Here is a 72,089-nt window from a genome sequence, read left to right on the forward strand (position 1 = left end):
TTCTTCCTAAACCATAATTCATACGGTGTCGTCTCAAAGTATTTAGATGGTGCCCTATTTAGAGTGAATGTAGCTGTCTCTTGAGCGTATCCCCAAAATGATAGCGGTAAATCGGTAAGAGACATCATAGATCGCACCGTATCCAATAGAGTGCGATTACGACGTTCGGACACACCATTACGCTGAGGTGTTCCAGGCGGCGTGAGTTGTGAAACGATTCCACATTTCCTTAAGTGTGTGCCAAATTCGTGACTTAAATATTCTCCTCGACGATCTGATCGTAGGAATTTTATCTTTCGGTCACATTGATTCACTACCTCATTCTGAAATTCCTTGAACTTTTCAAAGGTCTTGGACTTGTGTTTCATCAAGTAGACATACCCATATCTACTCAAGTCATCAGTGAGAGTGAGAACATAACGATATCCTCCGCGAGACTCAATGCTCATTGGACCACACACATCAGTATGTATGATTTCCAATAAGTTGGTTGCTCGCTCCATTGTTCCGGAGAACGGAGTCTTGGTCATTTTTCCCATGAGGCATGGTTCGCATGTGTCAAATGATTCATAATCTAGAGACTCTAAAAGTCCATCAGCATGGAGTTTCTTCATGCGCTTGACACCAATGTGACCAAGGCGGCAGTGCCACAAGTACGTGGGACTATCGTTATCAACTTTACATCTTTTGGTATTCACACTATGAATATGTGTAACATTACGTTCGAGATTCATTAAGAATAAACCATTGAACATCGGGGCATGACCATAAAACATATCTCTCATATAAATAGAACAACCATTATTCTCGGATTTAAATGAGTAGCCATCTCGTACTAAACGAGATCCAGATACAATGTTCATGCTCAAACTTGGCACTAAATAACAATTATTGAGGTTTAAAACTAATCCCATAGGTAAATGTAGAGGTAGCGTGCCGATGGCGATCACGTCGACCTTGGAACCATTCCCGATGCGCATCGTCACCTCGTCCTTCGCCAGTCTCTGCTTATTCCGCAGCTCCTGCTATGAGTTACAAATATGAGCAACGGCACCGGTATCAAATACCCAGGAGTTACTACGGGTACTGGTAAGGTACACATCAATTACATGTATACAACATATACCTTTAGTGTTGCCGGCCTTCTTGTCCGCTAAGTATTTGGGGCAGTTCCGCTTCCAGTGACCCTTCCCTTTGCAATAAAAGCACTCAGTCTCAGGCTTGGGTCCATTCTTTGACTTCTTCCCGGCAACTGGCTTACCGGGCGCGGCAACATCTTTGCCGTCCTTCTTGAAGTTCTTCTTACCCTTGCCCTTCTTGAACTTAGTGGTCTTATTGACCATCAACACTTGATGTTCTTTCTTGATTTCAACCTCTGCTGACTTCAGCATTGAAAATACTTCAGGAATGGTCTTCACCATCCCCTGCATATTGTAGTTCATCACAAATCTCTTGTAGCTCAGTGGGAGCGACTGAAGGATTCTGTCAATGACCGCCTCATCCGGGAGGTTAATGTCCGGCTGGGACAGGCGGTTGTGCAACCCAAACATTTTGAGTATGTGCTCACTGACAAAACTATTTTCCTCCACCTTACAACTATAGAACTTGTCGGAGACTTCATATCTCTCGGCCTGGGCATGAGCTTGAAAAACCATTTTCAGTTCCTCAAACATCTCATATGCTCCGTGTTGCTCAAAACGCTTTTGGAGCCCCGGTTCTAAGCTGTAAAGCATGCTGCACTGAACGAGGGAGTAATCATCAGCACGTGACTGCCAAGCGTTCATAACGTCTTGGTTCTCTGGGATGGGTGCTTCACCTAGCGGTCCTTCTAGGACATATGCTTTCTTGGCAGCTATGGGGATGATCCTCAGGTTTCGGACCCAGTCCGAATAGTTGCTGCCATCATCTTTCAGCTTGATTTTCTCTAGGAACGCGTTGAAGTTCATGTTGACATGAGCGTTGGCCATTTGATCTACAAGACATATTTTGCAAAGATTTTAGACTAAGTTCATGATAAGTAAGTTCATCTAATCAAATTATTTAATGAACTCCCACTCAGATTTGACATCCCTCTAGTCATCTAAGTGTTACACGATCCGAGTCGACTAGGCCATGTCCGATCATCACGTGAGACGGACTAGTCATCATCGGTGAACATCTCCATGTTGATCGTATCTTCCATACGACTCATGTTCGACCTTTCGGTCTCTGTGTTCCGAGGCCATGTCTGTACATGCTAGGCTCGTCAAGTTAACCTAAGTGTTTTTGCATGTGTAAAACTGTCTTACACCCGTTGTATGTGAATGTAGGAATCTATCACACCCGATCATCACGTGGTGCTTCGAAATGACGAACTTTAGCAACGGCGCACAGTTAGGGGGAACACCTTCTTGAAATTATTATGAGGGATCATCTTATTTACTACCGCCGTTCTAAGTAAACAAGATGCATAAACATAATAAACATCACATGAAATTATATATAGTAGTGACATGATATGGCCAATATCATATAGCTCCTTTGATCTCCATCTTCGGGGCTCCATGATCATCTTCGTCACCGGCATGACACCATGATCTCCATCATCGTGCCTCCATGAAGTTGCTTGCCAACTATTACTTCTACTACTATAGCTAACGATTTAGAAATAAAGTAAAGTAATTACATGGCGTTAAATCATTGACATGCAGGTCATACAATAATTAAGACAACTCCTATGGCTCCTGCCGGTTGTCATACTCATCGACATGCAAGTCGTGATTCCTATTACAAGAACATGATCTCATACATCACAATATATCATTCATCATTCATCACAACTTTTGGCCATATCATATCACATAGCAATTGCTGCAAAAACAAGTTAGACGTCCTCTAATTGTTGTTGCATCTTTTACGTGGCTGCAATTGGGTTCTAGCAAGAACGTTTTCTTACCTACGAATAACCACAACGTGATTTTGTCAACTTCTATTTACCCTTCATAAGGACCCTTTTCATCGAATTCGCTCCAACTAAAGTAGGAGAGACAGACACCCGCTAGCCACCTTATGCAACTAGTGCATGTCAGTCGGTGGAACCTATCTCACGTAAGCGTACGTGTAAGGTCAGTCTGGGCCGCTTCATCCCACAATACCGCTGAAGCAAGATAAGACTAGTAGTGGCAAGCAAGTTGACAAGATCTACGCCCACAACAGATTTGTGTTCTACTCGTGCAATAGAGAACTACGCATAGACCTAGCTCATGATGCCACTGTTGGGGAACGTTGCATAAAATAAAAAAATTCCTACGTTCACCAAGATCAATCTATGAGTTCGTCTAGCAATGAGAGAGAGAGAGAGATGCATCTACATACCCTTGTAGATCGCGTGCGGAAGCGTTCAAGAGAACGGGGTTGAGGGAGTCGTTCTCGTCGTGATCCAAATCACCGGAGATCCTAGCGCCGAACGGATGGCACCTCCGTGTTCAACACACGTACGGTCAGTGTGACGTCTCCTCCGTCTTGATCCAGCAAGGGGGAAGGAGAGATTGATGAAGATCCAGCAGCACGACGGCGTGGTGGTGGATGCAGCAGGGCTCCGGCAGGGCTTCGCCAAGCAACTACGGGAGGAGGAGGAGGTGTAGCAGGGGAGAGGGAGGCGCCAAGACTTCAGGTGCGGCTTCCCTCCCTCCCCCTCCTTTATGTAGGCCCCCGGGGGGGCGCCAGCCCTGGAGATCAGATCTCCAAGGGGGGCGGCGGCCAGGAGGGGTGGAGTGCCCCCCAAGGCAAGTGGTGCGCCCCCCCCCCCCACCCTAGGGTTTCCAACCCTAGGCGCAGGGGGGGCCAAGGGGGGGGCGCACCAGCCCACTAGGGGCTGGTTCTCCTCCCACTTCAGCCCATGGGGCCCTCCGGGATAGGTGGCCCCACCCGATGGACCCCCGGGACCCTTCCGGTGGTCCCGGTAAAATACCGGGTGACCCCGAAACTTTCTCGATGACCGAACCTACACTTCCTATATACAATTCTTTACCTCCGGGACATTCCGGAACTTCTCGTGACGTCCGGGATCTCATCCGAGACTCCGAACAACTTTCGGTTTGCTGCATACTCATATTCATACAACCCTAGCGTCACCGAACCTTAAGTGTGTATACCCTACGGGTTCGGGAGACATGTAGTCATGACCGAGACGGCTCTCTGGTCAATAACCAACAGTCGGATCTGGATACCCATGTTGGCTCCTACATGCTCCTCGATGATCTCATCGGATGAACCATGATGTCGAGGATTCAAGCAACCCCGTATGCAATTCCCTTTGTCAATCGGTATGTTACTTGCCCGAGATTCGATCGTCGGTATCCCAATACCTCGTTCAATCTCGTTACCGGCAAGTCACTTTACTCGTACCGTAATGCATGATCCCATGACCAGACACTTGGTCACTTTGAGCTCATTATGATGATGCACTACCGAGTGGGCCCAGTGATACCTCTCCATAATACGGAGTGACAAATCCCAGTCTCGATCCGTGTCAACCCAACACACACTTTCAGGGATACCCGTAGCATACCTTTATAGTCACCCAGTTACGTTGTGATGTTTGGTACACCCAAAGCACTCCTACGGTATCTGGGAGTTACAGGATCTCATGGTCTAAGGAAGAGATACTTGACATTGGAAAAGCTCTAGCAAAATGAACTACACGATCTTGCGCTATGCTTAGGATTGGGTCTTGTCCATCGCATCATTCTCCTAATGATGTGATCCCATTATCAATGACATCCAATGTCCATAGTCAGGAAACCATGACTATCTGTTGATCAACGAGCTAGTCAACTAGAGGTTCACTAGGGACATGTTGTGGTCTATGTATTCACACGTGTATTACGATTTCCGGATAATACAATTATAGCATGAATAAAAGACAATTATCATGAACAAAGAAATATAATAATAATCGTTTTATTATTGCCTCTAGGGCATATTTCCAACAAAAGCCGTCTTAGGTATATCCTGCTCTCGAATCTTCAACTGATGGTATCCTGATCGCAAATCAATCTTGGAAAATACCTTAGCTCCTTGCAAGCGGTCAAACAGATCATTGATCATCGGCAGTGGGTACTTATTCTTGATGGTTACTGCATTCAATCCCCGATAATCAACAACCATCCTCAAAGATCCATCCTTATTCTCCACTAGAAGTACTGGTGATCCCCAAGGTGAAGAACTTGGGCGAATATAACATTTATCCAGTAACTCTTTAATCTGACTCTTAATCTCCTCCAAATCTTTCGCTGGCATCCTGTATGGTCTCTTGGATATTGGCTCTGTGCCTGGCAAAAGTTCAATCAAAAACTCGATGTCCCTATCTGGTGGCATGCCTGGCAATTATTCCAGAAATACATCAGGAAAATCCTTCACCACTAGTACTTCCTCCTGCACAACTCCTGTTAACGAGTTTACTTGTGTCTTCCTCGGCTCATGCCGGGATACATACTTGATCCTTCTTCCTTCTAGCATTGTAAGCAAAATTGTCTTACCGGCACATTCAATGTTCCCTCCATACTTCGATAACCAATCCATGCCTAATATCACATCCAATACTTGCGATTCCAATACTATTAGGTCCGAGGGAAACAAGTAGCTACCAATCCTTAATGGTAACTGATCACACCATAGGCTAGCCATATACTCTGCTCCAGGCGAGGTTACTAACATGGGTGACCTAAGGGCTTGGGTTGGCAGTTTGTACTTATCCACAAATCCCCTTGATATATATGAATGTGATGCACCAGTATAAAAAAACGAGTGTAGTAAATCACTTAACCAAAACCTTACCTATTACTGCATCTGGCTGAGCTTCAACCTCCTCCACGTTAACGTGGTTCACCTGTCCCCTGTTGAAAGGGTTCGGCTTATTCCCCGAGCTTCCATTGCCATTTCCGTTCTAGCCTTCGGGACATTCATTGGCGTAATGTTCGGTCTTCTGACTCTTAAAGCAAGTGACTTGGCTCAAATCTTTCTTGGCTGGGGTTGATGGGCTGGTACGGTTCTGGCCGTTGCTTCCTCCATTCCCATTACCATTTTTGGGGCCATTGTGATTGTGCGAACTACTTCCTCCATGGGTATGCTGAAATTGTCCTCCCGACTTAGGGGTAAAACATGGCTTCTGATGAGCTCCAGAATTGTACTTCCCTTGTCCATACTTCCTCTTGCGATTCTCAATCTGCTGCTGCTTCCCTTCAATCATGAGAGCTCTATCTACCAATTCCTGGTAGTTGTTGAAACTTGCTATCATCAACTGCATACTCAGCTCGTCATTTAGTCCTTCTAGAAACTTCTCTTGCTTAGCTGCATCCGTAGCAACGTCATCTGGGGCATAACGTGCTGGCTTACTAAAGTCATCCACATACTGGCCAACTGTATGTCCTCCCTGGCGTAAGTTGTGAAACTCATGCTTCTTCATGGCCATAGCTCCTGCTGAAACATGGGCAGTATGGAAAGCCTGCTGAAACTGATCCCGTGTGACAATGTCTACTGGATAGGTGGCTCTGAAATTCTCCCACCATGAGGATGCGGGTCCATCAAGCTGGTGTGCGGCAAATCGCACCTTCTCCGCATCCGTGCATCCTACAGTGGTCAACTCCCTGGCTGTCTTGCGAAGCAAATCGTCTGCAACAATCAGCTCGGTGCTACTGGAAAACATCGGCGGATTTAGCCTAAGGAAACGGGTTAAGTGATCAACAGGTGGTGGCGGTGGTGGATTGTTGTTGTTATTCCCCTGATTCTGATTCTGAACTAACAACTGCATCAGGGCATTCTGCTGCTGGATCAACTGGGTGAGCTCCGGTGGGAAAGCAAATCCATTGTCATGTCTCAGAGGCATCTGAGGGTTTAGAAAAGATGAGAATATAGAATAGAATGAGGTCTAGAGGGAAAACACTACTGTCGGTGTCAAAACCGGCGGATCTCGGGTAGGGGGTCCCGAACTGTGCGTCTAGGCGGAGGGTAACAGGAGACAAGGGTCACGATGTTTTACCCAGGTTCGGGCCCTCTTGATGGAGGTAAAACCCTACGTCCTGCTTGATTAATATTGATGATGTGTGTTACAAGAGTAGATCTACCACGAGATCAAGGAGGCTAAACCCTAAAAGCTAGCCTATGGTATGATTGTTGTTCGTCCTACGGACTAAAGCCATCCAGTTTATATAGACACCGGAGAGGGCTAGGGTTACACAGAGTTGGTTACAATGGTAGGAGATCTACATATCCGTATCGCCAAGCTTGCCTTCCACGCCAAGGAAAGTCCCCTCCGGACACGGGACGAAGTCTTCAATCTTGTATCTTCATAATCTTGGAGTCCGGCCGATGATGATAGTTCGGCTATCCGGACACCCCCTAGTCCGGGACTCCCTCAGTAGCCCCTGAACCAGGCTTCAATGACGACGAGTCCGGCGCATATGTTGTCTTCGGCATTGCAAGGCGGGTTCTCCTTCAAACTTCATGTTCTTGTCGAATAGTGTCCGGCTTCCTCATAAATGTTGTGCTCCTTGGCTTCTACGCCCAATAATGGCCTTCTTCCACGTGTCATATGAATGCGAAAAGTTAGGGTATTTTTACATTTCTCCCCCCAGCCGTGCGAACGAGCCACCTATAAGAGAGGTGAGGATCTAGATCCAACTCACACCATCCTCCTTCCGCAAGTACTCATTGAAGCACCTCTGACAAAAATCCATTCTATCATGGACAGTCGACGCGGCTCCTCCTCTCGCGCTCCCAGCCCTAAGCCAGGAGATTGGGGGAGATGCTCAGTTCCACACAGCGAGCTAGTGGCGCTCCAAACCGAGGGATATCTTCCCCCAGCCATCATGGTTCCGGTTCGGGCCGGACTGGCCACCTTCCGGGGTGGAAAGCAGGCGGAGAGCGTTCCCAACCCCTCCAAAGGGGAGCGGGTATGCTTTGTCCCTTATTTAGTAAGGGGACTTGGATTTCCCATACATCCGTTTCTCCGGGGGCTCCTGAGTTCTACGGACTCCAGCTTCACCACCTTACACCTGCCTCCATTTTGCACATCGCGGGCTTTGTAGCTCTTTGCGAGCTGTTCCTGGGCATCGAGCCCCATTTTGCACTGTGGAAGAGATTGTTTTGCCTTGTGCCCCGTTCTCACGAGGGGTCGATATATCAAGTGGGCGGAGCCGAAATATGGCGCATCGCAGGGACCGGATATCCATCCGGCACCCCGGAGAAGGCGTCCGAAGATTGGCCTTCGGAATGGTTCTATATGGAGGACGCTCCTCTGCCGGATCCAGTTCGGATCGGCCTCCCGGAGTTCAGCAATGCCCCCTTGAAGAAACGCTTGAGTTGGCGCCCACGGAGCCCTCAACGGGAGGATGATGGGAGCGTCCATTATCTGATGGGCCGGATTAGGCTACTGGACCACTCCGGAAATGCCATGATAGGTAGGTATGGTGGCCATTTTGAGGAAGGTATATGGTAGGTGTATGATACCGGCGAAAGGTGCGCGGTATTAGAGAGGCTAGCAATGGTGGAAGGGTGAGAGTGCGTATAATCCATGGACTCAACATTAATCAAAAGAACTCATGCACTTGTTGCAAAAATTTAGAAGTCATCAAAAACCAAAGCATTACACGCATACTCCTAGGGGGATAGATTGGTAGGAAAAGACCATCGCTCGTCCCCGACTGCCACTCATAAGGAAGACAATCAATAAATAAAATTGTGCTCCGACTTCATCACAAAGCGTTTCACCATACGTGCATGCTACGGGAATCACAAACTTCAACACAAGCATTCTTTAAATTCATAATCACCCCAACTAGCATTGCTTTGATATTATCACCTCCATATCTCAAAACAATTATCAAGCATCAAACTTATCTTAGTATTCAACGCACTCAAAAGAAAATATCACATATCTTGAATACCAAGTATACTATCTTTAAGCAAATTACCATGCTATTAACAACTCTCAAAATAATCTAAGTGAAGCATGAGAGATCAATAGTTTCTTTAAAACAAATCCACCACCGTGCTCTAAAAGATATAAGTGAAGCACTAGAGCAAAAATTATCAAGCTCAAAAGATATAAGTGAAGCACATAGAGTATTCTAGCAAATTCCAATTTGTCTATGGCTCTCTCTCATTAAAGAATTTCAGATCTTGATACTTATTCAAACAGCAAGCAAAGCTAAAGAAAACTACAATGCTAGGATAGCACAACTCATGTGAAGAAGCAAAAACTCAGGCTCAACCGATACTAACCGATAGTTGTAGAAGAAGAAAGGTGGGATGCCTACCGGGGCATCCCCAAGCTTAGATGCTTGAGACTTCTTGAAATATTATCTTGGGGTGCCTTGGGCATCCCCAAGCTTGAGCTTTTGTTGGGGAACGTAGCAGAAATTCAAAATTTTCCTACGTGTCACCAAGATCTATCTATGGAGAAACCAGCAACGAGGGGAAGGAGAGTGCATCTACATACCATTGTAGATTGCTAAGTGGAAGCGTTCAAGAGAACGGGGTTGAAGGAGTCGTACTCATCGTGATCCAAATCACCGGAGATCCTAGTGCCGAACGGACGGCACCTTCGCGTTCAACACACGTGCAGCCCGGTGACGTCTCCCATGCCTTGATCCAGCAAGGAGAGAGGGAGAGGTTGGGGAAGACTCCATCCAGCAGCAGCACAACGGCATGGTGGTGGTGGAGGAGCATGGCAATCCTGCAGGGCTTCGCCAAGCACCATGAGATATGAGGAGAAACAGAGGTAGGGCTGCGCCAACAGGAGAAGAAACTTCGTGTGTTGGGCTGCCCCTTTGCCTCCACTATATATAGGGGGAGAGGGGGGCTGCGCCCCCACCTAGGGTTCCACCCTAGGGGCGGCGGCCAGCCCAAGATCCCATCTGGGGGGCGGCCAAGGGGGGAAGAGGGGAAACTTGCCCCCCAAGTTAGGTGGGTGCGCCCCCCTCCCCAAACCCTAGGCGCCTTGGGCCCTTGTGGGGGGGGCGCCCCAGCCCACCTGGGGCTGGTCCCCTCCCACATTTGGCCCATGCAGCCCTCCGGGGATGGTGGCCCCACTTGGTGGACCCCCGGGACCCTTCCGGTGGTCCCGGTACGTTACCGATAAAACCCGAAACTTTTCCGGTGACCAAAACAGGACTTCCCAAATATAAATCTTTACCTCTGGACCATTCCGGAACTCCTCGTGACGTCCGAGATGTCATCCGGGACTCCGAAGAACATTCGGTAACCACATACAAACTTCCTTTATAACCCTAGCGTCGTCAAACCTTAAGTGTGTAGACCCTACGGGTTCGGGAACCATGCAGACATGACCGAGACATTCTCTGGTCAATAACCAACAGCAGGATCTGGATACCCATGTTGGCTCCCACATGTTCCACGATGATCTCATCGGATGAACCACGATGTCGAGGATTCATCAATCCCGTATACAATTCCCTTTGTCTAGCGGTATTGTACTTGCCCAATATTCGATCATCGGTATCCCGATACCTTGTTCAATCTCGTTACCGGCAAGTCTCTTTACTCGTTCCGTAACACATCATCCCGTGATCAACCCCTTGGTCACATTGTGCAGATTATGATGATGTCCTACCGAGTGGGCCCAGAGATACCTCTCCGTCAACCAGAGTGACAAATCCCAGTCTCGATTCGTGCCAACCCAACAGACACTTTCGGAGATACCCGCAGTGCACCTTTATAGCCACCCAGTTATGTTGTGACGTTTGGTACACCCAAAGCATTCCTACGGTATCCGGGAGTTGCACAATCTCATGGTCTAAGGAAATGATACTTGACATTAGACAAGCTTTAGCATACGAACTACACCATCTTTGTGCTAGGCTTAGGATTGGGTCTTGTCCATCACATCATTCTACCAATGATATGATCCCGTTATCAATGACATCCAATGTCCATGGCCAGGAAACCGTAACAATCTATTGATCAAGGACCTAGTCAACTAGAGGCTTACTAGGGACATGGTGTTGTCTATGTATCCACACATGTATCTGAGTTTCCTGTCAATACAATTATAGCATGGATAATAAACGATTATCATGAACAAGGAAATATAATAATAACTAATTTATTATTGCCTCTAGGGCATATTTCCAACAGTCTCCCACTTGCACTAGAGTCAATAATCTAGTTCACATCGCCATGTGATTAACACTCACATGTCATATTGCCATGTGACCAACATCCAAAGAGTTTACTAGTGTCACTAAACTAGTTCACATCATGATGTGATTAAGACTCATTGAGTTCTGGGGTTTGATCATGTTTTGCTTGTGAGAGAGGTTTTAGTCAACGGGTCTGCAACATTCAGATCCGTATGCACTTCGCAAATCTCTAGGTCATATTGTAGATGTTGTTTCCACACTCCACTTGAAGCTATTCCAAATGGTTGCTCCACTATACGTATCCGGTGTGCTACTCAGAGTCACTCAGATAGGTGTTAAAGCTTGCATCGACGTAACCCTTTACCCCGAACTCTTTATCACCTCCATAATCGAGAAACATGTCCTTATTTACTCCAAGGACAATTTTGACCACTGTCCAATGATCCATTCCTGGATCATTCTTGTACCCCTTGACTGACTCATGGCAAGGCACACTTCTGGTGTGGTACACAGCATAGCATACTATAGAGCCTACGTCTGAAGCATAGGGGACGACCTTCGTCCTTTCTCTCTCTTCTGCCGTGGTCGAGCTTTAACTCTTAACTTCATACCTTACAACTCAGGCAAGAACTCCTTCTTTGACTGATCCATCTTGAACACCTTCAAGATCATGTCAAGGTATGTGCTCATTTGAAAGTATCATTTAGCGTTTTTGATCTATCCTCATAGATCTTGATGCTCAATGTTCAAGTAGCTTAATCCAGGTTTTCCATTGAAAAACACTTTTCAAATAACCCTATATGCTTTCCAGAAATTCTACATCATTTCTGATCAACAATATGTCAACAACATATACTTATTAGAAATTCTATAGTGCTCCCACTCACTTCTTTGGAAATACAAGTTTCTCATAAACTTTGTATAAACCCAAAATCTTTGATCATCTCATCAAAGCGTACATTCGAACTCCGAGATGCTTACTCCAGTCCTTAGAAGGATCGCTGGAGCCAGCATACCTTTTAGCATCCTTAGGATCGACAAAACCTTTCTGATTGTATCACATACAACCTTTCCTTACGAAGACTGGTAAGGAAACTCGTTTTGACATCCATCTGCCAGATTTCATAAATGCAGCTAATGCTAACATGATTCCGACGGACTTAAGCATCGCTACGGATGAGAAAATCTCATCGTAGTCAACTCCTTGAACTTGTGAAAAAACTCTTCGCCACAAGTCGAGCTTCATAGACGGTGACATTACCGTCCACGTCCGTCTTCTACTTAAAGATCCATTTATCTCAATGGCTTGCCGATCATCGGGCAAGTCCACCAAAGTCCATGCTTTGTTTTGATACATGGATCCTATCTCGAATTTCATGGCTTCTAACCATTTGTTGGAATATGGGCCCACCATTGCTTCTCCATAGCTCGTAGGTTCATTGTTGTCTAGCAACATGACCTTCAAGACAGGATTACTATACCACTCTGAAGTAGTACGCATCCTTGTCACCCTACGAGGTACAGTAGTGACTTGATCCGAAGTTTCATGATCACTATCATAAGCTTCTTCTTCAATTGGTGTAGGTGTCACAGGAACAACTTCATGTGCCCTGCTACACACTAATTGTAGTGACGGTTCAATAACCATATCAAGTCTCCACCATCCTCCCACTCAAATTTCAAACTTTCCTCGAGAAAGGACCCGATTCAAGAAACAATCCCTATTGCTTTCGGATCTGAATTAGGAGGTATACCCAACTGTTTTGGGTGTCCTATGAAGATGCATTTTATCCGCTTTGGGTTCGAGCTTATCAACCTGAAACTTTTTCACATAAGCGTCGCAGCCCCACACTTTTAAGAAACGACAGCTTAGGTTTCTCTAAACCATAGTTCACACGGTGTCATCTCAACGGAATTACATGGTGCCCTATTGAAAGTGAATGCGGTTGTCTCTAATGCCTAACCCATGAACGATAGTGGTAATTCGATAAGAGACATCATGGCACGCACCATATCCAATAGGGTGCAACTATGATGTTCGGACACACCATCACACTATGGTGTTCCAGGCGGTATTAATTGTGAAACAATTTCCACAATGTCTTAATTGTGTGCCAAAGCTCGTAACTCAGATACTCATCTCTATGATCATATCATAGACATTTTATCCTCTTGTCATGATGATCTTCAACTTCACTCTGAAATTATTTGAACCATTCAATAATTCAGACTTGTGTTTCATCAAGTAAATATACTCAGCATCTACTTAAATCATCCGTGAAGTAAGAACATAACGATATTCACTACATGCCTCAGCACTCATTGGACTGCACACATCAAAATGTGTTACTTCCAACAAGTTGCTATCGTGTTCCATCTTACTGAAAACGAGGCTATTCAGTCATCTTGCCCATGTGGTATGATTTGCATATCTCAAGTGATTCAAAATCAAGTGAGTCCAAACGATCCATCTGCATGGAGTTTCTTCATGCGTATACACCAATAGACATGGTTAGCATGTCTCAAACTTTTCAAAACGAGTGAGTCCAAAGATCCATCAACATGGAGCTTCTTCATGCATTTTGCACCAATATGACTTACATGGCAGTGCCACAAGTAAGTGGTTTTATCATTATTACCTTATATCTTTTGGCATGAAAATGTGTATCACTACGATTGAGATTTTAATAAACCATTCATTTTAGGTGCAAGACCATTGAAGGTATTATTCAAATAAACAGAGTAACCATTATTCTCCTTAAATGAATAACCGTACTGCGATAGACATAATCCAATCATGTCTATGCTCAATGCAAACACCATATTTCGATGGTAGAGGGAGTGTGCAATGCTTGATCACATCAACCTTGGAAACACTTCCAACACATATCATCAGCTCACCTTTAGCTAGTCTCCGTTTATTCTGTAGCTTTTATTTCGAGTTACAAAAACTTAGCAACCGAACCGGTATCTAATACCCTGGTGCTACTAGGAGTACTAGTATAGTACACATTTAATTCAATGTATATCCAATATACTTCTATCAACCTTGCCTGCCTTCTTATCTACCAAGTATCTAGGGTGGTTCTGCTTCAGCGTCCGCTCCTCTCATTACAGAAGCACTTAGTCTCGGGTTTGGGTTCAACCCTGGGTTTCTTCACTAGAGCAGCAACTGATTTGCCGTTTCATGAAGTACCCCTTCTTGCCCTTGCCCTTCTTGAAACTAGTGGTTTCACTAACCATCAACAATTGATGCTCCTTCTTGATTTCTACATTCGCGGTGTCGAACATTGCGAATAGCTCAAGGATCATCATATCTATCCCTGTTATGTTATAGTTCGTCACGAAGCTCTAGTAGCTTGGTGGCAATGTCTTTGGGGAAACATCACTATCTCATCTGGAAGATCAACTCCCACTCGACTCAAGTGATTGTTGTACCCAGACAATCTGAGTACAAGCTCAACGATTGAGATCTTCTCCCTTAGTTTGTAGGCTAGAAAACTCGTCGGAGGTCTCATACCTCTTGACGTGGGCATGAGCCTGAAATCCCAATTTCATCTCTTGGAACATCTCATATGTTCTGCGACATTTCAAAAATGTCTTCGGTGCCTCAACTCTAAACCGTTTAACTGAACTATCACGTAGTTATCAAAACGTGTATGTCCGATGTTCGCAACATCCACAAACGACGTTCGAGGTTCAGCACACTGAGCGGTGCATTAAGGACATAAGCTTTCTATTGTCCGCATAATCGCTACTGTCAACTTTCAACTATATTTTCTCTAGGAACATATCTAAAACAGTGGAACTAAAGCGCGAGCTATGACATAATTTGCAAAGGGATTTTGACTATGTTTAGGATAATTAAGTTCATCTAATGAACTCCCACTCAGATAGACATCCCTCTAGTCATCTAAGTGATCACATGATCCGAGTCAACTAGGCCGTGTCCGATCATCACGTGAGATGGACTAGTTATCATCGGTGAACATCTTCATGTTGATCGTATCTACCATACAACTCATGCTCGACCTTTCGGTCTCTTGCGTTCCGAGGCCATGTCTGTACATGCTAGGCTCGTCAAGTCAACCTAAGTGTTTCGCGTGTGTAAATCTGGCTTACACCCGTTGTATGTGAACGTTAGAATCTATCACACCCAATCATCACGTGGTGCTTCGAAACGACGAACTTTCGCAACGGTGCACAGTTAGGGGGAACACTTTCTTGAAATTTTAATGAGGGATCATTTTATTTACTACCGTCGTTCTAAGCAAATAAGATGCATTAACATGATAAACATCACATGCAATCAAATAGTGACATGATATGGCCAATATCATTTTGCTCCTTTTGATCTCCATCTTCGGGGCTCCATGATCATCATCGTCACCGGCATGACACCATGATCTCCATCATCATGATCTCCATCATCGTGTCTTCATGAAGTTGTCTCGCCAACTATTACTTCTACTACTATGGCTACCGGTTAGCAATAAAGTAAAGTAATTACATGGCGTTGTTTGATTACACGCAGGTCATACAATAAATTAAGACAACTCCTATGGCTCCTGCCGGTTGTCATACTCATCGACATGCAAGTTGTGATTCCTATTACAAGAACATGATCAATCTCATACATCACATATCATTCATCACATTCTTTTTGGCCATATCACATCACATAGCATGCCCTGCAAAAACAAGTTAGACATCCTCTAATTGTTGTTTGCATATTTTACGTGGCTGCTATGGGTTTCTAGCAAGAACGTTTCTTACCTACGAAAAACCACAACGTGATATGTCAATTGCTATTTACCCTTCATAAGGACCCTTTTCATCGAATCCGATCCAACTAAAGTGGGAGAGACTAGCACCCGCTAGCCACCTTATGCAACAAGTGCATGTCAGTCGGTGAAACCTGTCTCACGTAAGAGTACGTGTAAGGTCGGTCCGGGCCGCTTCATCCCACAATACCGCCAAAACAAGATTGGACTAGTAACGGTAAGCATATTGAACAAAATCAACGCCCACAACTACTTTGTGTTCTACTCGTGCAAAGAATCTACGCAATAGACCTAGCTCATGATGCCACTGTTGGGGAACGTAGCAGAAATTCAAAATTTTCCTACGTGTCACCAAGATCTATCTATGGAGAAACCAGCAAAGAGGGGAAGGAGAGTGCATCTACATACCATTGTAGATCGCTAAGCGGAAGCGTTCAAGAGAACAAGGTTGAAGGAGTCGTACTCATCGTGATCCAAATCACCGGAGATCCTAGTGCCGAACGGACGGCACCTCCACGTTCAACACACGTGCAGCCCGGTGACGTCTCCCATGCCTTGATCCAGCAAGGAGAGAGGGAGAGTTTGGGGAAGACTCCATCCAGTAGCAGCACAACGGCGTGGTGGTGGTGGAGGAGCGTGGAAATCCTGCAGGGCTTCGCTAAGCACCGCGAGATATGAGGAGAAAGAGAGGTAGGGCTGCGCCAACAGGAGAAGAAACTTCGTGTGTTGGGATGCCCCTTGGCCTCCACTATATATAGGGGGAGAGGGGGGGCTGCGCCCCCACCTAGGGTTCCACCCTAGGGGCGGCGGCCAGCCCAAGATCCCATCTGGGGGGCGGCCAAGGGGGGAAGAGGGGAAACTTGCCCCCCAAGTTAGGTGGGTGCGCCCCCTCCCCAAACCCTAGGCGCCTTGGGCCCTTGTGGGGGGGCGCACCAGCCCACCTGGGGCTGGTCCCCACCCACACTTGGCCCATGCATCCCTCCGGGGACGGTGGCCCCACTTGGTGTCGATAAAACCCGAAACTTTTCCGATTACCAAAACAGGACTTCCCATATATAAATCTTTACCTCCGGACCATTCCGGAACTCCTCGTGACGTCCGGGATCTCATTTGGGACTCCGAATAACATTCAGTAACCACATACAAAGTTCCTTTATAACCCTAGCGTCATCGAACCTTAAGTGTGTAGACCCTACGGGTTCGGGAACCATGCAGACATGACCGAGATGTTCTCCAGTTAATAACCAACAGCGGGATCTGGATACCCATGTTGGCTCCCACATGTTCCACGATGATCTCATCGGATGAACCACGATGTCGAGGATTCGATCAATCCCGTATACAATTCCCTTTGTCTAGCGGTATTGTACTTGCCCAAGATTCGATCGTCGGTATCCCGATACCTTGTTCAATCTCGTTACCGGCAAGTCTCTTTACTCGTTCCGTAACACATCATCCCATGATCAACCCCTTGGTCACATTGTGCACATTATGATGATGTCCTACCGAGTGGGCCCAGAGATACCTCTCCGTCAACCGGAGTGACAAATCCCAGTCTCGATTCGTGCCAACCCAACAGACATTTTCGGAGATACCCGCAGTGCACCTTTATAGCCACCCAGTTATGTTGTGATGTTTGGTACACCCAAAGCATTCCTACGGTATCCGGGAGTTGCACAGTCTCATGGTCTAAGGAAATGATACGTGACATTAGACAAGCTTTAGCATACGAACTACACGATCTTTGTGTTGGGCTTAGGATTGGGTCTTGTCCATCACATCATTCTACCAATGATGTGATCCCGTTATCAACGAAATCCAATGTCCATGGTCAAGAAACCGTAACCATCTATTTGTCAACGAGCTAGTCAACTAGAGGCTTACTAGGGACATGGTGTTGTCTATGTATCCACACATGTATCTGAGTTTCCTGTCAATACAATTATAGCATGGATAATAAACGATTATCATGAACAAGGAAATATAATAATAACTAATTTATTATTGCCTCTAGGGCATATTTCCAACAGCTTTTACGTCTCCTTAATTCCTCTCATATCATGGTTTCTCTTCTTTTTATCAAAAGCTTCATTCACAACAAACTCAACAAGAACTCTGAGATAGGTTAGTATAAACCAATGCAAAACCATATCATCTTCCACTGTAACAAATCACTAAAGTTATTATTCAACATTGCATACTAAATGCCTCTGTATATTTAATACTCCTATCCTCAAATAGAATCATTAAACAAGCAAACATATGCAAACAATGCAAACATAACAGCAATCTGCCCAAAACAGTACAGTCTGTAAAGAATGCAAGAGTATCAATACTTCCTTGACTCCAAAAATTATGAACTAAAATTCCCACTGTAATAAATTTATCAGAGCTCAATATGCAAAAAGATTCAACATAATACCATTCTCTGAGTTTTCTAGGGAATTTTCTCAGCAGCGGTAAACTTTCTGTTTTCAAACAGCAAAATGCATACTAGCAAAATAAGCATGGCAAAGGCTATCCTTGACTTTTTTATTGAAACTAAAGATGCAAAACATTATTCTAACTAACAGCAAGCAAAAACTAACAAGATAAAATGACGCTCCAAGCAAAACACATATCATGTGGTGAATAAAAATATAGCTCCAAGTAAAGTTACCGATGAACGAAGACGAAAGAGGGGGATGCCTTCCGGGGCATCCCCAAGCTTAGGCTCTTGGTTGTCCTTGAATATTACCTTGGGGTGCCTTGGACATCCCCAAGCTTAGGCTCTTGCCACTCCTTATTCCATAGTCCATCGAAACTTTACCCAAAACTTGAAAACTTCAACCACACAAAACTCAAAACAAAACTCGTAAGCTCCGTTAGTATAAGAAAATAAAACCACCACTTAGGTACTATAATGAACTCATTCTAAATTCATATTGGTGTAATATCTACTGTATTCTAACTTCTCTATGGTTCATACCACTTAATACTAGCCATAGATGCATCAAAATAAGCAAACAACACAATGAAAACAGAATCTGTCAAAAACAGAACAGTCTGTAGTAATCTATATCAAACGTATACCTATGGAACCCCAAAAATTATGAAATAAATTTATGGACCTGAGGAATTTGTCTATTAAACATCTGCAAAAAGAATCAACCTAAAAGCACTTTTCAGTAAACAATGGCAGTCATTCTCGTGAGTGCTAAAGTTTCTGTTTTCTACAGCAAGATCATATAAACTTCACCCAAGTCTTCCCAAAGGTTCTACTTGGCACTTTATTGAAACAAAAGCTATAAAACATGATTACTACAGTAGAATAACCATGTGAACACACAAAAACAGTAAGGATAAATATTGGGTTGTCTCCCAACAAGCACTTTTCTTTAATGCCTTTCTAGCTAGGCATGATGATGACAATGATGCTCACATAAAAGATAAGAATTGAAACATAACGGGAGCATCATGAAGCATATGACTAGCACATTTAAGTCTAACCCACTTCCTATGCATAGGGATTTTGTGAGCAAACAACTTATGGGAACAATAATCAACTAGCATAGGGAGGTACAACAAGCATAGCTTCAAGAATTTAAGCACATAGAGAGGAAACTTGATATTATTGCAATTCCTACAAGTATATGTTCCTCTCTCATAATAATTTTCAGTAGCATCATGAATGAATTCAACAATATAACCAGCACCTAAAACATTCTTTTCATGATCTACAAGCATAGAAAATTTACTACTCTCTACATGAGCAAATTTCTTCTCATGAATAGTAGTGGGAGCAAACTCAACAAAATAACTATCATGTGATTGAAAATTAAGATCAAGATGACACGTTTCATGGTTATCATTATTCTTTAAAGCATACGTGTCATCACAATAATCATCATAGATAGGAGGTATGCTTTCATCATAGTTAATTTGCTCATCAAAGCTTGGGGGACAAAAAATATCATCTCCATCAAACATAGCTTCCCCAAGCTTGTGGCTTTGCATATCATTAGCATCATGGGTATTCAAGGAATTCATACTAACAACATTGCAATCATGCTCATCATTCACATATTTTATGCCAAGAATTCTATGCAATTCTTCTTCTAGCACTTGAGCACAATTTTCCTTTCCATCATTCTCACGAAAGATATTAAAAAGGTGAAGCGTATGTGACAAACTTAACTCCATTTTTTTGTAATTTTCTTTTATAAACTAGACTAGTGCTAAAACAAGAAACAAAAAGATTTGATTGCAAGATCTAAAGATATACCTTCAAGCACTCACCTCGCTAGAAAAGAGCTTAGTGACGGAGTGTGAGTACCCTTTACCTAGCCTCCCCAGCAACGGCGCCAGAAAAGAGCTTGATGTCTACTACACAACCTTCTTCTTATAGACGTTGTTGGGCCTGCAAGTGCACAGGTTTGTAGGACAGTAGCAAATTTCCCTCAAGTGGATGACCTAAGGTTTATCAATCCGTAGGAGGCGTAGGATGAAGATGGTCTCTCTAAAACAACCCTGCAAACAAATAACAAAGAGTCTCTTGTGTCCCCAACACACCCAATACAATGGTAAATTGTATAGGTGCACTAGTTCGGCGAAGAGATGAAGATACAAGTGCAAAATAGATAGTAGATAAAGGTATTTGTAATCTGAAATAATAAAAACAGCAAGGTAGCAAGCGATGAAAGTGAGCGTAAATGGTATTGCAATGATAGGAAACAAGGCCTAGGGTTCATACTTTCGCTAGTGCAAGTTCTCTCAACAATAATAACATAGATAGATCATATAACAAGCCCTCAACATGCAACAAAGAGGCACTCCAAAGCCACTAATAGCGGAGAACAAACATAGATATCATGGTAGGGTACGGAACCACCTCAAAGTTATCCTTTCTGTTCTATCTATTCAAGAGTTCGTAGTAAAATAACATAAAGCTATTCTTTCCGCTCAATCCATCATAGAGTTCATACCAGAATAACACCTTAAGACACAAATCAACCAAAACCCTAATGTAACCTAGATACTCCATTGTCACCTCAAGTATCCGTGGGCATGATTATACAATATGCGTCACACAATCTCAGATTCATCCAACCAACATAAAAGTACTTCAAAGAGTGCCCAAAGCTACTACCGGAGAGTCAAGAACGTGTGCCAATCCCTATGCATAGGTTCATGGAACCCGCAAGTTGATCACCAAAACATACATCAAGTGGCACATGATATCCCATTGTCACCACAGATAATCACGGCAAGACATACATCAAGTGTTCTCATAAAGACTCAATCCGATAAGATAACTTCAAAGGGGAAACTAAATTCATCACAAGAGAGTAGAGGGGGAGAAACATCATAAGATCCAACTACAATAGCAAAGCTCGGGATCCATCAAGATCGTGCCATAGAGGGAACACGAGAGAGAGATCAAACACATAGCTACTGGTACATACCCTCAGCCTCGAGGGTGAACTACTCCCTCCTCGTCATGGATAGCGCTGGGATGATGAAGATGGCCTCTGGTGATGGGATCCCCCTCCGGCAGGGTGCCGGAACAGGGTCCCGATTGGTTTCTGGTGGCTACAGAGGCTTGCAGCGGCGGAACTCCCGATCTAGGTTCTGTTCTAGAAGTTTTTGGGTATGTAGGTATATATGGGTGTAGGAAGTACGTCGGTGGAGCTACAGGGGTCCCACGAGGCAGGGGGCGCGCCCAGGGGGGCACCCTCATGAGCACCTCCCGTATCTCCTGACGTGCACTCCAAGTCCATCGGGTGGCTTTCCTTCCAAAAATAACTTCTCCAGTTGATTTCGTTCCGTTTTGACTCCGTCTGATATTTCTTTTCCTCGAAACACTGAAATAGACATAAAACAGCAAATCTGGGCTGGGCCTCCGGTTAATAGGTTAGTCCCAAAAATAATATAAAAGTGGATAATAAAGCCCAATATTGCCTAAAACAGTAGATAAAGTAGCATGGAGCAATCAAAAATTATAGATACGTTGGAGACGTATCAGATATCCAGCTGAAGATTTTTTAGTTGAAAACATTAACCAAGATCAACAGACCCTCATGGTCAGCAATATTACCGTTATAAAGTTTCAGTCATCCTTTTAGATAATTAGGCCTGAGCTCATTAACTTTCCATCTTCATAAACTGTTGTAAAGGTTGTAGTGGATGCTGCAATTGATAATTACTTGTGCTCTGAGCTGGTGACTCCTGAAAATGATTCAGGACATCCTTGTGATTTTGAAGACGAAAAAGAAAGAGAGTTCTCTTACTTGCCGAATATACTATTACTAATTGCTTTTGCATTGAGTATCAGCTGTATAAGGTGCGCCAGTCCCTTTGACTATTTTGCATGTAATGATATGTTTGACATGCTTGAAAAAATACAAGAAACTTACTAAGTGGTCAAGGGCACAAAGTAAAACTTACTGTAACTTAGCTACCAATGTGATATACTACTGGTCAGGTTTTACCACTCACCATTAATATGCTGATGGAGTTCTCCATTTCTGAAAACAAATTTACCATGTATTGAATGGATCATTCAATTGTGCAGTGCAAATGGTGTGTCCTCCGTTGGTTAGAGGATCTGAGAGTCAGGATAGATCAGGATGGGTTTCATATGTGAAATTTTGCTTAATGGATGCTCCAAGTTTCCTCTAATCAGCAGACCTATGGGATACGAGCCTTTGTTTTCCCCTGGTACTCGTGATGAAGGAGCAACACTTCCAGTTTGACTACCTGAGGGAAGGGTCTCACTTCAATTGCTTCGGGTTATTATATGTTTTTTTGTTGAAGGGTAGTACATGTGGTTAACCGTGTCCAGAACTGAACTTTAGTAGTAGGGACAACAAAATTATCTGAAGAATGTTGTATAAATGGTCGTAGAATGCCAAACAGTTAAGAAAAACTGTAAAGAAATGCGAACCAAAAGGAAGGGGCAAATTGTTTTCTAATGTTAGAAGTCCGATTGAATTCTGTAGTGGTTATCTTATTTATACTGACTCTATGATAACCTTCTTATATATGCAAGTTACTCTGAAGCAGCAAGATAAACAAGGTGATGTATCACGAAAATAGGGTCTGCGTAGCATAATCTAATTTGTGTATGTTTTCTCCTACATTCATTTCTTTACTTTGGTCAATAAGTTTCCAGAGATCTTCTATTCGAAACAACTAACCTGTCCTTTTTCCTAGAATGTATAAACCGTAAAACTATACTTATTTTCAATATATGTTGAAGCATTTGGTAGCAATAGATTTTTCCGCAACTAACATTGTGCACATTTGTCATGGTTGGATTTTTTTTAATATTGAAAACCTAAGATTAGAACTGTATACCGGGGGTCATGGTTAGAAGTTGAATGATAAGGGATGAAATAATTGATTTTGGGTCATAAATCAAATCAAATATGATGATTCTTTCTCCCGTTGCAACGCACAGGTCCTTTTGCTAGTTACTCTTACGAACAATAGTTGAAGCTTTAGCATGATCCTTTATTCTAACAGGAAAGGGTGGTTTTTCAATATAAGTTGTAGGAACAATAGGATCAACATTATAAGTAATCATTTTTTCTTCAACTTTAATAGGTTCTACTACCTTTACTTCAATGGGAGGATGGTATTAAACCACTTCTCCTTAGGGAGATCAACATCAGTAGCAAATGATTTACAGAAAGAAGCTACTATCTCAGAGTTAAGTCCATATTTAGTGCTAAATTCATGAAAAGCATCGGTATCCATAAAAGATTTAACACAACCAAACTTAGTGGTTATACCTGACTCCTTACCTTCATCGAGTTCCCAATCTTAAGAGTTGTGTTTAATTCTTTCCAATCAATCCTATCTGAATTCAATAGTCTTCATCATAAAAGAACCAGTACAAGAAGTATCGAGCATGGAGCGATTATTAAGAAAGCCAAGCATAAATTTTTTGAATAACGATTTCTCTTGAGATCTCATGATTGGGGCATGAATATAACATTTACTTAAGCCTCCCCCAAGCTTGAGTGATACTTTCTCCTTCACAAGGCCAAAAATTATATATATAATTACGATCACGATGAACCAGATGCATAGGATAAAACTACTGATGAAATTCCAATTTCAATCGGTTGTAGTTCCATGATCCAATATCATCACATAGCCTAAACCATGTCAATGCCTTTCCCTTCAAAGATAAAGGGAAGACCTTCTTCTTGACAACATCCTTGGGCATACCCGCATGATTAAATAATCCACAAACTTCATCCACATAGATTAGGTGCATCGGGATGTAATGTTCCATCTCCTTTATAGGGATTAGCTAGCAGTTTCTCTATCATACCCAAAGGAATTTCAAAACAAATATTTTTAGTAGGTTCAGTAGGTTGAGGAGCAACTCTTTGCACTTTTGGTCAGGGTGAACATACCCCGAACAAGCCTTCAAAGGATTATTTTCCATAATAACAAGTGACAGTAAATTTCAGCACACTATATAAATGTTTCCTTACCAAATTCCACCTACCAAAGGCGCTTCACTCCCCGGCAACAGTGCCAAAAAAGAGTCTTGATGACCCAAAAGTATAGGGGATCTATCGTAGTCCTTTTGATAACTAAGAGTGTCGAACCCAACGAGGAGCAGAAGGAAATGACAAGCGGTTTTCAGTAAGGTATTCTCTGCAAGCACTGAAATTATCGGTAACATGTAATTTTGTGATAAGGTAATTCGTAATGGGTAACAAGTAACAAAAGTAAACAAAGTGCAGCAAGGTGGCCCAATCCTTTTTGTAGCAAAGGACAAGCCTGGACAAACTCTTATATAAAGCAAAGCGCTCCCGATGACACATATGAATTTATGTCAAGCTAGTTTTCATAATGCTCATATGATTCGCGTTCGTTACTTTGATAATATGTGGGTGGACCGGAGCTTGGGTACCGCCCTTCCTTGGAAAAGAATCCCACTTATGATTAACCCCTCTTGCAAGCATCCGCAACTAGAAAAGAAGAATTAAGGTAAACCTAACCATAGCATGAAACATATGGATCCAAATCAGCCCCTTACGAAGCAACGCATAAACTAGGGTTTATGCTTCTGTCACTCTAGCAACCCATCATCTACTTATTACTTCCCAATGCATTCCCCTAGGCCCAAACAATGGTGAAGTGTCATGTAGTCTATGTTCACATAACACCACTAGAGGAAAGACAACATACATCTCATCAAAATATCGAACGAATACCAAATTCACATGATTACTTATAACAAGACTTCTCCCATGTCCTCAGGAACAAACGTAACTACTCACAAATCATATTCATGTTTGTAATCAAAGGGGTATTGAACAACATTAAGGATCTGAACATATGATCTTCCATCGAATAAACCAACTAGCATCAACAACAAGTAGTAATCAACACTACTAGCAACCCAGGTACCAATCTGAGGTTTTGAGACAAAGATCGGATACAAGAGATGAACTAGGGTTTGAGAGGAGATGGTGCTGGTGAAGATGTTGATGGAGATTGACCCCCTCTTGATGAGAGGACCGATGGTGATGACGATGGCGATGATTTCTCCCTCCCGGAGGGATGTTTCCCCGGCAGAACAGCTCCATCGAAGCCCTAGATTGGTCCTACCCAGGTTCCGCCTCGAGACGGCGGTGCTTCGTCCCAAAAGCTTCCTTATGATTTTTTACGGGGCATAAGACACCATATAGCAGAAGATGGGCATCGGGGGCCTGCCAGGTGGCCCACGAGGCAGGGGGCGCGCCCTCCACCCTCGTGGCTGGTGGGTGGCCCCCCTCTGGTGCTTTCTTCGCCCAATATTTTTAATATATTCCAAAACTGACTTTCGTGGAGTTTCAGGACTTTTGGAGTTGTGCAAAATAGGTCTCTAATATTTGCTCCTTTTCCAGCCCAGAATTCCAGCTGCCGGCATTCTCCTTCTTCGTGTAAACCTTATTAAATAAGAGAGAAAAGGCATAAGTATTGTGACTTCATGTGTAGTAACAGCCTATAATGCAATAAATATCGATATAAAAGCATGATGCAAAATGGACATATCAAGGCACCAGGGTCCCAAGCAGTGTTTGTTGGAGCGGACAAGTAACCTTGCTGAGAAAATCCTCCAGAGATAATGGCGCTGCTTTTGTTTGCGCCACCTTCGCAACAACATTGCACACCTCAACCACAGGCTCAACCAGAACGTTGGCCGCATTGAAACCAAGCGGCTCCTCCTCCTCTAGACTCGGCATCAGACGTATAAGGGAGTGCACTACGAAAGAGGAGGAGGAGCTTTCTAATAACCCACAAGTATAGGGAATAATTGTAGCCTCTTTCGATAAGTAAGAGTGTCGAACCCAATGAGGAGCTAAAGGTAGAACAAATATTCTCTCAAGTCCTATCTGCCACTGATACGACTCTATGCATGCTTAGTGTTCGCTTTACCTAGAACAAGTATGAAACTAGAAGTACTTTGTAGGTGTTGTTGGATAGGTTTGCAAGATAATAAAAAGCACGTAAATAAAAAGTAGGGGCTGTTTAGATAAAGAAGCAATAAAGTAAATATAGCGAGTATGGAAAAGTGGTGGTAGGAGTTGTGAAATTGTCCCTAAGCAATTGACTACTCTACTAGACCGATAGCAAGTTTTATGTGGGAGAGGCCACTGCTAGCATGTCATCCCTGACATGGAATTCTACACACTTATGATTGGAACTATTAGCAAGAATCCGCAACTACTAACGTTCATCAAGGTAAAACCCAACCATAGCATTAAGATATATTGGTCCCCCTTCAATTCTGTATGCATCAATTTCTATGCTAGGTTGAAGCTTCTGTCACTCTTGCCCTCCAATACATAGTCCTATCAACATACAACTAACCCTATGGTGTCTTCCACGCGTGTGCTTATATGATGGGCACCAAAGGACAACAACATAACCACAAGCAAATTAAACCAATCATAGCAATTCATCAATCACCGATAGGACAATGAAAATCTACTCAGACATCATAGGATGGCAACACATCATTGGATAATAGTATGAAGCATAAAGCACCGTGTTCAAGTAGAGGGTACATCGGGTTGCAGGAGAGTGGACCGCTGAATATAGATGGGGGAAGGTGATGGAGATGTTGGTGAAGATGATGGAGGTTTTGGTGTAGATTGCGGTGATGATGATGGCCCCCGGCGGCATTCCGGCGCCACCAGAAGCAAGGGGGAGAGAGCCCCCCTTCTTCTTCTTCCTTGACCTCGTCCCTAGATGGGAGAAGGGTTTCCCCTTTGGTCCTTGGCTCCCATGGCGTGGGAGGGGCGAGAGCCCCTCCGAGATTGGATCTGTCTCTTTGTCTCTCTCTGATTCTGCGCTCCTGGATTCTGCCTTGGCACCGTTTCTTTTATATCCGGAGATCCGTAACTCCGATTGGATTGAAACCTTCGCCCAGATTTTTTTTTGAAAATTAGCTTTCTTGCGGCCAAAGTAGAGCAGCAACCGCCTTATGAGGGGCCCATGAGGGTCAGGGGTGCCCCTAGGGAAGGCAGACACGCCCCCTGCCTCGTGGCCACCTCAGGCACCGTCTCGCGTTGATTTTACTTCCCAAAAATCATAAATATTCCAAACATAAGCTCCGTCCATTTTTATCCTGTTTGGACTCCGTTTGATATGGGGTTTCTGCGAAACATAAAACATGCAACAGACATGAACTGGCACTGGGCACTGGATCAATATGTTAGTCCCAAAAATAGTATTAAAAGTTGCCAAAAGTATATGAAAGCTGTAGAATATTGACATGAAACAATCAAAAATTATAGATACGACGGAGACGTATCAGCATCCCCAAGCTTAATTCTTGCTCGTCCTCGAGTAGGTAAATGATAAAAAAGATAATTTTTGATGTGGAATGCTACCTAGCATAATCTTGATCATGTATCTAATCATGGCATGAATATTAAGACACGAGTGATTCAAAGCAATAGTGTATCATTTGACATAAAAACAATAATACTTAGGGCATCCCAACAAACAATCATGTCTTTCAAAATATCAATGCTTCCGAACGTTATCCCTACAAAATCATATAGTCTTGTATGCCCCCTTTTCTTAACACAAGGTACCCCTCATGCATATCCCGGTGTCAGCCAAGCAATTGTTTCATACTTTGGTGTTCTCAAACTTTTTCAACTCTCACGCAATACATGAGCGTGAGCCATGGATATAGCACTATGGGTGGAATAGAATATGATGGTGGAGGTTATGTGGAGAAGACAAAAAGGGAGAAAGTCTCACATCGACGCGGCTAATCAACGGGCTATGGAGATGCCCATCAATTGATGTCAATGCGAGGAGTAGGGATTGCCATGCAACGGATGCACTAGAGCTATAAGTGTATGAAAGCTCAAACTGAAAACTAAGTGGGTGTGCATCCAACTTGCTTGCTCATGAAGACCTAGGGCATTTGAGGAAGCTCATCGTTGGAATATACAAGCTAAGTTCTATAATGAGAATTCCCACTAGTATATGAAAGTGATAACATAGGAGACTCTCTATATGAACAACATGGTGCTACTTTGAAGCACAAGTGTGGTAAAAGGATAGTAACGTTGGCCCTTTTTTTTGGTGGGCTTCTTTGGCCCCCTTTTTTATTTAGGCTTCTTTTGCCTCTCTTTTTATGGGGCAATGCTCTATAATGATGATCTTCACACTTTTATTTACTTACAACTCAATATTACAACTCGATACTAGAACAAAGATATGACTCTATATGAATGCTTCCGGCGGTGTACCGGGATGTGCAATGATCTAGCATAGCAATGACAAAAAAAACGGACAAGCCATGAAAACATCATGCTAGCTATCTTACGATCATGCAAAGCAATATGACAATGAATGCTCAAGTCATGTATATGATGATGGTGGAAGTTGCATGGCAATATATCTCGGGATGGCTATGGAAATGCCATAATAGGTAGGTATGGTGGCTGTTTTGAGGAAGATATAAGGAGGCTTATGTGTGATAGAGCGTATCATATCACGGGGTTTGGATGCACTGGCGAAGTTTGCACCAACTCTCGAGGTGAGAAAGGGCAATGTACGGTACCGAAGAGGCTAGCAATGATGGAAGGGTGAGAGTGTGTATAATCCATGGACTCAACATTAGTCATAAAGAACTCACATACTTATTGCAAAAATCTATTAGTCATCGAAACAAAGTACTATGCGCATGCTCCTAGGGGGAGGTTGGTAGGAGTTAACCATCGCGCACCCCCGACCTTCACACAAAGATAAACAATCAAAATACAGTGCGCGCCAATTTGGTTACATAGTTAGTAGACCATACGTGCATGCTTCGGGAATCACAAACCTTAGCACCAATATCCTTACTAAACACAACCATCTACTAGTACCTCCCACATATTATCATCTCTATATCGCAAAACTATTGCAAGGAATCAACCATATCATATTCAGCGATCTACAAGTTTATGTAGGATTTTATGACTAACCATGTGAATGACCAATTCATGTCATCTCTCTAAATAGATATACGTGAAGCAAGAGAGTTTAGTTCTTTCTACAAAAGATATGCCCACTCTCTAACAAATATAAGTGAATCAAAAGAGCATTCTACAAATGGCGGTTTTCTATGTGAGCAGAAATAGGCAAACCAAACTTCAAATGATATAAGTGAAGCACATGAAGCATTCTATAAAGCCATACTCAAAATATATGAGTGAAGTGCAAAGAGCATTCTATAAATCAACCAAGGACTATCTCATACCAGCATGGTGCATAAAAGAAAAGTGAAAACTAAATGCAAAAGACGCTCCAAGACTTGCACATATCGCATGAACGAAACGAATACGAAAACATACCGATACTTGTTGAAGAAAGAGGGGATGCCTTCGGGGCATACCCAAGCTTAGATGCTTGAGTCTCCTTGAATATTTACTTGGGGTGCCTTGGGCATCCCCAAGCTTGAGCTCTTGCCTCTCTTCCTTTTTCCTCATATCGAGACCTCCTCGATCAAACACTTCATCCACACAAAACTTCAACAGAAAACTCAGTAAGATCTGTTAGTATAATAAAGCAAATCACTACTCTAAGTACTGTTGTAAACCAATTAATATTTTGTTTTTGCATTGTGTCTACTGTAATATAACTTTTCCGTGGCTTAATCCACTAATATAAATTGATAGTTTCATCAAAACAAGTAAACTATGCATCAAAAACATAATCTGTCAAAAACAGAACAGTCTGTAGCAATATGAACATTCAACATACTTATGTTACCCCAAAAATTCGACCAAAATTAGGAAAAATAAACAATTTGCATAGCAAAACAGTTCAAAAGGAATCAGAACTGTTTGACGTTCCAGAAAAAACTGTAAAATCGATCACTACAGCCAAAGTTTCTGTCCTGCACCACACAAACCAACAAGCATTGTAAACATCCTAAAGGCAAACCTTGGCACATTATTTTTACAATAAAATGGAATTGTACAAGGGGATAATTATTTTTTATGAAAATTTTCTGTAATTAAGATTCACAAAGTTTCCGTGAGCATGAACAAAGTTCAAGGCTAGGTCCCACTTCAATAATGCTTGTCTCTCTCACTTTCACTTTCCTTTTTGAAAAGTTTTGGGTTCCCCTCTTTATCTTTTTTTGTTTTTAAACTATATGAAATCACACAACAGAAATAAATGACTCTCTAAAACTTCCGGGTTGTCTCCCTGGCAGCGCTTTCTTTAAAGCCATTAAGCTAGGCATATAGTGCTCAAGTAATGGATCCACCCGGATCCCAAGGTATATCAAAGCCAATTTTAATTAACAATGATTCGTAATTTAGTACTGAGCATAAAGTAACATATATCATGCAACAACAAAGTCTAACTCTCTTCCTATGCATCGGCATATCATAAAAGAACAATTCATGCACACCAAGTAAAGACCAATGCATAGTATAAATAGTTTATTGCAATTTTATCATATTGGAAACATAAAGAGGTGAAGATATAGTTCCTCTCTCATAATAATTGCAAGTAGGAGCAGCAAGAACATGCATATTATATCTATCAAAATCATCATGTGTAGTAGTAAAACGCGACCCATCAATATAATCCTTAATAAGGGCAAACTTCTCCGATATAGTGTAGTTTGGAGAATTCAAAAAGATAATAGGACTATCATGCGTGGGTGCAATAGCAACAATTTCATGTTTAACATAAGGAACTATATAAAGTTCATCTCCATAAGAATAATTCGTATTGGCATCTTGGCCACAAGCATAGAAAGCATCATCAAAAAGGGGTATTTCAAGAGAATCAACGGGATCATAATAATCATCATAGCAATCATCCTTCGGTAAGCACGAAGTGAAATTAAACAATGTATGAGTTGAAGAGTTACTCTCATTAGAAGGTGGGCACGGGTAGCTAATCCTCTCTTCCTTCTTTTGTTCTTCGCTCTCCTCATCATCTTTTTCATCCAATGAGCTCACAGTTTCATCAATTTCTTCTTCCATAGACTCCTGCAAAATATTAGTCTCTTCTTGGACAGCGGAGAAGTCCTCAATATATGGTTTAACATAGGCATTAGAAGCATAATTATCATAACAATATTGAAATATGTCAAAAAAATTAGATTTGTAAGGAGTAGCATCATACTTTTCAATCAAAGAAGCAATTTCATAAGCACCCTTAAAAGCAAAAAATTCTTCAATTTGTTGAACATCATAATAATTATAAACACCCTTAGCATACGAAGATATGATTCCATTGTCACTAAACAAGCATTGATAGGGAAGGTGTTTCTTAGGGTCTTCAGAACAACAAGTAAAATCATAAATTTCACATAAATTCCAAGCATAGCATTGCAAATAATCAATTTGATCCAGTAAAAGTTTCCCTTTTTCAGATACATGGTGTCGCACATAACAAGCATGCTCATCTAAACATTTGCCCTCAACTAAGCTAGTTGGGGTTTCAGCACGAGCACAATGGGATCAAAGATGATCCAAGTAAAAAGCTTCAGGAGTGTGATAGATTTTGAGTGGTTCTTCAACCATTGGTGTAGTAGGTACAACAATTTTTTTTGGTATTTTGCGTTTCCTACCCATAATTAAAGATAGAAAACAAATAAGAAGAGCAAATAAAATTTACTTAGTGATAAAGCAAATAAGCACACACGAGAATATTCACCCCACGCAATGACTCCCCGGCAACGGTGCCAGAAAAAGGTCTTGATAACCCACAAGTATAGGGGATAATTGTAGCCTCTTTCGATAAGTAAGAGTGTCGAACCCAATGAAGAGCTAAAGGTAGAACAAATATTCTCTCAAGTCCTATCTGCCACTGATACGACTGTACGCACGCTTAGTGTTCGCTTTACCTAGAACAAGTATGAAACTAGAAGTACTTTGTAGGTGTTGTTGGATAGGTTTGCAAGATAATAAAAAGCACGTAAATAAAAAGTAGGGGCTGTTTAGATAAAGAATCAATAAAGTAAATATAGCGAGTGTGGAAAAGTGGTGGTAGGAGTTGTGAAATTGTCTCTAAGCAATTGACTACTTTACTAGACCGATAGCAAGTTTTATGTGGGAGAGGCCACTGCTAGCATGTCATCCCTGACTTGGAATTCTATGCACTTATGATTGGAACTATTAGCAAGCATCTGCAACTACTAAAGTTCATTAAGGTAAAACCCAACCATAGCATTAAGATATATTGGTCCCCCTTCAATCCCGTATGCATCAATTTCTATGCTAGGTTGAAGCTTTTGTCACTCTTGCCCTCCAATACATAGTCCTATGAACATACAACTAACCCTATGGTGTGATCCACGTGCGCGCTCATATGATGGGCACCAAAGGTTAGAAACATAACCACAAGCAAATTAAACCAATCATAGCAATTCATCAATCACCGATAGAACAACGAAAATCTACTCAGACATCATAGGATGGCAACACATCATTGGATAATAGTATGAAGCATAAAGCACCATGTTCAAGTAGAGGGTACAGCGGGTTGCGGGAGAGTGGAGCGCTGAATATAGATGGGGGAAGGTGATGGAGATGTTGGTGAAGATGATGGAGGTGTTAGTGTAGATCGCGGTGATGATGATGGCCCCCGGCGGCGTTCCGGCGCCATCGGAAGCAAGGGGGAGAGAGCCCCCCTTCTTATTCTTCTTCTTCCTTGACCTCGTCCCTAGATGGGAGAAGGGTTTCCCCTCTGGTCCTTGACTCCCATGGCGTGGGAGGGGCGAGAGCCCCTCCGAGATTGGATCTGTCTCTCTGTCTCTCTTTGTTTCTGCGCTCCTGGATTCTGCCCTGGCACCGTTTCTTTTATATCCGGAGATTCGTAACTCCGATTGGATTGAAACCTTCGCCCAGATTTTTTTTTTGAAAATTAGCTTTCTTGCGGCCAAAGTAGAGCAGCAACCGCCTTATGAGGGGCCCACGAGGGTCAGGGGCGCGCCTAGGGAAGTCAGGCGCGCCCCCTGCCTCGTGGCCATCTTAGGCACCGTCTCGCATTGATTTTACTTCCCAAAAATCATAAATATTCCAAAAATAAGCTCCTTCCGTTTTTATCCCATTTGGACTCCGTTTGATATGGGATTTCTGCGAAACATAAAACATGCAACAGACAGGAACTGGCACTGGGCACTGGATCAATATGTTAGTCCCAAAAAATAGTATAAAAAGTTGCCAAAAAGTATATGAAAGTTATAGAATATTGGCGTGAAACAATCAAAAATTATAGATACGACGGAGACGTATCACTTCCAGGGCATGGTGACCAGACCGTAGCCTCCGATCACATAGGATCAACAGATTCCTCACTCCCTACCAACGAGGCACCATGGGTCAACCACGTATCATCACCCCAAGAAGAGCAGTCCATAGGGGCCGATGATAGCAGGAAAAACCTGAGGAGAAGGCGACATTGCTTCATCAAGCATAGGATCATTATGCCACGGATTGATGCCCACCGGCCTAGCTGAGAGCATTACGGTAAGGAGATCCCGCTCGATAGGATCGTGAGGGAAGATGCAACCATCCACACGACGAGCCAAGCAATCTTCAAGGGGCGGCGCCAAGAGAGCCTCAACGTACGAACGCTGCCTAGTAGCATGGCTGGCCGACACATCACGGCGAACCCCAACACTGAACCGAGGACCGGAGGAAGGCACTGACGAGGAAAGCTTTAACGGAGGGCCAAGGTATATTTATGGGAGAAATACTTCTTGAGTATGCATATTGGTTGAATCACTTCCCATCGCCACTCATTTGGCCGTCTTCATCTCATCTTGTAACTTCATGAGGTTAAGTTCTAACTACTTCATGACCTATGTTGTACTGGACTTTGTGTGCAGCTGTTTTGGAGACGGTTGCTAGGGCTTTGTCCGGGCGATTTGGCTGGCGACATGGTACAAAATTTTGTGATGCAAAGTGCGCCACATAATCGCTACTCAAACGATTATAACCACACTAGTTAAGCAATGAATATCTTTTTTCTTGCAAAAAAAAGTGTGCCGCATAATCGCTATTGGCAATGCCTTTTGTTGGACCTTCTTTTCTTTCTAGTTTGTCTATAAAGCTTAATAAATCATTTTTGCTATCCGTTTACTTCTAACATGAACACTGGCGTTATTATGTACAGGAAAACCCACCATTTGTCTTTCTCCATACTGGCTTTCACCTCGCTTTATAAGTAAATAAAGTTTAGAAAGCACAAGCAAGATGAATGGCTAAAGGATACAAGGTAATGAGGAAACCGTCGTACAAAGCAGATCCTAGGATAACCGGATAACAAACGCACGTGACTACATGAATGACAGATATCAAATGAAGGCCTAAACACAACGCCACTACACGCCCTAGGACACCTAAACTCTACAACAACGCCCTAAAGCAGGGGAAAGACGCAAAGTGTCACTGGTGCCGAACCCGAAACGGACAAGCGTCTTCACCTGGAACCTGGTACAAAGAGAAGAACCCCAACAACATCCTCAAAAAGAAAGTGACACCTGCGCGGAGCTTTCTTTCGGTAGCTCATCCGTGACATCACGAAGCATTCAGGACAACTGCCACGACCATAAGTTTTCATATCCGGATCTGAGCGTCGTCATTGTCAAACTAATAGAGACTGAGAGACAATGAGCTATGTTGTATTGGACTCTATGTGCAGCCGTGTTGGAGACGGTTGCTAGGGCTTTGTCCAGTCGGTTTGGCTGGCGACATGGTAATAAAATTTGTGATGCACAGGTGTGCCACTGCCACGTAATCGCTATTGTCAATGCCTTTTGTCGGTGAATCTTTTTGCTCTAGTTTGTCTATAAAGCTTAATAAATCATTTTTGTAGTCCATTTACATCTAACATGAACACTTGTATTATTATGTAAAGGAAAACCCACCATTTGTCTATCACGATGCTTTGGCCTTGATTTGTAAATAAAGTTTATAAAGCACAAGTAATATGAATGGCTAAATGGTACAAGATAGTGAGAAAACCCTCTTACAAAGCAGATACTAGGATTCCAAATAACAAACGCACGTGACTACGTTAACGGTAGATATCGAATGAAAGCATGAACACAACGCCACGACACGCTCTAGGACACCTAAGTTGTACAACAACGCCCTCAAGAGGGGGAACGGCGCAGAGTGTAGCTGCTGCCGAGCTCGAAACGGACAAGCACCTCTCACCCGGAACCTGGTACAAAGAGAAGAACTCCAACGACATCCTCAAAAAGAAAGTGACACACACGTGGCTCTTTCGTTCAGTAGCTCATCCGTGGCATCATGAAGCATCCGGGACAACCGCGGTTGCCACAAGTTTTCAGATCCGGATCTGAGCATAGTCACTGTCAAACAACAACAACAACAACAACAACAACAACAACAACAGAGATCGTGTCCACCATCACAATTGTCATGACTCAAAATAATGTGAATTCGTTACCACAAGATGGCCCGACCGATGTGTCACTATACCTACCCACCCAAAACAACATTATTGAGATGCACATGCCCACCATCGAACCATCGACCGACTCAGCACATACCTAAACGCAGCAGAGAAGGACCGGGGCGACTCAGCATTTATTCCTGGGAGAAGGAGGAGGAGGACGTACACGCACGGGAGGATCGATGGAGATCGACGCCGACCTCGTCGTCACCAGGGCCGAGATCACGGACGCCGCGGCGGCCACGTTCGCGGACTCAACAGTGATCCCCGACAGGTACGCCCGGCCGGACGAGGTCGGGGACGGGGTCGTGGTGGGCGACGAGGAGAGCCACGAGCTGCCGCTCGTAGACATGGCGAGGCTGCTCGACTCGGAGTCCTCTGAGGCGGAGGCGGCCAAGCTTGGCTCTGCATGTCGAGACTGGGGCTTCTTCCAGGTTAGACATCCTTCATCCTTTTTCGCATAGAGGGAGCATTCGCATTATCCTTTTTTTGGTATCAAATCTACACATTCTTCCGTTTGCAGCTAACAAACCATGGACTCGACGAATCAGCTGTACAAGACATGAAGAATAACGCTGTGCAGTTCTTCCGCTTGCCACTGGAGAAGAAGAACGCCGTGGCCATCGAGGCCGGCCGTTTGGAAGGGTTTGGGCACCACTTCGCCGGAGCATCCTGCGACAAACTGGACTGGGCAGAGAGCCTGATACTCGCGACGCAAGAGAACGAGCAGACGAACATGGAGCTCTGGCCCGCCGATCCGCCAACATTTAGGTCTTCCTGATACACTACGGTTACAAAATACTCCCTCGTAGGAAGGCATATAACTTTGGTCCAAAGTCAAATAGTGCATTATTTGACTTCAGCCAAAATTTATAGGCCTTCTTTCAAGCAGGGAGGGAGCACATGCTTATTACTCTGTTTGCTTCATCTCATTCACCTGCTTATAACACCAGGGATGCACTTGAGAAGTACTCGCTCGAGATGTCTAGTCTCGCGAGGCGCCTCCTGAGGTTCATGGCGAGCGACATCGGAGTGGAGCGGGAGGCGCTCGACGGGGCCTTCCGGGGCAAGAGGCAGACCGTGGCCATGCACCACTACCCTCCATGCCGGCACCCGGACAAGGTGATAGGCATCACGCCGCACCATGACGGCCTCGGCCTGGCCCTCCTGCTGCACGTGGACGACACCCCGGGCCTGCAGGTGAGGAGGGGCGGCAGGTGGTTCCCGCTGGATCCGCTGCCGGGCGCCCTCGTCGTCAACGTCGGCGACATCCTCCAGGTGCTCACCAACGGCAAGTACAGGAGCGCCGAGCATAGGGTGTTGGTGGACGCCGAGAGAGGCCGGACGACCGTGGTGATGTTCCAGGGCGCGTCCGTCGCCGGGACGGTGAGGCCGCTCCCGGGGCTCGGCGAGGCCAGGTACAGGGCGATCGAGTATGGTGAGTATGTCAAGGGGAATTTCAGGGCGCTCGTTGAAGGGACCAGGTTCGTGGATAGTCTCCAGACCGATGTAGCGCAGGATGAGAAGGAAATCTAAAATCGGTCTTGCTAATGGGTATTTCTGTTGGCTTTGTTTTAGGTGTGGGTTGTGATTGTGTGTTCTTGCTGTGTGTGTGTGTGCTCGCGTGTGTGTGGGTTGTGTTGTGTGTTCTTGCTCTGTGTGTGCGCTTATGTAGGAGTATATATATCTCCGTATGGAATAAATGAGGTAGTTATACATCAACGACATGAGATGCAATTCCATTTTAAGATGAGAGATGTTAATTTCCCAAGCTAGTGGTTTGATTTGTTCGAACTCTAGTCTAGGTATAATATGGATTTATACACGCGAGTTTTATGTTGTCCGTTTACAAAATTATATCGTTGTCTGAAATTTCAACTACTATATGTTTATTTTGACTATTCAACAAGCAACAAATTAAACCGCACGCAAAGGTCATGTCCCTGACGCGGCTCAGGCGGGCACCCCATCGTTCGCCACCTCAGCCCCCTCCCCACCCCCTGCCACCGTCGTCGTCAGCAAACGATGCCAGAAAAAGCCCGAGGTACGGCTGGTGGCAGCAAAACCTACTCCTTTCGTGTGCAGCAACCATCCCTCGCCACGACCCCCAGGTTTACCCGGTGCTAGACGCCCTACACCTGCGCTACCCTCCACCGAGGCCTCGTCCTCGTCCTTCACCGCCACCTCGTGCCTCCCTCGGTTGCGTGTGCCGGCCCTCAGCCTCCTGCGCTCGCGCTTCCCCTCGCCCCATGGTCGATCTCCGTCACGTCAGAGCGCCCACGCGGCGACTCGCGCTTCCCCTCGCCCCATGGTCGATCTCCGTCACGTCAGAGCGCCCACGTGCGCCGCGCATGGGCTGTCAGGTCTTGTCCTCATTTTTCTCATCATCATTTACACTTGTTCTTGTACGGTTTGGAAGGTACATGAAACTTTATTGAAATTGTTGGATCATCATTTTTCCTTAGATTTGTTTCTTCATTTCCTTTCCTCCAAAAAAAGAGCACCGCAGGACGGCGAAAACGTAAAAAAAAAGGAACGACAGGCGGGACAGGCGGGAATACTTACCACTATACTACAACGACTTGCTTGTGTTATAATCGAATGGGAAGTATAACATCTACCGTAGTAGCTAGTTGCTTCAAGCCTGACCAAGCAGCTAGGCACGCTCGCTCTGTTCTTGCCTTCTATATTCCGCCACATACAGAGTATCCCTATCTATTTTTTCACCACTGCAAAAAAAAAGGTCCCCTTTGTTCTTTTTCATGCGTCGCAGAAGCACTAGCAGCACCGCAGTCCACGTGATATGTGGCTTCTCCGTCATGAACTCCCCCACTGGAAGCTATCTTTCTCGCACGCCAGGGACCAGTGCGAGGCTTCTCCATAATCAACTCCCCGACTGCACTGCACACATCTTTCTCGTACGACAGGGACCAGTGCTCCACCTCCACCACCGTCATGACCCTACTCTCATGAAGGCGGGGGCGAGCACCACGAGTTGTCGGAGCTATGGACGTCCACGCAGCGCAGAGTTATGCCAGACTCGATTTTGGGATGTGGAGGAGAAGGCCGGAGTTGGCCTAGAGATGCCATGCGCACCGCCACAGTCCAGGCGCATAATGTAAGCTTCCAAGGTAGAGGGGCACTTTCTAAACATCTGATTAGCTGGTAGTAGTACCTTGGTCCTTGGGAGTATTTTGGTTCACTTACAACACACCCTCACCCAATCTGCCTTAGTTGAGAGTTGAGACAAAGCAATGTTAATCCAAGTGTGCTAGAAATTTGCTTATATTTGGCCTCCACATCTTCTTCCTTTCCTTCATCCTTTCCATGTTGGAATGGAACCCACAAATGATCCTCAAACTCAAAGCATTGCCAAGCCTAATAGCAGGCTGCTCCGAGTTTTCATCAATTGTAGTTTTATTGCGTAACATAGAAATGTCCTTACTATTAAGGTGAGCGTATTTTCGTTTTGATGGCAGACTCCCTAGACCACTACGGATCTCCAGAACTGATGGAAAATGGCAAAAGATGAGACTGAAACACCAAAGACAATTCGCTCATAGACAAGCTGAAAGATGCAGCCATATATACAAGACTAGGAAGATTTAACATACAAATAAGTAAACGCAACCGTAACCAGGCATATATACAAATCGAGCGTCTAGGAAAGGCTGGCTGGGTAGTCATACACCGAAACATGACAGCCGAGCTGAAATCATCGGTATGAGCTACGGTAGTGACTGACTACTCAGAAGCTATAAATGCAGATGTAACCAGATATACAGATGAACGGACGGTGGTTGTACGTTAAATCATGAACACACATTCCACTACTCAGCATGCCTCTTGGCCATCGTCTTCTTGAGGCCTTTTAGGATCTTGGAGAACCAAAGCACATTCATCACGAAGATTATGCAAGGCGCAATAAGTACCAGAAAATAGCCGAAGGTGTTCATCTTCTTAATCTGTCATCGATGAACAAGTATAAATCAGAATTATGTGTGCGGTAGCTGTGGTGTATAGTGAACTCGGATGAACCGTAGTGTACCTGATCATAATGTACAAACATGTGATAGAACAAGTACATGAACAGAATTATCCTTGCAACCTGCATGAAGGGATTTGTTTCGAGATTAGGAACCAATTGGTTGTAATAAAAATACATCATATTTGTTTTTTAGACCATATGCATCATAATACTGATTTAGCAAACAGATTTGAGTAAATCTGAGTATTTCCATCAGTGGTCACGTTATGGCTGTAAATTTGATAATTTTATTTCAAGTACCCCAGGAGTTACAAAGGCCACGTTTGTCCTTAAAACAATCCAATACCTAAATGACCTATCAAGACTTATGTGATGTATGCAAGCAATTTGAAAGGTGAAATTCAGAAGATCCAATGGATAAGTATCCCCTTTGTGGTGTGCAACAGCAAATTCCAGTTTCTAGTGTAGGACAAACAGACTTATCACTTATGTATCAGTAATATATCCTCGAAGCAAGCCACTTGTCAGATTCAAAGCAGTCAACAGTCAACACAACTACACCGATTTGAAGGCTAGGACACGTTGTGAATCAGAAAATTGTAGGACTACTGCAGTCAATAATCTTGGATGTGGTTATACAAGTTCAATGTTTTTCTAAACATGTATACGCTGTGTCATTTTATAAGTGAATAGTGTCTTGTGCTTACCAGCCAAGCAAGAACCATTGCAAATTAGTGTCGATTATAAGCAGATAGTGGCTTGTGCTTACCAGCCAAGTAACAACCATTGCAACTCCGTTAACAAGGTAAGCTTTGGAGTTCTTCATTCCAGCAACATCAAGGAACCTTGATGAGACCAAGGGACATAATATCAGTTTAGGCAGATTGAAGTATGGCAATATATAAACAACAATTGTGAACTTGTTCATATATACAAGTTACCATCTTAGATTGATTCCTGGCGTTGTAGTCTCAGTGATGAGACCCATGTATATGTATACATGCGCTTCCCCAGAAAGCATAGCGTACATAGTAGACATAAGTGACAGCATGTGGTGGATAACCTAAAAGTAACAATAAAGACAGAAAGGCAGTTCAGAAACTCGTCGAATGACAGTAGCCGGCAAAGGTTAGTCAGTTAGAACGCGGAACATGAGGAGAAGGGTAAGGCATGACAAAAGTACATTTACTTACATACTCCATTCCACCAAGGGCAGGGTAAAGCCAATATATCATGGCAATGTCTGTAATGAAATACCCAATAGAGACCTGGCAAACATGAGATTCAGCTCAGAACGAGGCAGGAAAGATAGAGATGTTAAACAAGAAGTTTTTGGTGCATTTTCTCGAGAAAATAAAATGAAGTAATAGCATAATACACATACCCCTAATGTAAAACTGGAGAGGCTTGAACTCCTAACTGTTACTGGTCCGTCCAGCTGGTCAGAAAACATGCCCGAGAAGAACACTAGGTATATTGACATAACTGTAATGAATATTGCATGGACAGTGGACATGCCCCTGGTAGAAGATAAAATGTCATAAATATTATGTATACCAAAGGAGGGAGTTGGATACTAAGTTGTAAAATTAATCTCACCTGTTGTTCCATTCGATCTTCTGCATATTGTTAAGAGAAGCATAACCTTTGAAGTTAAATGAACTGATAATGCGCGTGAAATCGTAGGCCTGAGTTAGCAAACACAAATAATGTTATGTGATAGTCAAGAAACTTTTACAATGATTGAAGTTCAGGTATGGCAGATGCATTTACGCAGTTCCATTCAGAATTAAAATTCACAGAGACAACAAGAAATAATGTTCATTGCTAGCATCACACTACCCTATTGCAGCGAGCTACTCAAGGAATACCTTTGTAATGACTTAGCTAAGCAAAAAATCATTTGTGTTAGCTCAACCAAAAATATGTTTGAGTTAGCTCAACCAAAATATGTTTGAGTTAGCTCAACCAAAATCCGTTTGCGTTAGCTCAACCAAAATCCGTTTGCGTTAGCTCAACCGTAACATGGTGGGGCTCAAAGCCGTATCACATTTGACCTTAGCTTATAAAGTCACGGTGAATACTGAACTGAGGTCAAACAAATAAAGTAAATCTACAAATAAATACAAAACCTTAATAAGCAAACATCTACTGCTAAGCAAAATTTCTTTGCTCAACTGGCGCCTGATCTACACTCATCAGTGTAATCACGGGTTTGGAAGGGTGAATAAAACCAATATGAATTGACATGTTAAAGAAAAAAAACTCAAAATATAATGAGAACATTTTCTAATTAATAGATTAAAGTTGAGCTCCCACATGAAACTCAGTAAGTCAAACTACATGAACATAAAAGGAAGTTTAACACATTTTTGCCCAATCAACATGCTACACAAAAAATATTTTGCACGGTTACTAGTAGAGTTGTCATAAGACTTAAAAAGAACAAGGATGAATGACATTACCAATTTGCACATCAGGATTCCCCCGAGCACAGCAGCGTATGGAGCATACGAGTCTGCCAGCAGGTAGTCCCTAACAAGAACCTCTTTGTACTTGTAGGCTTTAAATGCCATGGCTGGAGCCGCAGGCACATCCATAACCAGATTTCTGGCCACTCAACAGCCTAATGAAGAAAGCAGACAGAGATATTTAAGTACCCGCAGTTACTAATTGAGAATGTGCAAGCATGAAAACTCAGAGGACTAATGAGCATTTTGCGATATGTACACTTATAGTGCCCGGTCCAATTATCACCAGCCAGGTACAGCAAACAACTTTCCATCACATAGGCAGGGCGGATCAACGCATTCAGGAGACAAATCGCTATCAGAGAAGACATGTTTTGTTTCTGTTCTACAACATAAAAAGTACTAGTACTAGTACTCCAGAGAAGACGAAAAGTGGAACTAAACCCCAGCATTTAGCCCTGTCCCATGCAACCAATGGTGGTGAAAGTGAAGTTCCGCTGCAATCAGGGGAAAACTAGACTTGAACCAGTAGAAAGTAGGTACAGTATCCATCCATCCAAAACGGTAACAACCAGCAGACGCGCTGCCCGTGGACTGTGTGTGAGGTAGCCAAGCCAACGCGTGCTAGAACTACAACCAAGATCAGGCGCAGGCGCGCAGCAGCATCTCTACCATCGGCCCCCAACATACCAGAGGTTCAAAAAAAAAAAAAGAGGTTTAACCGAGCTCCCCAAATCCCCCGCGGGAAACCGCCGCCAGGACCGGGCCTGCCCTCTCCCAATCTCCGCGGATTGGACTACACCCAAGCTTCCAGTCCTCCGAGCACACGAACTAACAGAGCAAGCTGAAGCGCAGAAGGAGCGGGGCAGGGGGGGAGGGGAAGCTCACCTGAGGGGAGCGGAGGAGCTTGTGGTCGCCGCGAAGGCTGCCTGGCTGGGGTTGGGGCCGGGGTTGGGCCGGAGGGGAAGCGAGCGCGGCGGATTGGAGGCCGCGGATTCCTTGTCTCCTCTGCTGGTAGTCCTCTTGGCAAAGCCTTGCTTGTGTCCGGGTTCTTGCTTGGCTATTGGAGGGAGGGGAGAGGAGGGTGGGGGATGGGAGGAATCCGCAAATGAGGCGATGCCCGCGGGCCACGGCAAAAGAAAATTCCGGGAGAAGGATTTCGCTCCACGGCAGGATAGCATTATTGCGACGCGGCCGGAGCAATAAATAATGCAAAGTGCTGTCGCGGCCGGAGAAATAAAGTAATTAAATAAATACATATAAATAAATAAAGTTGATGCTGGTAGTACACGGCGATCGGAACGGGTCGCGAAGCCTCGCTCGTTCGTGGGCCTCCGGGGCCGCGACACGTGGCAATCACTTCGTTCCGCCGGTGCAAAAAACAAGTTCACGTATGGTTTTCATTAAATTATTAGTTTTCTCTAACACGGTATGCTTTTTTATCCGGTCTATTAATCTTCAGTCGTGACACACAACAAACACCAGAAATTGTAAAAATTGCATCCAGATCCATAGACCACGTAGTGACGATTAGAAGCACGAGTTACAAGCACCGGGGGTCCTAAAACTTGTCCGGGGTGTGATGGTTTAGTCCTACAACTTGCAAAATGAATCTATTCAGTCCTACAACTTGCACCCAATGTGCAACTTTGGTGCTGGTTCAATCACAGAGCGACAACTGGACTGCTCGGGTCCTAGCCGGTCAGCGCGCACATATTTGCAAAATCCCCCCTGCCTTTCCTTGTAATGAACGCTCAGTTGCAAGCCTCTTACATTCAGTATGTTGCTTTAATAAAATGATTCAGGGGAGGTTCTCTGCATACATTTACTCTTTTGAATGTGAAACCATAGGACATATGCAAATGGTGTGCCCAAGTATAACTACCGCATATCATCCAAATCATGTTTCATTCGAACCCCCCTCCAGTGAAGTAGTTTTGTGTTTCTCAAATGGTGAAGCAGTGAAGCATATAAATTTACGGACACAACAAATTATGAAGAGAATGTTGTTAGTTTGCTGGATTGTGATTTTGGGATCAGTTGAACACCATCATTTTCTTGGCTACACATGTGTGTTTTTGCTGGTGATTTACCAGTAGCATTTTTCAACTGACCATTTATTCGTGACATAAGCATACATACAGGTCTGTCATCAAATTTTTAGCTGCGCCCGTCTCTTTTCTGCTTATTTAAGCTTATTGGCATCAGATGGAACACTGTCAGCTTGAGGTTAGAAGAACTTGTATTATTCTGTGTCCTTCATTTTGTGGTACTCTATATATAGGAAATTGATTGCAGGTCAGCAGGTCATCACTGCTCATAATTTGGATGAAATGAATGTCAGAAACAGGTCACATTTGAAGTTACCTTAGACTCTTTAGTACAAGCGACGTAGCCATATCCAATGGGATAACGGGAATTACTGACATAGAATAGAAAGAACAATGACCTGGAACTACTCTCTTTTGTAGAATTGAAAGGCATTTTGCTCCCAGGTAACTGATGCTGAACGAACATCTGAAGATTGTTTCAAAGTGATATGTTCTATGCTAGAAATTGAGCAACCTTCCTACATCTCGGATTCATGCAGTGCTGAAATTTATTCCATGTAATATTGCCGAATGAATTAATATTTCATACTCCCTCCGTCCAAAAATACTTGTCATTGAAATGAATGTATCTAGATGTATTTTAATTCTAGATACATCCATTTTTATCCATTTATGCGACAAGTATTTTCGGACGGAGGGAGTACTTATTTGACCAAATAGGTTCTCCTTTTGTTTTTCTCTGATATCGATAATATTCAGGTTTGTTGCGGACCTATCAAAGTTATGTTTTTTGAAAACTCATGTTGTGTTTGCTGTAGGGAGGTTAGTTTATGCCATTTTGTGTTTGTTCATGAGACTGCTGACATGCATCGGTCAGCCTGATTGGATCCATTTGGTTGCTTTGGGGAATGGGCTGCTTATAGGATCAACTAGTTACTAGTTCCTCATTTTCTTGTTTAGCTCGAGGGATGAAATGAGCAGTCCGCCGCCTTGATATAGTGCTACAGAGTCAGTAATAGTGGAACGTACTCCGAGGCTATAGTGCCACTACCATCAGAAGTGAACAAGATAAGCCATCACAGCGTTTGAAGTTCCTGGGGAGTTTCTACAGGTAAAAGCAGCAATAATAGTAAGCTAAGAGGCTTGCAACTGAGCATTCATTCACTTAGAATTAACTCTGAAACTGATGGATGAATTCACTCTCGAGCCTTGTATTGCGGGTTCATTACAAGGAAAGGCAGGGGGGGATTTTCCAAATATGCGCGTGCTGACTGGCTCGGGCCCGAGCAGTCCAGTTGTCGCTCTGTGATTGGCCCAGGACCAAAGTTACACATTGGGGGCAAGTTGTAGGACTGAGTAGGGTCATTTTGCAAGTTGTAGGACTAAATCATCACATCCTGAGCAAGTTCTAGGACCCCCAATGCTTTTAACTCTAGAAGCACTGAAGCGAGCCAAAGGCGTGCCGCCGGTCATTGCCCATCCCACGCCAGAGCCGGGCAAAGCTTGTTGTAGTAGACAATCGAAAAATCATCATGCTAAGGCCACATAGGACCAGCGTAGCAGAACAGTAACCGCCACTAATGAAGAGTAGCGTAGATCAGAAGGATCCACCTGAAAACACATGAACATGGATGTACTACGACCAGATCCGAGCAAATCCTTTAAAGACAAATCCGCCGGAGACGCGCCTCCACACGCCCACTAATGATGCTAGACACACCATCGGATAGGGGCTAGGCGGGAAACTTTATTCCATCTTCAGGGAGCCGCCGCTGTCTCGTTTTCCTGAGCAGGACACAAACCCTATAAAAACGCGAAGATATAAATAAAAGGAAATCCCCTCCCGCCGGCAAGGGCCGAGATCCACCGCGCCGCCATGGTCCTAAGGCCACCGAAGAAGAGGCGGACCAACGGCGGTGCCGGCGGGAGGCAGGGGAACCCTAGACTTTTCTTCGGAGGAGGCAGCATGACTGTGTTAGAACCAGAGCAGGAAACAGAAGGGTCCCTAACATGGTATACTTACAAACACAGATGTCCACATACCCTATTACCATATTCAAAACACTGAGCCGGCACAATATCTTGAAATTGATGGAGTTGCCGCAGGTGCCTTGCAGTCGACGAGAACGTCAACTCTCACTGAATAAACATCACCTAAAAGACTAAAATAAACCCAAAAAATATAAGCATTAGTGTCAAGTCTAGAAATGTGTAGTATAGACGCACACGATTTTACAAGTCATATGTGCATCTAAAAGGGCCACCGAAGAAAAAGTAGACACAAAATCAATAATTCAATTCAGTGTCAGGTTCATCTACACCTGATAGGTAGTGAAAATACAAAAAATGAAGAAAAAGTAAAAAAAAACTTTGTGTGTATGTGTGTGGTATAAGATGCTCAAATGCATGATGTCTGTGCAAAATTTCAGGGTGTTTGGACACTCGAGAAGCTCATGGCAAAAAAGACAAAATCAGACGTGAGCAGTGTTGTATTAAAAAGTAAGACACCAGACTTTGTCTTTTTTCCCATGAGCTTTTTGAACGTCCAAACTTCACCAAATTTAGCACAGACATCACCCACATGAGCATCTTGCATAATAAAATAATAAAAAATTGCTATTTAAAACACTTTTACTGTTCACACCCGGGCTCATCTGAGCCCGAAAGCAGAATAGCCGCGTCCATACAACATGAATAGTACTTGCAAAATTTAACTACAATACAGTTTCTTTCCCCTCTCGCAAGGCGACTAGGAAAAGTGTTTCTCCCTTTGATCTCCGTCGGTGAGCCTGTGGATCTGCCTCCCCTCCGTCTGCCGCTTCGGCGGTCGGTGGCGGGGAGGGTATTCCTAATGCCTCGGCTTAGATAGGTAGGGTTTTAGTTCTCGCAAGGGCGGCCCTCGGACAGATGGCGACACTTCTTCTTCGAGTCAGTCTTCCGGGCTCCGATCCTCCTCAAGTTTGTTCGTCGGGACGGGTTAGACAGAGCTCCGGCGTAGATTCCTGCCAGCTCCTCGGAGCGGCGAGGTTAGGGATTTCTCGTCGTGCGTAAACAAAGAAGAGATTTGGTGTCAGATTCTACTGATCAATTCAAGGATTCAATGGCGACGACTGCGGCTCCCGAACGCTGGTTCTTAGGGGTATGCGCACGAAGACTTCCCGGCTGTCATCGACAAGGTCAGGCCGGCTCCGGTATGGGAGCAGCGACAACGGCGCGTCGGCGGCTCGTTCGGGCTCCGGCAATGGTTGTTCGGTTGTCCACGGACCTCGATCTAATTTTTATTATGTCTGGGGTGCTTTGTACTTCCCTTGAATCTTTATAATAGATTTGATATTTTCGGGAAAAAAAAGTACTTGCAAAAGTTAAGTTACCAAAATGTGATCTTGTTTCTCTGAATGACGCGGCCAGGACAGTGGACAGATATCTTTGGTCACCAGCATCTGCAAAAATGTGCATGATTTGATTGACTAGCTGCTTTGGGGGCATGAACCGGTGAACATCACACCGATTGGATGTAGTATGGTGTTGATTTTATTTCGTGATGCCCATTGTTCATCGGTTGCTTTCTCCCTGCTTGGAACGGACGGGTTGCACACCAGATGCTACATTGAGGAATATTTTTTGGGTCACAAACTTTTGAGGAATCTGGCAGATAAAGTCATATGTGTGTCGACAAGGTTGCAGAAGATCCTAGACACAAAATATGGTACACTACGACGTGTGTACTTGCGAAAGTTGCACTATGATGTGTCGACAAATTTTCGTCATCCCTTGCATTATAGTTCATCACGAAGTTCCAGTAACTTGGTGATGATGACTAGAGAACTCTGCCAATCACTATCTTATTTGGAAGATTAACTCCCACTTGATTCAAACGATTGTAGTACTCAGACAATCTAAGCACTTGCTCACTAGTTGAGCGATTCTCCTCCATCTTTTAGCAATAGAACTTGTTGGAGACTTCATATCTCTCAACTCGGGTATTTGCTTGAAATATTAACTTCAATTCCTGGAACATCTCATATGGTCCATGACGTTCAAAACATCTTTGAAGTCCCGATTCTAAGCCGTTAAGAATGGTGCACTAAACTATCAAGTAGTCATCATATTGAGCTAGCCAAACGTTCATAACGTCTGCATCTGCTCATGCAATAGGTCTGTCACCTAGCGGTGCATTAAGGACATAATTCTTCTGTGCAGCAATGAGGATAAACCTCAGATCATGGATCCAATCCGCATCATTGCTACTAACATCTTTCAACACAATTTTCTCTAGGAACATATCAAAATAAATATATGAAAGCAACAACGCAAGCTATTGATGTACAACATAATTTGCAAAATACTACCAGGACTAAGTTCATGACAAATTTAAGTTCAATTAATCATATTACTTAAGAACTCCCACTTAGATAGACATCCCTCTAATCTTCTAAGTGATTACGTGATCCATATCAACTACACCATGTCCGATCGTCACGTGAGATGGAGTAGTTTCAACGGTGAACATCAATATGTTGATCATATCTACTATATGATTCACGCTCGACCTTTCGGTCTCCGTGTTCCGAGGCCATATCTGTTATATGCTAGGCTCGTCAAGTTTAACCTGAGTATTCCGCGTGTGCAACTGTTTTGCACCCGTTGTATTCGAACGTAGAGCCTATCACACCCGATCATCATGTGGTGTCTCAGCACGAAGAACTTTCGTAACGGTGCATACTCAGGGAGAACACTTCTTGATAATTTAGTGAGAGATCATCTTAAAATGCTACCGTCAATCAATGCAAGATAAGATGCATAAAGGATAAACATCACATGCAATCATTATAAGTGATATGATATGGCCATCATCGTCTTGTGCTTGTGATCTCCATCTTCGAAGCACCGTCATGATCACCATCGTCACCGGCGCGACACCTTGATCTCCATCGTAGCATTGTTGTCGTTACGCCATCTATTGCTTCTACGACTATCGCTACCGCTTAGTGATAAAGTAAAGCAATTACAGGGCGTTTGCATTTCATACAATAAAGCGACAACCATATGGCTCCTGCCAGTTGCCGATAACTTCGGTTACAAAACATGATCATCTCATACAATAAAATATAGCATCATGTCTTGACCATATCACATCACAACATGCCCTGCAAAAACAAGTTAGACGTCCTCTACTTTGTTGTTGCAAATTTTACGTGGCTGCTACGGGCTTTAGCAAGAACCGTTCTTACCTACGCATCAAAACCACAACGATAGTTCGTCAAGTTAGTGCTGTTTTAACCTTCGCAAGGACCGGGCGTAGCCACACTCGGTTCAACTAAAGTTGGAGAAACAGACACCCGCTAGTCACCTGTGTGCAAAGCACGGCTGTAAAACCAGTCTCACGTAAGCGTACGCGTAATGTCGGTCCGGGCCGCTTCATCCAACAATACCGCTGAGCCAAAGTATAACATGCTGGTAAGCAGTATGGCTTGTATCGCCCACAACTCACTTGTGTTCTACTCGTGCATATAACATCAACGCATAAAACCTAGGCTCGGATGCCACTATTGGGGAACGTAGTAATTTCAAAAATTTCCTACGCACACGCAAGATCATGGTGATGGTATAGCAACGAGAGGGGAGAGTGTTGTCCACGTACCTTCATAGACCGTAAGCGGAAGCGTTATGAAAACGCGGTTGATGTAGTCATACGTCTTCACGATCCGACCGATCCAAGTACCGAACGTACGGCACCTCCGTGTTCAACACACGTTCAACTCGATGATGTTCCCTGGGCTCCAATCCAGCAAAGCGTCGGGGATGAGTTCCGTCAGCACGACAGCGTGGTGACGATGATGATGTTCTTCCGGCGCAGGGCTTCGCCTAAACTCCGCGACGATATGACCGAGGTGGAATATGATGGAGGGGGGCACCGCACAAGGCTAAGGGACGATCCGTAGATCAACTTGTGTGTCATGGGGTGCCCCCTGCCCCCGTATATAAAGGAGCCAAGGGGGAGGGGGCGGCCGGCCAAGGAGGGCGCGCCAAGGAGGAGTCCTACTCCCACCGGGAGTAGGATTCCCCCCCTTCCAAGTAGTAGGAGTAGGAGTCAAGGAAAGGGGGAAGAGAAGAGAAGGAAGGAGGGGGCGCAGCCCCTCCCCTTAGTCCAATTCGGACTAGGCCTTGGGGGAGCGCCCAACCTCTCCTCTCTCTTTCCCCTAAAGCCCAATAAGGCCCATATACTCCCCGGCGAATTCCCGTAACTCTCCGGTACTCCGAAAAATACCCAAATCACTCGGAACCTTTCCGAACTCTGAATATAGTCGTCCAATATATCGATCTTTACGCCTCGACCATTTCGAGACTCCTCGTCATGTCCCCGATCTCATCCGGGACTCCGAACTCCTTTGGTATATCAAAACTCATAAACTCATAATATAACTGTCATCGTAACGTTAAGCGTGCGGACCCTACGGGTTCGAGAACTATGTAGACATGACCTAGAACTATTCTCGGTCAATAACCAATAGCGGAACCTGGATGCTCATATTGGCTCCCACATATTCTACGAAGATCTTTATCGGTCAAACCGCATAACAACATACGTTGTTTCCTTTGTCATCGGCATGTTACTTGCCCGAGATTCGATCGTTGGTATCCAATACCTAGTTCAATCTCGTTACCGGCAAGTCTCTTTACTCGTTACGTAATACATCATCTCGCAACTAACTCGGTACCTAGTGTGGAGATCCCCCCGTAATGGCGTTCCTCCACCTCCACCTCCACCTAGGCTCCAATGGCATTCTCCGATCTACTAGGATCATGGAGGGTCTTCTACATTGGGATTTTAACCCGGGCCTTACGGTCGCGGCTCAGGTGCGTCGTCGCTTCGGCACCACGGTGCATTTCTCTTTGTCGGATCGAACCAAGGAGTTCTTCTTGGTCGTTTACTTTTCCTCTGCCTCCTTCATCTTGTCGGAGGAATCTGTGGGCATTGCGCTTCAATGCTGTATTGGTGGTCTAGCCTCTGGTTTCAAGGTCGTCCGTTTGAGTGATCGACGATTTCGATTTTCTCTTGCTTCTAACAAGGTTGGCCATTTCATCTATCATCTCAAGGACAGGATTTGGCCCGACTTTGTATGTCACTTTCATCTTTTCCGGCCAACTGTTCATGACTACTCCGTTGATGTGGATTGTTGGCATGCTGATGAACGAATTACTGAGGTTGTGCCACGTTCTTCTTTGGCCATCAATTCCAAGGGTTTATTCTTACAGGACATTCATGGTCAGGGCTCTTCACCTCTTCGATTGGGTTGCTCACCGGAGATTCTTACTCCGGCGACCGGTGCAGGCTGCCCACAGGGTATGGACAATTTTGGTTATTCCAATCACATTCAATGCAATGCAGATTCACCGGGTCTCCAAATTGGCAATTTTGTTTTTAATGAGGGACAAATTGGTCGTCAAGAATTTAATGATCGTCATCAATGCGACCAGATGATTATTCGAATTGGCAGTTTCTCTGTCAATTTGTCTACCAACGATCGGGATTTTAGGCGTTTTGTTGGACACAACTTTATGCTACATTACTGGAATTCAATTCCCACCTTCATTATACTTCATATCCTGGATTATCTTCGCTTCGGCTATACACCTCAGCATATTGCTACCATTTGGTCCTTGAAGCACATCCCACCTCTGGATTATATTTACAAAAGAATCAATAAGTGCTCTAACTGTAGTTTGTCGGGGCACTTAGCCAGTAACTGCCCTTTGGATGAGAGTATTAGTTCTAATGGGTCACATTCCGACTCTTTGCCGGCTACGGCCCTGGAACCCACTGGCCATGAGGAGCCCACTTTAACCGCTGTTGAACGGACCTGTGTCACGTGCGGTTCTTCTCAGCACAATTTTTTTGCTTGCCCGGCTTATTTCAAATGCTCTTCCTGTGGTAATTTGGGCCACACTTCCTGGGCCTGTGGTTCTACCCCCTGTTTCTTTTGGAAACCCAAGATTCATATGATTTGTCTCAATAATCCCACACTTGGAAATAATCCCCTCCCTAGGCAGGCAAATAACAAATCTTATTTTTCTCCGGCTAATGTTGATCCTTATCATCTTGGGGATGGCAAAATCTTTAATGCTGAGCCAGTATTGGCAAGTCCTTCTAGCAATCCAATCAATCAATCGCAGTTTACTTCTATGACCAAACTTGCTTTGAGCACGGGGAGACCAAGCGTGAGACCACCTAAGATCGTTAGATGCTCATCGTGTGGCCAGCCGGGGCACGTCGCCACCTCCTGCCCAGCCAACCAAAGGAAAAAGGTGGGGGTTTGGGTTCCCAAGACTGCTGCCGATACACATTCCACCACCCAGCCTGCCCCCTCCCCTGTTTCGCTCCAAGATCCTTCCTCTGCTCCCATGGCAAACTTCCTGGTCAATGTCGTTCCTTACCTCCCTCAGGGTATGACCATGGAGCTTGGTCCTGCTAATCGGAAGGTGCGCGATGACATGGTGATTGGCCCCATCCCGCCGCTGAGGCACGATTTCCTTGCAGTTGCTGAGGTTAACAGGTTCGTCCCGTTTCATCGCAAGGCGGATCTGCGCCACACCATAGAGGGCTTGCTTCACGAATCCAACTTCTTTCCAACTGAGGTAGATGACTATCCGCTTGGCATTGGCATTTTTGGGTTTGTGGATTCTGTGGCTAGGGATGCTGTTGTGGGCACAACCTTTGAGCTTGATGAGGATGAGGAAAATATGAACACTATTGTGTCTTTTGTCCCGCATGATGCTGCTATTAACATGCGCATGACTAGCTATGGGCCTCAGATTTGGATTTTATATGTTGGTTTTCCTCATGACTATCAGACCTCTCACTACATTCATAAATCTGTTGATAAGTTTGGGGAGTTGATTACCTAGCATAGCCCAAGGGCGGACAGAAAGATTCTGCTGATCAAATGTCGTGTGATTAGCTTGCGCTTAGTGCCAAAGAGCTTTGTTATGCGTCAGATGGGTGGAGAGAGACACAGCTGGACTGTTTGCGTCACAATGTTAAGAAGCAGCGACTGGAATGCTCACTTGCCCAAGGTCCCGCCGGTTGGAGAGGATCCACCACCGGAGGATGGTATCCCTCACCCCCTGTATGGACAGGGTCTCACTGCTGAGCAGCTTTACCAGGCCCAACTGCATAATTGGATGGCACAGAACGCTGCTGCTGAGGCTGCACAACAGCAAGGTGGGCAAGGTGGGCAGTAGGATGATCAGGCTAATGAGGTGCACTTTCAGGTTAACTGGGGGGAATGGCCTCCATCCCATCCTCAAGCTCCACCAGTTCTGTACAACTTTCGGGAGTGGCTTCATGTCGAAGGATTACAGGTGCAAGACGGGGTGCTGCCTGTCAACAATCTTCAAGACAGCCCTGGAATGGCTTGCAATGATTCTATCTCTGCATATTCTAGCTCTGACTCAAGTGCCACTCTATCGGACAATTTTGTTATTGTGCCAGCAAATGTTCTTCACTCCATGATATATGGATCTAGCTCTGCTATTGCCCCTTCTATGAGTACTGGAGTTAACTCGCTGAATGCTCCTGCTCTGACTGTTGAGGAAAGTTCCAACACTGTTGCTGCACCATCCAGTGTCACCTCTCTGGCAATTGATCTCTCCCTCTCTTCGATGGGCTTGCATATTGAGATGACGTCCCAAGGTGATACTGTCTCATCCATCCTGCTGAATCCTGGAATTCCTTTTGTCAGAATCAACACATTCCTCACAGCAGCTATAATGCCAATCATTGCTAGTTATGGCCCTTGGAGCGTTGGACTTGGTTTTAGAAACAACAACATTGACGTCAGTGTGGTTCTCTCTGAAGAGAATGGATCCTTTGTGGTGTCCCATGCTTCCATGACCACTCACCTTGATTCCTCGGTCTCCAGTACTAACCTTTTGACCGATCTGTCGACTTGGTTGCTCCAGGATCAGGATTCTGCCGCTACTGTTGTGCCCAGACTAGAAATGGTCTCAAGTATTGTCCCTGTGGCGCCAACTTCTGAATCTGTGGGTTTAGGACTTGTGCTCGAGAATTCACCCAACTATGTCCCTCCGGGTCTTTCTGTGCCGACGGACGAGGGTTCAGCAGTCCTTGCTCTGCCACAAACTGCAGACTTGCCTGTTTCTTCTGCCTTTGCCTCAGCTGGGCATCGCGGAAAGTCTGTGCCTCCAGAATGTGCAATTGTGATGCGTAGGAGTGCTCGATCAAACAAATATGATGGTTTCAAAGTGCCTTCTCTCGCGGACATGTCAACTAGAAAATCCAAGGTTAAGCCAAGGACTGTGCCTTCTGCATCATCTGCTTCGATCTCCGACACCACTGAAGCCCCAACTGCTACTGCACCACCACCGCCTACTCCAATCTAGGTGATTCAGCACATTGGCACCAATCTATGTGCCATCCCGGCTTCGGAGCTCTTGGAGGAAGCGCTCCTTTCTGACAAGGAGGCGGGGCCATCTTCGGCCTCGAATTAATCTTTCATTTCTGCAATCGCTGCATTTTATTATAGTTCTATCAGTTAATTGGAACGTTCTCTGCTGGAACGTCCGGGGTTTGAACTCTGATGCTAAGTAGCTAGCCCTTACCAACGCCATCAACTCTAGTGGATGTGCTGTGCTTTGCTTGCAGGAAACAAAAATGGCCTCTTTTGATAATACTTTCATTAGGTCCTGTTGTCCACGACGCTATGATAAATTTGCTTTTGTCCCCTCCCGGGGGGCCTCTGGTGGTCTCGTTACAATCTGGAATAGCTCCATCTTTCATGCAGATATTGTTTCTTCTTATGATTTTGCTCAAGTCATTAATTTCAAATCAATGCAATCCGCCCACCGTTGGACTCTCGCGAATGTCTATGGACCTTGTCAAGGGGACCAGAGACTTGCATTTATTCAATGGCTTGATCAACTAAACATCCCTGATAATGAAGATTGGCTGTTAGTTGGAGACTTTAATTTCATCAGAAGCCCAGACAACCGCAATAAACCAGGTGGTAATCTTAATGACATGATAACCTTTAATGATCTCATCAGCTCACAGGCCCTCATTGAATTACCTATTAAAGGAAGATCCTTCACCTGGAGCAACATGCAAACTGACCCCCTCTTAGAACAGCTTGATTGGTTCTTTACTAGTGCCAATTGGACCAATTCCTTTCCCAAGACCATGGTTAAACCTCTAGGGAGACCAGTTTCGGATCACATACCTTGCGTTATCAATATTGAGACGTCCATCCCATGATCAAAGGTGTTCCGTTTTGAATCTTACTGGGTTCAGCATCATGGGTTTCATGAGATTGTTCAGCAAGTTTGGGATAGGCCAATTCGGTCTGAGAATATGGCCGCAGTCCTTTGCAGAAAACTAAAGGCTCTAAGGCATGCTCTTAAGACTTGGAGTAAAGGGATTTCTAGACTTTTGATTGCCATAGAAAATTCCAATAAGGCTCTTTTTGAACTGGATGAGTTGGAAAACAAACGCACACTATCTTTACCAGAAGCAAACTTTCGGAGGATTCTCAAGTCACATATTCTTCGCCTCCTTTCCTACCAACAACAATACTGGAAAAAACGTTGCACTATACGTTGGGTTAAATTTGGAGATGAGAATTCAAAATTCTTTCAAGCAATGGCTTCGGAACGAATGAGAATTAACAACATTGCCTCCCTAACCAATGATATGGGATTCATAGTGGAGGATCATGCTGGAAAAGAGGCTCTCATATTTGATACGTTCAAGCAAAGATTGGGTTCGGCGTCACGTCATGATATGAAATTCGACCTGGATAGAATCATTAAAAAGGTGGATGGGCTAGATGAGCTTACTATTCCATTCACCACTGACGAGATTGACAATGTTATCAAGCTCATGCCAGCCGATCGTGCACCTGGCCCGGATGGCTTCAATGGTGCGTTTCTAAAATCTTGTTGGCACATTATCAAGCATGACTTCTATAAGCTCTGCAACCAATTTTTTGATGGAAATCTCAATCTTTAAAGCATTAATAATGGGTTTATCACTTTGATCCCCAAAAATAATGCCCCAACTTCAGTCAATGATTATAGACCGATCACTCTTTTAAATTGTTGCCTTAAAAGTCATAACCAAGATACTTGCCAACCGCCTACAAAGAGTGATTCTGCGTATTATCCATTGAAACCAATATGGATTCCTCAAAGGGCGCACCATCCAAGATTGTCTCGCTTGGGCATTCGAATACATCTACCAATGCCAGGCCTCTAAGAAATAAATTGTGCTACTCAAGCTTGATTTTGCCAAGGCATTCGACACTATTGATCATGCGGCCATGTTGACCATAATGAAGAATATGGGATTTAATGACAAATGGCTAGGCTGGGTTCAATGCATCTTCGGATCTGGTAAATCAGCGGTCCTCTTAAATGGTGTACCAGGGCGACAATTCCATTGTAAATGCGGAGTCCGGCAAGGTGATCCCTTTTCTACTCTGGTGTTTGTTTTGGCGGCTGATCTTTTACAAGCAGCAATTAATGACGCCTTCACTAGAGGAACACTTCAACTGCCATTCCCCTCGACCAGTCAAACGGATTACCCAGTCATTCAATACGCTGACGACACTATCCTAGCCATGCCAGCCTGCACATCGCAAGCAATGATCATTAAAGACATTCTCTCGGACTATGCAACATCTATCGGCCTCAAAATAAACTTTCACAAGTCGACTTTGATACCAATAAATTGTTGTGAGGACACATATAACTGCATTGCTTCCATCTTCGGGTGTGTGGTGGTCAAGATGCCCTTCACATATCTCGGTTTGCCTATGGGAACGACCAGGCCAACTGTGCTAGATCTTTTCCCCCTTGTCTGTCGGGTGGAACGCAGGCTTTCGGCTACCCTCAACATGATCTCCTATGAAGGAAAATTGTCGCTTCTAAACTCGGTCATCACCTCCCTAATCACCTTCGCTCTTTGCACCCTCAAGTTGCCTGCGAGCATTATTGAACTTCTGGACAAAATCAGACTGAAATGCTTATGGACCAAAAAAATGGAGAATGGTGATTCTTGTAACTCTCTGGCGGCTTGGGATATGGTCTGCCAACCCAAGGTTTCAGGCGGTCTCGAAGTCATTAACCTCAAGGTACAAAGTGATGCACTCCTGTTAAAATTCCTCCGCAAATTCTATAAAAGATGGGACTTGCCTTGGGTGGACCTCATATGGAACACGTACTATACCAACAAAATCCCCCATGCTGCTGATCCGTGCGGATCCTTTTGGTGGCGGGATGTCGCGATATTAATGCCCATCTACCGAGGGATTACCAAAGCCCAAGTGCACATGGGAAAGGACATACTATTTTGGAAAGATCATTGGACGGATGGTATACTTGCTGAGACACACCCGCGGGCTTTCTCCTTCGCCTCACAGGAGGATATTTCTGTTAGAGACTTCTTGGGCGCCACGACTCTACATGAAACATTTCACCTGCCGCTCTCAGTTCAGGCGCATGCAAAGACCCGAGATATTCAGAACCTCGTACGTGATATCCAACTAAACGATAGCCTCTCGGGGAATGACAGCTGGATCTGCACTTGGATGACACAAACGTTCTCGGCCAACAAATATTACAACTTTTTCTTCAGGGAGGTCCGAGCCCATCAAGCTTATACATGGCTTTGGAAATCTAAGGTCACAATGAAAATAAAGGTCTTTGGGTGGCTTCTCCTATCTGACAGACTCAACACCAGAAACATGCTGAAACGAAGACACTACAACATTGGAAATGACTATGCTTGCCCCCTCTGTGACTCTAACGTGGAAGAAACGCTTGAACATCTCTTCTTTGGTTGTGCATGTTGGGGAACGTAGCAGGAATTCAAAATTTTCCTATGTGTCACCAAGATCTATCTATGGAGAGACTAGCAACGAGGGGAAGGAGAGTGCATCTACATACCCTTGTAGTTCGCTAAGCGGAAGCGTTCAAGTGAACGGGGTTGATGGAGTCGTACTCGTCGTGATTCAGATCACCGATGATCCTAGTGCCGAACGGACGGCACCTCCGCGTTCAACACACGTACAGCTCGACGATGTCTCCCACGCCTTGATCCAGCAAGGAGAGAGGGAGAGGTTGAGGAAGACTCCATCCAGCAGCAGCACAACGGCGTGGTGGTGATGGAGGAGCGTGGCAATCCTGCAGGGCTTCGCCAAGCACCTACGGGAGAGGAGGAGGTGTCACGGGAGGGAGGGAGGCGCCAAGGGCTTAGGTATTGATGCCCTCCCTCCCCTCCACTATATATAGGGGCAGGGGAGAGGGGGGAGGCGCAGCCTTGCCCCCTACTCCAAGAAAGGGGTGCGGCCAAGAGGGGGGGAGGAGTCCATCCTCCCCAAGGCACCTCGGAGGTGCCTTCCCCCTTGAGGACTCTTCCCTCTAGGTTCCCTAGGCGCATGGGCCTCTTGGGGCTGGTGCCCTTGGCCCATGTAGGCCAAGGCGCACCCCCTACAGCCCATGTGCCCCCCCCGGGGCAGGTGGCCCCACCCGGTGGGCCCCCGGGACCCTTCCGGTGGTCCCGGTACAATACCGATGACCCTGAAACTTGTCCCGATGGCCGAAACAGGACTTCCTATATATAAATCTTTACCTCCGGACCATTCCGGAACTCCTCGTGACGTCCGGGATCTCATCCGGGACTCCGAACAACATTCGGTAACCACATACAAACTTCCTTTATAACCCTAGCGTCATCGAACCTTAAGTGTGTAGACCCTACGGGTTCGGGAGACATGTAGTCATGACCGAGATGTTCTCCGGTCAATAACCAACAGCGGGATCTGGATACCCATGTTGGCTCCCACATGTTCCACGATGATCTCATCGGATGAACCACGATGTCAAGGACTCAATCAATCCCGTATACAATTCCCTTTGTCTAGCGGTATGGTACTTGCCCGAGATTCGATCGTCGGTATACCGATACCTTGTTCAATCTCGTTACCGGCAAGTCTCTTTACTCGTTCCGTAACACATCATCCTGTGATCAACCCCTTGGTCACATTGTGCACATTATGATGATGTCCTACCGAGTGGGCCCAGAGATACCTCTCCGTTTACACGGAGTGACAAAATCCCAATCTCGATTCGTGCCAACCCAACAGACACTTTCAGAGATACCCGTAGTGTACCTTTATAGCCACCCAGTTACGTTGTGACGTTTGGCACACCCAAAGCACTCCTACGGTATCCGGGAGTTGCACAATCTCATGGTCTAAGGAAATGATACTTGACATTAGAAAAGCTTTAGCATACGAACTACATGATCTTGTGCTAGGCTTAGGATTGGGTCTTGTCCATCACATCATTCTCCTAATGATGTGATCCCGTTATCAACGACATCCAATGTCCATGGTCAGGAAACCGTAACCATCTATTGATTAACGAGCTAGTCAACTAGAGGCTTACTAGGGACATGGTGTTGTCTATGTATCCACACATGTATCTGAGTTTCCTATCAATACAATTCTAGCATGGATAATAAACGATTATCATGAACAAGGAAATATAATAATAATCAATTTATTATTGCCTCTAGGGCATATTTCCAACAGTCTCCCACTTGCACTAGAGTCAATAATCTAGTTCACATCGATATGTGATTAACACTCAAGGTCACATCCCCATGTGACTAACACCCAAAGAGTTTACTAGAGTCAATAATCTAGTTCACATTTACCATGTGATTAACACTCGATGAGTTCTGGGTTTGATCATGTTATGCTTGTGAGAGAGGTTATAGTCAACGGGTCTGAACCTTTCAGATCCGTGTGTGCTTTACAAATCTCTATGTCATCTCCTAGATGCAGCTACCACGTTCTATTTGGAGCTATTCCAAATAACTGTTCTACTTGGAGCTATTCTAAATTGTTGCTCCATTATACGTATCCGGTATCTCTACTCAGAGCTATCCGGATAGGTGTTAAGCTTGCATCGACGTAACCCTTTACGACGAACTCTTTTACCACCTCCATAATTGAGAAAATTCCTTAGTCCACTAGTTACTAAGGATAACTTTGACCGCTGTCCTGTGATCCATTCTTGGATCACTCTTGTACCCCTTGACTGACTCATGGTAAAGCACACTTCAGGTGCGGTACACAGCATAGCATACTGTAGAGCCTATGTCTTAAGCATAGGGGACGACCTTCGTTCCTTTCTCTCTATTCTGCCATGGTCGAGCTTTAAGTCTTAACTTCATACCTTACAACTCAGGCAAGAACTCCTTCTTTGACTGATCCATCTTGAACACCTTCAAGATCACGTCAAGGCATGTGCTCATTTGAAAGTACTATTAAGCGTTTTGATCTATCCTTATAGATCTTGATGCTCAATGTTCAAGTAGCTTAATCCAGGTTTTCCATTGAAAACACTTTCCAAATAACCCTATATGCTTTCCAGAAATTCTACGTCATTTCTGATCATTAATATGTCAACAACATATACTCATCAGAAATTCTATAGTGCTCCCACTCACTTCTTTGGAAATACAAGTTTCTCATAAACTTTGTATACACCCAAAATCTTTGATCATCATCAAAGCATACATTCCAACTCCGAGATGCTCACTCCAGTCCTCAGAAGGATTGCTGGAGCTTTGCATACTTATTAGCATATTTCAGGATAGACAAAACCTTCCGGTTGTATCACATACAACCTTTCCTCAAGAATCGTCGAGGAAACAATGTTTTGACATCCTATCTGCAAGATTTCATAAATAATGCAGTAATTGCTAATATAATTCCAACAGACTCTTAGCATCGCTACGAGTGAGAAAGTCTCATCGTAGTCAACTCCTTGAACTTGTCGAAAAACATCTTAACGACAAGTCGAGCTTTCTCAATGGTGACACTTACCATCATTGTCTGTCTTCCTTTCAAAATCCATATGTACCTAACAGCCTTACGACCATCAAGTAGTTCTTCCAAAGTCTACACTTTGTTTTCATACATGGATCCTCTCTCGGTTTTATGGCCTTGAGCCATTTATCGGAATCCGGGCCCACCATCGCTTCTCCATAGCTCGTAGGTTCATTGTTGTCTAGCAACATGACTTCCAAGACAGGATTACGTACCACTCTGAAGTAGTACGCATCCTTGTCATCCCACGAGGTTTGGTAGTGACTCGATCCGAAGTTTCATGATCACTATCATAAGCTTCCACTTCAGTTGGTGTACGTGCCACAGGAACAACTTCCTGTGCCCTGCTACACACTTGTTGAAGTGACGGTTCAATAACCTCATCAAGTCTCCACCATCCTCCCACTCAACTTTTCAAGAGAAACCTTTCCTCGAGAAAGGACCCGATTCTAGAAACAATCCCTTATTGCTTTCAGATCTGAGACAGGAGGTATACTCAACTGTTTTTGGGTGTCCTATGAAGATGCATTTTATCTGCTTTGGGTTCGAGCTTATCAACCTGAAACCTTTTCACATAAGCGTCGCAGCCCCAAACTTTCGAGAAACGGCAACTTAGGTTTCTCCAAACCATAGTTCATACGGTGTCGTCTCAACGAAATTATGTGGTGCCCTATTTAAAGTGAATGTGGTTGTCTCTAATGCCTAACCCATGAACGATAGTGGTAACTCGATAAGAGACATCATGGTATGCACCATATCCAATAGGGTGCAACTATGACGTTTGGACACACCATCACACTATGGTGTTCCAGGCTGTATCAGTTGTGAAACAATTTCCACAATGTCTTAATTCTGTGCCAAACTCGTGATTCAGATATTCATCTCTATGATCATATCATAGATCTTTTATCCTCTTGTCACGACGATCTTTCAACTTCACACTGAAATTACTTGAACCTTTCAATAACTCAGACTCGTGATTCATCAAGTAAATATACTCAACATCTACTCGAATCATCTGTGAAGTAAGAACATAACGATATTCACTGCATGCCTCAGCACTCATTGGACTGCATACATCAAAATGTGTTACTTCCAACAAGTTGCTATCTTGTTCCATCTTACTGAAAACGAGGCTTTTCAGTCATCTTGCCCATGTGGTATGATTTGCATGTCCCAAGTGCTTCAAAATCAAGTGAGTCAAAACGGTCCATTTGCATGGAGTTTCTTCATGCATATACACCAATAGACATGGTTCGCATGTCTCAAACTTTTCAAAACGAGTGAGCCCAAAGATCCATCAATATGGAGCTTCTTCATGCGTTTTATACCGATATGACTTACGTGGCAGTGCCACAAGTAGGTGGTACTATCATTACTATCTTTTGGCATGAAAATGTGTATCACTATGATCGAGATTCAATCAACCATTCAGGTTTAATGCTAATCTTGATGGTAGAGGGAGCGTGCGATGTTTGATTACATCAAACTTGGAAACACTTCCAACACATATCGTCAGCTCACCTTTAGCTAGTCTCCGTTTATTCCGTAGCCTTTTGTTTCGAGTTACTAACACTTAGCAACCGAACCGGTATCTAATACCCTGGTGCTACTAGGAGTACTAGCAAAGTACACATTAACACAATGTATATCCAGCATACTTCTATCGACCTTGCCAGCCTTCTTATCTACCAAGTATCTAGGGTAATTCTGCTCTAGTGGTTGTTCCCCTTATTACAGAAGCACTTAGTCTCGGGTTTGGGTTTTACCTTGGGTTTCTTCACTAGAGCAGCAGCTGATTTGCCGTTTCATGAAGTATCCCTTCTTGCCCTTGCCCTTCTTGAAACTAGTGGTTTCACCAACCATCAACAATTGATGCTCCTTCTTGATTTCTACTTTCGCGGTGTCAAACATCGCGAATACCTCAAGGATCATCATATCTATCCCTGATATATCATAGTTCATCACGAAGCTCTAGCAGCTTGGTGGCAATGACTTCGGAGAACCATCACTGTTTCATCTGGAAGATCAACTCCCACTCGATTCAAATGATTGTTGTACTCAGACAATCTGAGCACAAGCTCAACAATTGAGCTTTTCTCCTTAGTTTGCAGGTTAAGAAAGTCATCGGAGGTCTTATACCTCTTGACATGGGCACGAGCCTGAAATCCCAATTTCAGCCCTCAAAACATCTCATATGTTTCGCGATGTTTCAAAAACGTCTTTGGTGCCTCAACTCTAAACCGTTTAACTGAACTATCACGTAGTTATCAAAACGTGTATGTCAGATGTTCGCAACAACCACAGACAACGTTCGAGGTTCAGCACACTGAGCGGTGCATTAAGGACATAAGCCTTCTATGAAGCAATGAGGACAATCCTCAGTTTACGGACCTAGTCCGCATAATTGCTACTATCAACTTTCAACTAATTTTTCTCTAGGAACATATCTAAACAGTAGAACTATAGCGTGAGCTACGACATAATTTGCAAAATCCTTTTGACTATGTTCAGGATAATTAAGTTCATCTTATGAACTCCCACTCAGATAGACATCCCTCTAGTCATCTAAGTGATTACATGATCCGAGTCAAACTAGGCCGTGTCCGATCATCACGTGAGACGGACTAGTCATCATCGGTGAACATCTTCATGTTGATCGTATCTTCTATACGACTCATGTTCGACCTTTCGGTCTCCGTGTTCCGAGGCCATGTCTGTACATGCTAGGCTCGTCAAGTTAACCCTAAGTGTTTTGCATGTGTTCCGAGGCCATGTCTGTACATGCTAGGCTCGTCAACACCCGTTGTATTTGAACGTCTGAATAAAACACCCGATCATCACGTGATGTTTTGAAACAGCGAACTGTCGCAACGGTGCACAGTTAGGGGAGAACACTTCTTGAAATTGTTGTAAGGGATCATCTTATTTACTACCGTCGTTCTAAGCAAATAAGATGTATAAACATGATAAACATCACATGCAATCAAATAGTGACATGATATGGCCATCATCACTTTGCTCCTTTTGATCTCCATCTTCGGGGCTCCATGATCATCATCGTCACCGGCATGACACCATGATCTCCATCATCATGATCTCCATCATCGTGTCTTCATGAAGTTGCCTCGCCAACTATTACTTCTACTACTATGGCTAACGGTTAGCAATAAAGTAAAGTAATTACATGACGTTTAAGTTGACACGCAGGTCACAAATAAATAAAGACAACTCCTATGGCTCCTGCCGGTTGTCATACTCATCGACATGCAAGTCGTGATTCCTATTACAAGAACATGATCAATCTCATACATCACATATATCATTCATCACATCCTTTTTGGCCATATCACATCACATAGCATACCCTGCAAAAACAAGTTAGACGTCCTCTAATTGTTGTTTGCATGTTTTACGTGGCTGCTATGGGTTTCTAGCAAGAACGTTTCTTACCTACGCATGAACCACAACGTGATATGCCAATTGCTATTTACCCTTCATAAGGACCCTTTTCATCGAATCCGATCCGACTAAAGTGGGAGAGACAGACACCCGCCAGCCACCTTATGCAACTAGTGCATGTTTGTCGGTGGAACCGGTCTCACGTAAGCGTACGTGTAAGGTTGGTCCGGGCCGCTTCATCCCACGATGCCGCCGAATCAAGATAAGACTAGTAACGGCAAGCATATTGAACAATATCGACGCCCACAACTACTTTGTGTTCTACTCGTGCAAAGAATCTACGCAATAGACCTAGCTCATGATGCCACTATTGGGGAACGTAGCAGGAATTCAAAATTTTCCTACGTGTCACCAAGATCTATCTATGGAGAGACTAGCAACAAGGGGAAGGAGAGTGCATCTACATACCCTTGTAGATCGCTAAGCGGAAGCGTTCAAGTGAACGGGGTTGATGGAGTCGTACTCGTCGTGATTCAGATCACCGATGATCCTAGTGCCGAACGGACGGCACCTCCGCGTTCAACACACGTACAGCTCGACGATGTCTCCCACGCCTTGATCCAGCAAGGAGAGAGGGAGAGGTTGAGGAAGACTCCATCCAGCAGCAGCACAACGGCGTGGTGGTGATGGAGGAGCGTGGCAATCCTGCAGGGCTTCGCCAAGCACCTACGGGAGAGGAGGAGGTGTCACGGGAGGGAGGGAGGCGCCAAGGGCTCAGGTATTGATGCCCTCCCTCCCCTCCACTATATATAGGGGCAGGGGAGAGGGGGGAGGCGCAGCCTTGCCCCCTACTCCAAGAAAGGGGTGCGGCCAAGAGGGGGGGAGGAGTCCATCCTCCCCAAGGCATCTCGGAGGTGCCTTCCCCCTTGAGGACTCTTCCCTCTAGGGTTCCCTAGGCGCATGGGCCTCTTGGGGCTGGTGCCCTTGGCCCATGTAGGCCAAGGCGCACCCCCTACAGCCCATGTGGCCCCCCGGGGCAGGTGGCCCCACCCGGTGGGCCCCCGGGACCCTTCCGGTGGTCCCGGTACAATACCGATGACCCCAAAACTTGTCCCGATGGCCGAAACAGGACTTCCTATATATAAATCTTTACCTCCGTACCATTCCGGAACTCCTCGTGACGTCCGGGATCTCATCCGGGACTCCGAACAACATTCGGTAACCACATACAAACTTCCTTTATAACCCTAGCGTCATCGAACCTTAAGTGTGTAGACCCTACGGGTTCGGGAGACATGTAGTCATGACCGAGATGTTCTCCGGTCAATAACCAACAGCGGGATCTGGATACCCATGTTGGCTCCCACATGTTCCACGATGATCTCATCGGATGAACCACGATGTTAAGGACTCAATCAATCCCGTATACAATTCCCTTTGTCTAGCGGTATGGTACTTGCCCGAGATTCGATCGTCGGTATACCGATACCTTGTTCAATCTCGTTACCGGAAAGTCTCTTTACTCGTTCCGTAACACATCATCCCGTGATCAACCCCTTGGTCACATTGTGCACATTATGATGATGTCCTACCGAGTGGGCCCAGAGATACCTCTCCGTTTACACGGAGTGACAAAATCCCAATCTCGATTCGTGCCAACCCAACAGACACTTTCAGAGATACCCGTAGTGTACCTTTATAGCCACCCAGTTACGTTGTGACGTTTGGGACACCCAAAGCACTCCTACGGTATCCGGGAGTTGCACAATCTCATGGTCTAAGGAAATGAGACTTGACATTAGAAAAGCTTTAGCATACGAACTACATGATCTTGTGCTAGGCTTAGGATTGGGTCTTGTCCATCACATCATTCTCCTAATGATGTGATCCCGTTATCAACGACATCCAATGTCCATGGTCAGGAAACCGTAACCATCTATTGATTAACGAGCTAGTCAACTAGAGGCTTACTAGGGACATGGTGTTGTCTATGTATCCACACATGTATCTGAGTTTCCTATCAATACAATTCTAGCATGGATAATAAACGATTATCATGAACAAGGAAATATAATAATAATCAATTTATTATTACCTCTAGGGCATATTTCCAACAGTGCATTCAGCAAAGATTGCTGGTCCGATATTGACATAAGTTGGAGCGCTCAAGGTTCACGATTAGATTGGATAAGCACAGCCAAAGATGCATGGAATAAGCCAATGTTTATGGCAATATTCCTACAAGCTGCATGGAGCATCTGGAAGGAGCGAAATAATAAGGTTTTCAGGAGAATACCACCCACGAAAATATCTTGGACATCTAGGCTAAAAGAGGACCTCTCTCTCCTAACTCATAGGGTTGGAGAGAAACACATTTCATTTCTCAACACCTTTGTAGCTCTTCTTTGATCTCCTCCTCCCCCCCATCCCAAAGGGGATGCCATGTACAAAACATATGTAAATTAATTCATTCTTTAATTTAATTACACAGTAGGGGACTCTCCTACTGTTTTCAGGTGTAAAAAAACTAACTCATTAGTCACATTGCTTGCAAGGCTTATAGTGATGTGCATTACCGAGAGGGCCCAGAGATACCTCTCCGACAATCGAAGTGACAAATCCTAATCTTGAAATACGCCAACCCAACATGTACCTTTGGAGACACCTGTAGAGCTCCTTCATAATCACCTAGTTACGTTGTGACGTTTGGTAGCACACAAAGTGTTCCTCCGGTAAATGGGAGTTGCATAATCTCATAGTCATAGGAACATGTATAAGTCATGAAGAAAGCAATAGCAACATACTAAATTATCAAGTGCTAAGCTAACGGAATGGGTCAAGTCAATCACATCATTCTCCTAATGATGTGATCCCGTTAATAAAATGACAACTCTTTTGTCCATGGCTAGGAAACATAACCATCTTTGATAAATGAGCTAGTCAAGTAGAGGCATACTAGTGACTATATGTTTGTCTATGTATTCACACATGTATCATGTTTCCGGTTAATACAGTTCTAGCATGAATAATAAACATTTATCATGATATAAGGAAATAAATAATAACTTTATTATTGCCTCTAGGGCATATTTCCTTCAGGTCATAATATGCAGATCGATAATCCCGGTTCAATTTGAGCTTTCCATGTGATTTTTTGCCTGAATATTAGGATCACAACTTAACTTAACTTAAATTAGCAGTATAGTGTCAATGGGCGTCATCTGAAGCTAATAAGATGTTGTTTATTGAAGAAAAGCCCCTTGCTACTTGCACGGTACGTGAAAAGCACACTAAATAGATTAAAGAAATCATACTTGACTGTGATTGCATTTGGTTGACGCTTACGTGCATTTCTCGTGAGTAGACCAAGGGGGTAATCTTCTATATTTCAGGTCCAAGCTTTCAATGCATTTTTTATCTGTTTTTCATGTCCCAATGATCATCTGCAAAGCCGAATTATGCCATTGTTGATGGTACACAGGTCTGTTGCATGGTAAACCCAGTATTGGCCCTCCTTTCAAGCTCTTGTGTTCATCCTAGAGAAAATTCTGGAAAATACATCGGAACTATCTTTTAATCTTCCAACAGTGTATTGCTATGATTATATACATGGATACATCATATCGATGTGTCTAGAGACCTAAAGCCTTAAGAGTTAAGTGTCAAACTTGTTGGGGAACGCGGTAATTTCAAAAAAAAATCCTACGATCACGAAGACCTATCTAAGTGATGCATAGCAACGAGAGGGGAGAGTGTGTCCACGTACCCTCGTAGACCCAAAACGAAAGTGTTTCAATAACGCAGTTGATGTAGTCGAACTTCTTCGGGATCCAACTGATCAAGTACCGAACGCACGACACATCTGCGTTCATCACACATTCACCTCGATGATGTCCCTCGTGCTCTTAATCCAGTTGAGGACGAGGGTGAGTCCCGTCAGCACGACGGCGTGGCGATGGTGATGATGATGCTACCGGCGCAGGGCTTCGCCTAAGCACTGCGATGGTATGATCGAGGTGTGTAACTGTGGAGGGTGGCACCGTACACTGTTAAGAGAAACTTGTGTGTCTTTGGGGTGCCCCCTGCCCCCGTATATAAAGGAGGGAGGAAGAGAGGTCGGCCCCCTAGGGGTGCGCCAAGTGTATGGAGTCCTACTAGGACTTCCAAGTCCTAGTAGGAATCCTTTCCCTTTTAGGAGTAGGAGAAAGGAAGGAGAGAGGGAGTAGGAAAGGGCAAGGGGGCGCCACCCCCTTCCCCTAGTCCAATTCGGACCCATGAGGGGGGGCGCCACCTCCCCTTGGTCACCAACATACATAACTCATATAATACTATATCGTCAACGAACTATAAGCGTGTGGACCCTATGGGTTCGAGAACTATGTAGACATGACCGAGACACCTCTCTGGTCAATAACCAATAGCGGAACCTGTATGCTCATATTGGCTCCTACATGTTCTACAAAGATCTTTATCGGTCAAACCGCATAACAACATACGTTGTTCCCTTTGTCATCGATATGTTACTTGCCCGAGATTCGATCGTCGGTATCATCATACCTAGTTCACTCTCATTACCGGCAAGTCTCTTTACTCGTTCCGTAATACTTCATCTTGCAACTAACTCATTAGTCACATTGTTTGCAAGGCTTATAGTGATGAGCATTACCTAGAGGGCCCAGAGATGCCTCTCCGAAACACGGAGTGACAAATCCTAATCTTGATCTATGCCAACCCAACAAACACCTTCGGATACACCTGTAGAGCATCTTTATAATCACCCTTTTACGTTGTGACGTTTGATAGCACACAAGGTGTTCCTCCGGTATTCGGGAGTTGCATAATCTCATAGTCTGAGGAACATGCATAAGTCATGAAGAAAGCAGTAGCAATGAAACTGTAACGATCATAATGCTAAGCTAACGAATGGGTCATGTCCATCACATCATTATCCTAATGATGTGATCCCGTTCATCAAATGACAACAAATGTCTATGGTTAGGAAACATAACCATCTTTGATTAACGAGCTAGTCAAGTAGAGGCATACTAGGGACACTATGTTTTGTCTATGTATTCACACATGTACTAAGTTTCCGATTAATACAATTGTAGCATGAATACTAAACATTTATCATGAAATAAGGAAATAAATAATAACTTTATTATTGCCTCTAGGGCATATTTCCTTCAGTCTGCCACTTGCACTAGAGTCAATAATCTAGTTCACATCGCCATGTGATTTAGCATCAATAGTTCACATCTGTATGTGATTAACACCCATAGTTCACATCGCCATGTGACCAATACCCAAAGGGTTTACTAGAGTCAATAATCTAGTTCACATCGCTATGTGATTAACACCCAAAGAGTACTAAGGTGTGATCATGTTTTGCTCGTGAGAGAAGTTTAGTCAACGGGTCTGTCACATTTAGATCCGTATGTATTTTGTAGATATTCTATGTCTACAATGCTCTGCATAGAGCTACTCTAGCTAATTGCTCTCACTTTCAATATGTATCTAGATTGAGACTTAGAGTCATCTGGATCGGTGTAAAATCTTGCATCGACGTAACTCTTTACGACGAACTCTTTATCACCCCCATAACCGAGAAACATTTCCTTAGTCCTCACTAAGGATAGTTTTGACTGATGTCTAGTGATCTACTCTTAGATCACTATTACTGACGGTGTCCTGGACTAGGGGGTACTCACCACGTCGTCTCCCGATCAGTTGGATTGGGCCGAGGATCCCCGTGGCCGTATACTCATGGGCCAGTCCGGACAGTTGCCGCACACAAGGAAGATTCCACAAGACTTGGCGATCAAGACAAGGACTCCTCCCCCACCGGCGTATTCGGCTAGGACTCTTGTTATCCTAGGCCTCTGGTGCATTATATAAACCGAGGCCAGGCTAGTCGATAGAGATATGCAACAACAACCATTACAATCATACCATAGGCTAGCTTCTAGGCTTTAGCCTCCTTGATCTCGTGGTAGATCCACTCTTGTAAACATCCACAATATCAATATCAATCAAGCAGGACGTAGGGTTTTACCTCCATCAAGAGGGCCCGAACCTGGGTAAAACATCGTGTCCCTTGTCTCCTATTACCATCCGCCTAGACGCACAGTTCGGGACCCCCTACCCGAGATCCGCCGGTTTTGACACCGACATTGGTGCTTTCATTGAGAGTTCCTCTGTGTCGTCACCGATAGGCTTGATGGCCTCTTCAATCGACAACGACGCAGTCCTGGGTGAGACTTTTCTCCCCGGACAGATCTTCGTATTCGGCGGCTTCGCACCGCGGGCCAACTCACTTGGCCATCTGGAGCAGATCGAAAGCTACGCCCCTGGCCGTCAGGTCAGGTTTGGAAGCCTAAACTTCACGGCCGATATCCGCGGGGACTTGATCTTCGATGGATCTGAGCCACAGCTGAGTATGCCGCGCTGTCACGATGGGCACGACCTAACTCTGCCGCCGGACAGCACCTTGGAGGCCGCACACGAATCCGCTCCGACCCATAGTCCGGAGCCAATCGCTCAGATCGAGGACGGATGGCTGGACACTGCCTCGGGAGCTGCAACTTCTACAGCGATGGAGCCGAACACTTACCTTGTCCCGCGTAAAGCCCATGACTCCGAGGTGCCGGACTCTCCGGACTCCGAACCTCCTGCGCCCCTGCCAGTCGAATCCGATTGGGCACCGATCATGGAATTCACCGCTGCGGACATCTTTCAGCACTCACCCTTCAGCGATATCTTAAATTCGCTAAAGCATCTCTCGCTATCTGGAGAGCCCTGGCCGAACTACGGCCAGGATGGTTGGGATGCGGACGACGAAAACGAATCTGACCCGAGTTCGTCTTTTTTATTAACGGGATTTCGGACATCCTTTTTGAAGGAAGTTTTGTATGTGGTATTGTGTTTTGTTCCCGAACACATCCCACTAACTTTAAGATCTTTTGAACATGATCTTCAACATCATGCTGGTGTCAAACCAGTCCGGTAATATTGCTCCACGGCTGCCGACCTGCGCTAGACACGTCGTCACTTTGTTGAGCCAAGCTCAACTTCTTCGGATCATCATCTTGGCAAGCCGAACAAGAGTCCGGCATCGCGAAGGATAAATCATCACCAATATCGCCGCCCCACGGATTACACGGAGCGGGCATACCAACATCGCCGCACGGTCGCTTCATCAAGCCAGCATCGACCACATCACGACCTTCATCGGCAGGGTCGCACTATTGCTTCTTCAAGCTGGTGTCCATCATGCCGACCTACTTCGACATCTCGGCTGGACCGGGGGCTTCGCCATCTCTTCATCAACCTACTCCGGACACTTCAGCGTCAGTAGCCGACCAGGCATGGGTGCGCGGATCGAGT

The 72,089-nt window shown here is 44.5% G+C and overlaps 2 protein-coding genes across 2 annotated transcripts; one reads left to right on the forward strand and one right to left on the reverse strand.

Moving 5' to 3' along the window:
* Window positions 1–35,937: 35,937 nt before the first annotated feature.
* LOC123139823 (2-oxoglutarate-dependent dioxygenase 11) lies at window positions 35,938–37,773 on the forward strand. Its single transcript, XM_044559525.1, has 3 exons — window positions 35,938–36,306; window positions 36,396–36,643; window positions 36,826–37,773. Exons 1-3 carry the CDS (start codon window positions 36,055–36,057, stop codon window positions 37,406–37,408), a joined length of 1,083 nt encoding a protein of 360 aa, XP_044415460.1. The 5' UTR covers window positions 35,938–36,054; the 3' UTR covers window positions 37,409–37,773.
* Window positions 37,774–39,407: 1,634 nt separating this feature from the next.
* Window positions 39,408–43,494, reverse strand: LOC123139827 (TLC domain-containing protein 4). Its single transcript, XM_044559532.1, has 9 exons — window positions 43,220–43,494; window positions 42,326–42,486; window positions 41,460–41,548; window positions 41,245–41,380; window positions 41,054–41,128; window positions 40,802–40,923; window positions 40,630–40,705; window positions 39,921–39,980; window positions 39,408–39,837 (listed from the first exon to the last, which is right to left on the reverse strand). Exons 2-9 carry the CDS (start codon window positions 42,458–42,460, stop codon window positions 39,703–39,705), a joined length of 828 nt encoding a protein of 275 aa, XP_044415467.1. The 5' UTR covers window positions 42,461–42,486; window positions 43,220–43,494; the 3' UTR covers window positions 39,408–39,702.
* Between the last annotated feature and the right edge of the window lie 28,595 nt (window positions 43,495–72,089).

Source organism: Triticum aestivum, chromosome 1B (genome assembly GCF_018294505.1).
Source record: "Triticum aestivum cultivar Chinese Spring chromosome 1B, IWGSC CS RefSeq v2.1, whole genome shotgun sequence".
Lineage (NCBI taxonomy): Eukaryota > Viridiplantae > Streptophyta > Magnoliopsida > Poales > Poaceae > Triticum > Triticum aestivum.

What these genes read in the sequence shown, in the direction of transcription:
- LOC123139823 (XM_044559525.1), top strand. Translation starts at nt 36,055, where the DNA reads ATGGAGATCGACGCCGACCTCGTCGTCACCAGGGCCGAGATCACGGAC. An exon ending in GAGACTGGGGCTTCTTCCAG is followed by an intron (nt 36,307 to 36,395) that starts GTTAGACATCCT and finishes TTCCGTTTGCAG; the next exon opens with CTAACAAACCATGGACTCGA. An exon ending in GCCGATCCGCCAACATTTAG is followed by an intron (nt 36,644 to 36,825) that starts GTCTTCCTGATA and finishes TTATAACACCAG; the next exon opens with GGATGCACTTGAGAAGTACT.
- LOC123139827 (XM_044559532.1), bottom strand. Translation starts at nt 42,460, where the DNA reads ATGGATGTGCCTGCGGCTCCAGCCATGGCATTTAAAGCCTACAAGTAC. An exon ending in TCTCCAGTTTTACATTAGGG is followed by an intron (nt 41,129 to 41,244) that starts GTATGTGTATTA and finishes CATGTTTGCCAG; the next exon opens with GTCTCTATTGGGTATTTCAT. An exon ending in CCAGGAATCAATCTAAGATG is followed by an intron (nt 40,706 to 40,801) that starts GTAACTTGTATA and finishes GGTCTCATCAAG; the next exon opens with GTTCCTTGATGTTGCTGGAA.